At 45.6% G+C, this 72089-nt stretch overlaps 1 long non-coding RNA gene across 1 annotated transcript; it reads left to right on the forward strand.

Annotated features, from left to right (window-relative positions):
• The first annotated feature begins 17510 nt into the window (after positions 1-17510).
• Positions 17511-47245, forward strand: LOC115464221. The gene is made up of 3 exons (XR_003941248.1): positions 17511-17552; positions 46610-46802; positions 46911-47245. It is a non-coding gene; the product is annotated as an uncharacterized LOC115464221 (long non-coding RNA).
• Positions 47246-72089: the final 24844 nt, after the last annotated feature.

Below are 72089 nucleotides of genomic sequence, written 5' to 3' on the forward strand. Positions count from 1 at the left end.
TTCACATCTTCCGGCTGCAATACTTTTCATACCTTTCTCATGAACTCTGTATTACCTCTGTATCATTGTATACCAAAACTAATAAGCTCCATTTTATTCATCTGATCTTTCATTACAGATGCTATATTTGATTTAAAAATTGTACCAATTTGTGTCAGAAGTCATTATTCAGACCTGCTCTTTGCAGATTCTCAAATATTAAATCATTTACTTGTTGTTTGGCCTAGTCAGTACTTTTTCAGTTGTTTTAGGCTGCATAGCTTTGGCCATCACTATTCCAGTGGTAGCCTTAAAGCTAGGCCATATATTAACACTAACCACTAGACCACTCCTCCACAGTCATCTACCAACATTTGCTTATTTCCGATCTGACGAAGAAGGGCAACCTTCGAAAGCTAGTCAAGAAATGCTTTGTATGCTCTTAACAAGTGAGCCAAGAAGATTTTTCATTCAACTGCATTACCTGCCCACCCCACAACCAAAATACACTTGTGAAAATTAAACAGATACGAACACATACACATTCAAGCTTTATATAGAACTAGAAAAGATCATTCATGGATCCATAACATATTTGCTCCAAGGTAAAAATTCTTCAACTTTCCTAATGGAAAGGATAGCATGTTGTCTATTTTATTTTTATTTATTTATTTGTTACATTTGTATCCCACATTTTCCCACCTTTTTGCAGGCTCAACGTGGCTTGCATATAACCGTTAACGGCGTTAGCCGATCCCGGTCTGAAGAAATACATGGTATGAATGAATCCATTGTGGCAGAATGAGGTACATGTATGGTAGGTGAAGTTGGGGGGAACTTAGACTACTACTACTACTACTATTTAGCATTTCTATAGCGCTACAAGGCGTACGCAGCGCTGCACAAACATAGAAGAAAGACAGTCCCTGCTCAAAGAGCTTACAATCTAATAGACAAAAAAAAAAAAAAGTAAGCAAATCAAATCAATTAATGTGAACGGGAAGGAGGAGAGGAGGGTAGGTGGAGGCGAGTGGTTACAAGTGGTTACGAGTCAAAAGCAATGTTAAAGAGGTGGGCTTTCAGTCTAGATTTAAAGGTGGCCAAGGATGGGGCAAGACGTAGGGGCTCAGGAAGTTTATTCCAGGCGTAGGGTGCAGCGAGACAGAAGGCGCGAAGTCTGGAGTTGGCAGTAGTGGAGGGAAAGGGGGAAGAAGAGTCAGGTGATGTCCGTTACGGTCTGTGGTTACATTGTGTCACAAGTGACCAGGTATTTTTATGTTGGGTCGGTGGGGTATGCTCTTCTGAACAGGTCTGTCTTTAGTGCTTTCCGGAAGTTTAGGTGGTCGACCGTAGTTTTTACTACTTTTGGCAGTGCGTTCCATAGTTGTGCGCTTAAGTAGGAAAAGCTGGACGCATAAGTGGATTTGTATTTGAGTCCTTTGCTGCTTGGGTAGGGGAGGTTTAGGTATGATCGTGCAGATTTTGTGGTGTTTCTGGTTGGCAGGTCGATGAGGTCTGTCATGTATCCCGGTGCCTCGCCGTAAATAATTTTATAAACAGTCGTGCAGATAAGTCTAGGATAAGGGACTAGCCCTCTTCATGGCCACAGCGCTCTGAATGTGATTTACAGTCCTTTAAGCGGAAAATTATCAAGGTATGGTAAAAGGTACGCTCTTACCTCACCTTGATTTACCTTAAGAAGTGTTATTCCAGTGGGTCAGGAGCATATGGCCTCAAAGCTGCGGCTCAATGCTCCTACGTTGTAGACTGATACCGTTCCACCCTCCCTCAATGAAGACCCCTCACCCCCTGATTAAGCCCTCCATCTCTTGATCACACCTCCCACCCTCTGATCACGGCCCCCAGCATCTTTTAAGGGCCTACCAGCAGTATCCCTAATAATGCAGTGGTTGGTGTCATTTTCAAACTGGTGCCCCTATCAGTAGTACAGTGAGACAACCACTAGGGGCACCATATTAGAGATGGTGCTGGCAAAGCAGGAGCAACTGGGGATTGCTGATGCCCAAAGACCACTGGACCACTGGCGATACTGCTGGTAGGCCCTTAACATATGGTGGGGGCCCATTGGGTGGTAGAGGGATGTCATCCGGGGATGGACAGTATGAGAGGAGTTGACAAATAGTATTGCTAGGGTTTGCACAAAGTCTTTGGTTGCCTCTACCCCAACTGGGACCCTTGAGGAGTGAGGGAGTGTCCTGATGGGTTCAAGAAGCTAAGGCTGACCAAAGAGGACGGTTTCTGTCAGTAAAGCGTTAACCATGGGAAGGAGGAGTGCTCCAGGTAGGAAATATGGGATCCCAGTGTCACAGCCATGGTAGTGTTCCGAAGCCCGACTCACCTCATTTCCCCAAGGAACTGCCTTGCGGGTTCTTTGGGGGCTCAGTGGCCTCCCCGGCATGATGTCCCGTTGGCTCGGCTGTCTTCCATGCCTCAGGGCACCCTTCGGGTCAAGTGTCCAGTCAGCTGCACCATGCCAGCAGAAGCCAGCTTCCTTAACACTTTTAAAGGGGCAGCAGCCAGACATGGGTCCCAGTGCTTGATGATGACCTCACTCACTTAGAGTCATTTAAGGCAGTTGGGCCCCCTATGCCTTCCCTTTGCAACACATCTCCAGTCTTGGTTCCTGTCTCCCACTACAGCACTGGTTCTAACCTCAGCATACCTGTCTCCAGCTTCAGTGTTTCTGTCTCCAGCCCTGCCTCAGCATTCCTATCTCTATCCCCACCTTGCCTGTCTCAAGCCTTGCCCTTCTTCTACCATGCCTGCCTCTGGTCTAGCCTATTGCAGTCTTTGCTTCTTCCCAGGTCCCGGTTCTGCTGGGCCTGCCCTCAAGGACTTTTCTCAGAACAACCCGAGGTCCTTCCCCCAGTATCAGCCAGCTGCACATAGGAATCTTGGAGCCATATGGACTCAGATTTTGCCATAGTCTGGAGTTAAGCACAGACCTCTCATCTAACCCTTCCCCTTCTAGGAAACAGACCTGAGACATGCTCTGTCCTATGAATCTGCCAACAAAGGACTCCTTGCATTTTGCAGGACCTGGGTGCAGGACAGGATAGACCACAGGTACAGGTCAGTAGGAACACAAGGGACATTAGTGGACTGTGATACTGATACAAACTATCTTCAGCCTATGTACATATATCTCATTCCCAATTGGAGGCACCCAATTGCGGCTGCCTGCGGGGGAGGAGGGAGAGGCCCTGGGAATGGCTACTATTTACTCCCAAATTAAAAATCCCCCAAGTGATCCTACTAATTATAGGCCCATTGCCAATTTGTCCTTTCTTATCACGATCATTGAATCCATTGTTCATACACAACTTACTGATTTTGTTTCCAAAACCAACATGTTACATCCAGTGCATTTTATCTAGCGAAAAAGGTGCCGGTACTCAAATGCCAGGCCACCCTTCAGGGGTGGGGTGATCACTAAGGGACCCTCCCCACAATAGCCATGCCCCCTGCAACCAGTCACAGAATATATGACAAGGCAGAATCGGTGTGTGTAGAGCCTGAGGCTTTTCATTAAAATTTGGGGACCAGGGGTCAATTTTAGCAGACAATGGAAAAGGTGCCGGTACTCAGTACCCCTAAGTACCCCCTCAAAAAAAAGCCCTGGTTACATCCCAACTAAACCGGTTTCCATCATCACCATAGTACTGAAACAGCTTTACTAGATCTTGCTAATCTTATTCATTACTTTTTAGATAAATCCTGTACAGTACTTCTTCTATTCTTGATCTTTCTGCGGCTTTTGATTTAATTGATCACACCCTTCTACTTAATCATTTTCGTTCTATAGGTATCATCGACTCTGTTCAGAAATGCCCCTTCACGTATTTTATACTCTATTAGATGGTACAAAATTGACAATCATTCTTTGTGCTATTGAATATCTTTCTCGAGGTGTCCATTGAATTGGTAGGTTTTGTGTATTGTTTTTTTTTTGTATGTATGATTGTTTTTATTTCTAATTGTTCACTATTTATACTGTGTGTCCTTTATGTATCTTTTTAGCATGTGGGATCTATTTATATTATTTGTCTATAACGTAACTTTTTTTTACATTGTTATTTTTTACCAGGGTGCCAGGTCTCTGTTGGAGTGGTGTGACCCTTTTTCTTCAGGGGGGGGGGGCATGGCAGAAGTGGAGAGTGATTGAAGGTGGGGTGCAGGGACTTTTCGGCAGAAACCCAAACCTGGATTTTGGGTTGGTTTTGGTGCCAAATCCAAAAACCGAAATTTGGTCAGTCACTTTTCCCATCTTCATAATCTGCTTCAACTTAATCATTACATTTCAGCTGCCCTTCATAGAGGAACCCAACCTGAACAATCCATGTTTTCAACTTCTTTTTATATGGTTGTAAATTAGTTTCCATCTTGAGTTCTTTAGAGAGCATTTCACCAAGTAGGTGCCATCATAGAGAACATCCTAGATCTTAACCATACTCTATTTCTTTTTCAGTAGGGATTTCGAACAAAAGATCTTTGACTGGATCTCAAATTCCTTCCTGGAATATATCTTTGCAGCCTTTCATGTAAATAACTTGGACTAGCATTTAAAAGTCAACAGCAAGATTTTGACCTTAATCCTTGATAATACTGGGAGCCAATGTAGTTCTCTGAAGAGAAAGGATCTAGTATATTTTGAGCTACCTAGTTATAGTAAGGCCATTCTGTACCAATTGTACCCATCTGAGCAACATCTTAGGAAGTCCTAAGAATACACCGTTACAATGATCCAATGAAGATAATATGCATGAAACAACAACACTGGTATAGTTTGTAATGACAGATAAGGTCTCAACGCCCTTAACCATCACAGCTTCTCATAAGCTACCGTAATTATTTGCAGAACATGTGTCACAAAATCAAAGCTAGAAGAGATCCAGAGTCCTGAGGGCGTCTTTTACGAAGGCGCGCTCATGTTTTAGTGTGCGCTAAAATTGGCACGCTAAACATTAGAGATGCCCATAGGAATGCATTGGCGTCTCTTAACGTTTGGCACGCCTACAATTTTAGCACACACCAAAAACGTGAGCGCGCCTTCGTAAAAGACCCTCTAAATCTCTTACAGTTCAGTACTTTAAGAAAAAAACTTTCGGATGAATTTATTCTGATGATAAAATGTTTGTAGGAAAGTGGAGCGAGCTCCAACTGTGGTCAACATATGGATTTCCTTTGTGCAGTGGAGTACGTACTTTGATGAAGGAAGATTTGTCAAGTCTTTCTGAAATCTACAGTTATGGCTGAAGTGTAACTGAACTCTGAAATTCGTTGCCAGAGAATGTGGTAAAGGTGGTTAGCTTAGCAGAGTTTAAAAAAGGTTTAGACGGCTTCCTAAAGGAAAAGTCCATAAACCATTATTAAATTGGACATGGGGAAAATCCACTATTTCTGGGATAAGCAGTATAACATGTTTTGTACTTTTTGGGGCTCTTGCCAGGTATTTGTGACCTGGATTGGCTACTGTTGGAAACCGGATGCTGGGCTTGATGGACCTTTGGTCTGTCCTAGTATAGCAATACTTATGTACTTAGACCTCCCAAATCTGTCATACAAGCTTGAAGTAGACAACACCCAGTTTGAACTGAAGGCACTTCCAAAGAGCTCTTGATGATGGACTACATAGAAGCAGGTGTAAGTGTCCTCCCACTGCATTCTCCTGATCCTTTCCAACTGCACTAGACAATGTGAGCTTCCTGCTGCCTTTTAATGGTTATGTGTTCTGCTTTCTATGCCGCATATTAGACGGCAAAAACCCTGCAGCAAGACAGAGTTGGCAGACAGAGCTTTCTGTTTGGTATGAAAAGTGTGATTCATCCTTTTGCTATGAATCTGCAACTTTGCACAGCCAAGTATTTCGAAGGTTATGGATCTAAATGCAAGCACTTTCCTTAAACTCTAAAGGCATTTGAACAACTTCTAGAACAGTGGAGGGGGGGAGGGGGAGCGCTCATCTGGTTATTACAGGGCAATTCTATAACTCCCTGTTTGCTGTTGCATGTGGCATATTCACGTAAGTGCCAAGATAATTGGCACACACCTATTATTTATTTACTAATAAAAATGGCTCGTTTCTTAACGCAATAAAGCGGGCGCTAGCAATGTAATGAGTTCCTGCCATTAATGTTTCCACAGTTGTATTCTGAATATAATTGTTGTTTACATGTGTAAGATTTCTTTATCTACAATATTTTTTGTGTAAACTGTGTTACAATGTGGTAAAAGTTTTCCTTGTTCAGTCCCTTCAATCAGTTTAACAATCACATCAGAAGAGCTCCTTACTCGTGAGAATGCAACATACAGTTGCCCATGTGAGAGACTGAGAGTGACAGTGTGTTTTACAGACAGTGTAAGAGAGAGATACACAGAGTGATTGTGTGTGTGTGTGTGCGTGTGTGTGTGTGTGTGACAAAGTGATTAAATGTTTGTCTTCCCTTCCATTCTGTGCACTTGCCTCCACTGATGTTCGGACCTCCCTGTATATGATTGTTTGTTAGAGATTCAATCCACTCCACTTCCCTCCTCCAAGTTCCGTTCTGTCTGATTGGTTCTTCGTTGACAGTGAGAGCCAATGAAATGCTGAACTACAGACTTACGAACCCTACACTGCCACAGTGCCACGGAGTCAGCGTCAGAATGTTGGAGGTGCTTTTTATTATATAGGATAGTTTATTTGCATTGGTTTTACTGCCGTTAGCTAATTTGCAGATCGCAGTGGTGTACAAGTCTAAAATCAAGAATACACGACAAATAGAAAGGAACTCCAATAAATGTATAGGATAGAAACAACACAAACGCTCAGACAAAGATCAAAATATGCAATCGTGGAAAGGGAGGAAAAGGAGGATATTGCAGGAAACAGGATGCGAGACAGTAAAGCCTTAGGTCAGGTTAAACACTTGGTGAAATAGCCAGGTTTCAAGAGCTGTTTTAAATTTCCTAAATTACAGTTCTGCATGGGAAGAACGTGGCATAGAGGTCCATAGGAATAGGGCTGCAACAAAGAAAGCCTTATGCCTAGTAGATTTCAGTTGAGCGAAACTTGTATCCCCTGGATGCTATATAGGGCAACTAAATTTGCACGCCCACATTAATTGATTAACAAGCCAATGAGTGCCAATAATTGACTGCTAACAACCAATTATTGGTGTTAATTGGGATTTATGTGCTCATTGTATTCTATAACAATGCACGCGGGAATCCTATAGCGCGTAAATTCAAGGAGGCATGGCAGAGGGCATTCTGGGGGTCATTCCAAGAATTTGTCATTTACTATGTTACTATATATATGTTATGAGTATTTTTATTTATTAGTATTGTTACATCAGAGCCGGTGGTGGGAGGCGGGGCTAGTGGTTGGGAGGCGGGGCTAGTGCTGGGCAGACTGCTACGGTCTGTGCCCTGAAAATGGCAGAAACAAATCAAGGTCAGGTATACACATCTGAGTTTATCTTGTTGGGCAGACAGGATGGAACGTGCAGGTCTTTTTCTGCAGTCATCTACTATGTTACTCAGGTTACTATGATTGGCCCCTAATTTAGGCGTCAGAATTTAGACCTGTTTTTGTAGGTGTAATTTACAGTGCCTTAAGTTAGGTGCCCTTTATACACTTAAGGTCAGATTCCATATATGGCGCTATGAGTTACATGCATTAAATTGGGCATGCACCCAATTTAACACACGCAACTTAATTGAATAATGAGCCAATCAGTGCTGATAATTGGGTGATAACAACCAATTATCAGCACCCATTGGCAATAATTAGATTTACGTGCATATCATATTCTATAACGATGTGTTGTAAATTCTAATGCACGTCCATATTTGAGGGCATGGATAGGGGTGTTTCTGGGGGGGTGTTCTCAGTGTTATGCTCGTTGATATAGAATATGGCCAAACTGTAATTAACTGTAGATACCGACACTTAAGCCTGCTCATCGCAGACCCGATTGCAGGCGCCTACAGCTAAGCGCAGTTTATGCCTAAGTGTGATTCTATAAAGGATGCATACTCTTTATAGATCATGCTAAATGCATTAAATTCTCTGCACTGATTTTTAGGTACTACTTATTTTATTTATTTATTTAACACATTTATACCCCACATTTTCCCACTAGTTGCAGGCTCAATGTGGCTTACGTGGAGGGGCATAATCGAACGCGAACGCCTATGTGTAAGAACGTCCATCTCCGAGACCGGGTCCGTGAAGGGGTGGGCCGAACCGTATTTTCGAAAAATATGGATGTCCATCTTTTTTTTCGAAAATACCGTTTGTACCAGGCGAATGCATTGGATTTGGGCGTTTTTTGAGCTGGGCGTTTTTGTTTTTTAGCGATAATCGAAACCGAAGCAACCCAGCTCAAAAACGAACAAATGCAAGGCTTTGGGTCGTGGGAGGGGCCAGGATTCATGTCACTGGTCCCCCTCACATGCCAGTACACCAATCGGGCACCCTAGGGGACACTTTTAAAAAATAGAAAAAAACATTAAAATACCTCCCAGGTGCATAGCTCCCTTCCCTTGGGTGCTGAGACCCCCAAAACCCAGTCCCCACAAATCAACACCATTACTATAGCACTTATGGGTGAAGGGGGGCACCTACATGTAGGTACAGTGGGTTTTGGGGGGGTTTAGAGGGCTCCCATTTACCACCACAAGTGTAACAGGTAGGGGGGGATGGGCCTGGGTCCACCTGCCTGAAGTCCACTGCACCCACTAAAAACTGCTCCAGGGACCTGCATACTGCTGTGATGGAGCTGGGGATGACATTTGAGGCTGGCATACAGGCTGGAAAAAAAAGTGTTTAAAGTTCGTTTTTTTTTTGTGGGAGGGGGTTAGTGACCACTGGGGGAGTAAGTGGAGGTCATCCACGATTCCCTCCGGTGGTCATCTGGTCATTTAGGGCACTCTTTTGGGATCTGTTTATGGAAAAAAAAGTGTCCTAAATTCTCGCTAAAAACGCCTTTATTTTTTCGATTATCGGCCGAGGGCGTTCATCTCTGCTCAGCCGATAACCACGCCCCAGTCCCGCCTTCACCACGCCTCTGACACGCCCCCATCAACTTTTATTCATTCCCGCGATGGAGTGCAGTTGAAAACGCCCAAAATCGGCTGTCGATTATACCGATTTGGGCACTCGCGAGAAAAAGACGTCCATCTCCCGATTTAGGTCGGAATATAGGCGTTTTTCTCTTTCAATTATAAGCAGGATAGTACCATCGGGCATATTACAGTTCATTAAAATACAATTAAACAGTGTAATAATAGGACAGAATCATATAGATAACATATTAAACAACAAGGTAATAAAGGGTAACAGAAGGTCGATAATGTCCATGAGTTTTGGTGTGACCAGGAGAAGTGGATTAGGTTACGTCCGGGGAGCAGTGGCGTACCAAGGGGGGGGCGGTGGGGGCGGTCCACCCCGGGTGCACACTGCTGGGGGGGTGCCACGGCGCGCGCCTGCTCAGCGTTGGCTGAGTTCGCGCGTTCGCTGCAGCCTGCAGCTCCCTCTCTGCCCCGGAACAGGTTACTTCCTGTTCCGGGTCAGAGGGAGCTGCAGGCTGCAGCGAACGCGCCAACTCAGCCAACGCTGAGCAGGCGCGCGCTGCGGCACCCCCCACAGCGGCGTGCACCCGGGGGGGTTTCTTTCGCCGGGGGGGTGCTTTGGCGGGGGGGGGCGTCCGCACTGCATCGGGGGGGGGGGGTGGTTCTGCACCCGGGGGGCGGGGCGCCGCCCCGGGTGTCCGCCCCCCTAGGAACGCCACTGCCGGGGAGTAAGCCTTCTTGAACAGGGAGGTCTTCAGAAGTTTTCTAAAGTTTAGATAGTTCTGAGCTGACTAAAATTTGGGGCAGTGCATTCCAAACCTGTGTGGCTATGAAGGAGAAGCTGGATGCGTAAATAGATTTGTATTTGAGGCTGTTGCAATCTGGGTAATGTAAGTTAAGATAGGAACGGGAAAGACTGGAACTATTTCTGGGAGGTAGATCTATTAGACTTAACATGTATCCAGGGACTTCTCCGTACATAATTTTATGAATCAAGGTACAGACCTTAAAAGCGATACGTTCTTTAATGGGAAGCCAGTGTAATTTTGGAATTTACACCTTAGCCACAATTCTATGCGGATCCAGGGCCAGTCTTAGGGCGAGGCGACCGAGGCGACCGCATAGGGCCTCGCGCTCAGGGGGGGCCTCGCACAGCGCGCCTGAAGTCGCCCTGCCCCGACCGCCCAAGCTCCAGTCCCCCTGCCCTCTGAATTTGAAGTTACCTCAAGGGCGGGACCAGAGCTGAACGAGGGAAGGGAAAGGAAGGCTCCCGAAGCGCCGCCCAGCAGCTCGCACGCTTTTCACGCTGCTGCTACTACCTGCCGGCCGCTCCGACGTCGACGACGAGGTAACTTCAAATTCAGAGGGAGGGTGGCTGCAGGTACCCCGCTGATTCAGAACTCTGCAGCTCGACTAATTTTTTTTGTAGGTCTAGGTTTGATCATGACTCTAACTTGCTGTCTGAGTTACACTAGCTGTAGGTTCAAGCAAGGTTTTCTTTTAAAGTATTATGTTTGATACTTAAATCCGTATATGGTGCTTGTTCTGTGGATCTATCATATAAATTCAAGGTTTTAAACACCAGTTCAAAGTCTTGGACATGTAATTCTCTTGCTTTGGTCTTTCTATCTGTTAAGTATATTAGATTCAAAGCAATTTTTTCTCACTCCTTCTGTTGGGATTCATCTTTTGAGTGGTTATTTCACTTTTCTTAAGGCTTTGAAGACTCATTTGTTCTCTCATTGTAGTTAATGATGTTATAGTTTTGTCCCTTGGGTGTTAATTTTGCTATTGTTATTCCTGAAGATTGTATCAGTATCTTTTTAGTTGAATCCTGCCTTGAATTTCAGATGAGGGAGTTGGTGGTCTATAAATCCTATATATTTTCCCCAGATCCTTCTGTTACCTTCCACAGAATAATATGTATGTGGATGTATGTATGTGTATATGTGTGTTAGTGTGTGTGTATGTATGTGTGTATATGTATATATATACATATATATGTGTGTATATATATACACTTCTTAGTTTGGTATTTAATACCATATACACCTTCTTCCTACTAGCTTCAAATCATGTGATTCTTTGTACATAAAATCTTTGATACTTTGTACATGCATTTTTGCATTGGATACTTTGTTAATATTTGTACATGTCTTCTATTTTACAGACCATTTATACACTATTCGCCAGTATTTCTTATTCTGGATCATCATTAGCTGTCTACCTTAGTATTTAGGTTAGTCCTTTTTCGTATTAATAATTTTTTCTTTACTCATATATTTTTTCTTTACTTTTTTATTTTTTTCTTTACATATTTTTTCTTCTTTTTTTCCTAATTATTATTTATTCATTTATTTTTTCCATTTTTCTTCTTTTTTGTTTTCTCTTCCTTTTTTTCTACTTTTTCTTCTGTTTTATACTATTGCATAATGTTTCAAGAATTATTTCCCCACTGACACATTTTTCATTTTGCTTTGTTTTATTTGGTTTATTTGTCTTCTTAATTGTTACGCATGTATCATTATCATTATGATTTTGCTGTTGTTCTGATCATTTGATATATATTTTGTGTTTGTATTTTTATGAATATTCTACATATTGTTATAATGTTTTTATGTTCTTTTATATATATGTCTTATTTAGATTTATATATCAATTAATTTTTATGTTATGTCAAATGTTTATTGTTACTGTTTTTATTTGTAGACTCCTGATGCAGGCCCTTTGGCCGAAGCACAACGGTTGTGTCGAGTCAAATATACGAGTCAAATATACTAATTAATAAAATTTGGTTTTAGCTTTACTGTGATCCAGTCTCTGGGACTCCTGGTTTTGTGCCCACTTTTTTGTTTGCTCTATAAATCCTTTACAACATAACATAACATATACAATGCAGCGTGCTGTAGAGGCAAAAGCTCATAGCAAAAACTTTAAGGGGAAGTCTTGCTTCACTAACAGCCATGTGGATAAAGGGTTATGGTTTGGTAAGGTTATGAGTGTGTTTTTGCACAAGTTTGTGTATAGTGTTTTGCAGTGGAGAGATTGTGTGTCCGCACCTCTGACCCCCCCCCCCCCCCCCCCCGGAGTTATGAGAATTGGAACTACTAATTGTAGTGGACTTGAACTGAATAATTTCTGGGGAGGGGGGGGGGTCATGATAGCATTGTGCTTATTATTTCAATCAGTTTTTCTGTACAAGTTTAGCTTCATTTGTCTTTATTTGAAATTTCATAAATAAAAAATTTTCTAAAAATTGAATAATCTTATCAAGGGGGCAGGGGTGGGGCTAGGGCAGGGGTGGGGCTAGGATGGGGCAGGGCGGGGCTAGGATGGGGCAGGGCGGGGCTAGGATGGGGCCCCACCAAATTGGTCTGCGCAGGGCCCCCGCACTTGCTAAGACCGGCCCTGTGCAGATCCACTATAGAACAGCGCTCAGCACTTACGTTTTTCAGTGCCAGCTTCTTGGCGCCATTTATAGAATCTAGTTCTAAGCAGCTTACAATAAAAACATACATAATATTTAAAAACAAAAACATCAACTAACAAAGAAAGTCTGCAAAGGAAACCTACATCGTACTAAACTCAGGCAGTTGATACTAGGGAAGGCTTGCAGGAAGAAGTGTGTCTTCAATATTTTCGTAAACTGTTGAAAAGTAGAAGAAAAACAACAGTAGCCAGGAAGCCTGTTTCATAATAACGGAAAAAGCACATGCTGTCATCTCTGCATAATGAATTTGACTTAAAACTGGTATGGAAAGATACCTGTCTTTCTCAGGTCTTAATTGGCACAATAGTCTATACAATTCTATTCAGCTTGGAGAAAAGGCGGCTGAGGGGAGATATGATAGAGGTCTATAAAATAATGAGTGGAGTTGAACGGGTAGATGTGAAGGGTCTGTTCACGCTTTCCAAAAATACTAGGACTAGGGGGCATGCGATGAAGCTACAATGTAGTACATTTAAAACCAATCAGAGAAAAACTTTCTTCACTCAACGTGTAATCAAACTCTGGAATTCGTTGCCAGAGAATGTGGTAAAGGCGGTTAGCTTAGCAGAGTTTAAAAAAAGGTTTGGACGGCTTCCTAAAGGAAAAGTCCATAGACCATTATTAAATGGACTTGGGGAAAATCCACTATTTCTGGGATAAGCAGTATAAAATGTTTTGTACATTTTTGGGATCTTGCCGGGTATTTGTGACCCGGATTGGCCACTGTTGGAAACAGGATGCTGGGCTCGATGGACCTTTGGTCTTTCCCAGTATGGCAATACTTATGTACTTATGTACCTATTTCAGATATTGTGGGACGTCTCTATACAAAGTCTGGTAAATCAGTGTCAAAACTTTGTACTGAATCCGATACATCACGGGCAAACAGTGTAGCTGCTTTCACAGTGGTGTACCATGCTCAAACCTACTCCCACTCCCCCACAATAATAATTCTAGCTGCTGAGTTTTGGATCACCTGTAACGCTCTACCCAACTTAGTTATTTCTAAATGCTGAGCATTACAGTAATCCAATCTCATCAATATTACACATTATACAACTATTCAAAAATCGCAGGTACTCAGCATAGGTTTCAACTTAACAAGCATTCACAAGCTGAAGAAACAGGATCTCACACCATGACCTACTTGTTCCCAAAAAGGCAACTGAGATTCCAGGATTACACCTAAACTTTTCATTTGCCGCTTTACAGGTACACATATACAGTATCAAAAAAAGCACCCAAGAAAGCTCTGGAACTTTTTGCCGGAGGAGGTGGTAACAGCAGTTAGCGTATCTGGGGTTAAAAAAAGGTTTGGACAAATTCCTAAAGGACAAGTCCATAGTATGCTATTGAGACAGACATGGGAAGCAACTGCTTGCCCTGGGATTTGTAGAATGGAATGTTGCTACACTTTGAGATTCTACATGGAATCGTCACTCTCTAGGATTCCAAAATCTTGCTATTATTTGGGGTTCTACATGGAATGTTGCTACTCTGAGATTCTGCATGGAATCTTGTCACTCTTTAGGATTCCAGAATCTTGCTATTCTTTGGGGTTCTACATGGAATGTTGCCACGATTTGGGTTTCTGCCAGGTACTTGTGACCTGGCTTGGCCACTGTTTGGAAAACAAGATACTGGGCTAGATGGACTATTGATCAGACCCAGTATGGCTACTCTTATGTTCTTAGGGTGACAGATTCATGTGATTTCCTATGGGACTGTGCCAGGTACTTTTTGACCTGTATTGACATTGTCAGATGTGAAAGCAAAAAGAAGTGGGGGAGGACCAATCTAATTCCAACACAAGTCTAAAATGAAGAATTCAAGGTCAAGTTCAAGTTATTTATTCTTGATATACTGCATCATAAGCACATACCGTCTGAGCGGTTTACAATCAATAAATATAAAGATAGAAAGGAACTGCAATAATAATAATGGGACAGCCTGAGGAGGAAGAAAGAATTCCAAAATACAATGGAATATAATGAGGGGTTACCGGGAGGCGAGTTGGGATGACCCTGGGTAGGAGGAAGGTCCAGCTAAAGAAATTTGGGGTCTGAGCCGCTCACTTCCTTTTTGTGCTGCTGCTCTAATCAGAAGTCAGTGACGTGCCTCCAGCCGCCAACACCGGGACTTCTCATGCATGCTCTGTTTGTGTAGAACGGAGCACGCTCGGGGAGTCCCAGTGTCGGCACGCTGCCTTCTTCCGATCCCAGCAGCAGCACAAGAAGGAGGTGAGCAGCTCAGACTCAGTTTCTTTGGCTGGCAGGGCTTTGACATCCCCGCCAGCAAAAAGGCATTCTTAATTCCATTCTCGGAATGCCCTCCCACGGGAGGTGGTGGAGATGAAAACGGTAACGGAATTCAAAAATGCGTGGGATATACATAAAGGAATCCTGTTCAGAGGGAATGGATCCTCTGAAGCTTAGCGGAGATTGGGTGGCAACACCGGTGGTTGGGAGGCGGGGCTAGTGCTGGGCAGACTTCTACGGTCTGTGCCCTGAAAATGGCAGATACAAATCAAGGTCAGGTATACATATAAAGTAGCACATATGAGTTTATCTTGTTGGGCAAACTGGATGGACCGTACATGTCTTTATCTGCCATCATAACATAGTAACATAGTAGATGACGGCAGAAAAAGACCTGCACGGTCCATCCAGTCTGCCCAACAAGATAACTCATATTTGCTGCTTTTTGTGTATACCCTACTTTGATTTGAACCTGTGCTCTTCAGGGCACAGACCGTATAAGTCTGCCCAGCACTATCCCCGCCTCCCAACCACCTGCCCCTCCTCCCAACCACCGGCTCTGGCACAGACCGTAAAAGTCTGCCCAGCACTATCCTTACCTCCCAACCATCAGCCCTGCCTCCCAACCACCGTCTCTGGCATCTACTATGTAATGAACACAATGAAATGTGTTGCCCATCGCAGGATCCCCCCCCCCCCCCCTCAACAAAAATATTGGAGAGCTGGATATGCCCCTGCAATAAACACCAATAAAACAGAGCCTATTGCAAATAATTAAATGAATAAAATAGGGATTTATTGGAAACGTACCAGTTTCCCTAGCACTTTCTCACCTCTTCCTGTATCTTGTCTTGTAGGTCCCAACCAGTTTTCCTGTCTTTTCTGCTCTGACATCTCCTAAGAGACACAAACATACATAGTTCAGTTCACTGGAAAAGGTTTGTAGCAATAGTGTATGTTTATTTATTTATTTATTTGTGGCATTTATATCCCACATTATCCCAAACAAGTTTGAGTTCAATGTGGCTTAAAATAAACAGTATAGGATACATAACAAAGAATAATGCATAAGAAAGTAATTTGTTTTAAGAATCCAATTTTACAATACAGTGTCATACAGTGTTATAGCTATGGATGTTTAACATTTAGAAAAACTATTATGAATGAGAAATTGTACATGAAGCAAAGAGAAAGTTAATAGTAAATAGAGTAATAACCAATTCAGGTAATAATTAATTGTTTGATATATGGTTGTTCTTTGTGAGGGTTTATTTGAACAGGAATGATTTGAGGATTTCGCGGAATCTAGTATATTCCTGTAGATTTCTTATTTTGGGTGGTTCCTAGGTAAGTGAAGTCTGCAGAGTGGACAGTTTTGTAGATCACTTTTTTGCAATTTGGGAGGTGTAGTCTGAGAGAGTTTCTTGCCTCATATTTAGCGTTTCTTGGAGGTAACTTTATTAATGGTACCATGTAGCCTGGAGCTGTACATAAGTACATAAGTAATGCCACACTGAGAAAAGACCAAGGGTCCATCGATCCCAGCATCCTGTCCACGACAGCGGCCAATCCAAGGCAAGGGCACCTAGCAAGCTTCCCAAATGTACAAACATTCTATTCATGTTATTCCTAGAATTGTGGATTTTTCCCAAGTCCATTTAGTAGTGGTTTATGGACTTCTCGTTTAGGAAACTGTCTAACCCCTTTTAAAACTCTGCCAAGCTAACCGTCTTCACCACGTTCTCCGGCAACGAATTCCAGAGTTTAATTACGCGTTGGGTGAAGAAACTTTTTCTTCGATTTGTTTTAAATTTACTAAACTGTAGTTTCATCGCATGCCCCCTAGTCCTAGTATTTTTGGAAAGCGTGAACATCCAACTGTTCCACTCCACTCATTATTTTATATACCTCTATCATGTCTCCCCTCAGCCGTCTCTTCTCCAAGCTGAATAGCCCTAGCCTCCTTAGTCTTTCTTCATAGGGAAGTCGTCCCATCCCCGCTATCATTTTAGTCGCCCTTCGCTGCACCTTTTCCAATTCCACTATATCTTTCTTGAGATGCGGCGACCAGAATTGAACACAGTACTCAAGGTGCTGTGCCATTTAGGATTTGCAAGATAAAGGAATATAATTTGAAGGCGATTCTCACTTTGATGGGATCCAGTGTAATTTGATTAATAAAGGGGAGGCACTTTCAAAATGAGAGATTTTATATATGAAGCTGGCTGCAGTCGAATTGGGATAATGTTAATGATTGTACCAATAGTCTGAATGTTTCTGATGTTACGCAAAAACAGCAATAAACCCCTATTTTGTACCCTCAAAGAACATCTGATTAGCTGGAAAATAAACACCGATATTTATAATGTCTAAACACCTAAGAGTAGAGGCCCTGCTTTCATGCTTGATCAGCTCAGAAAGTCCAGCCCCAAGGATATGTAAGAATTAAGCATCGCCAAGACTTATACTGCAACAGAGAAGCAGATCTGTTTATCAACAAATCCCCAAGAATCTCAACCGCAGTGAAACCTGAGAAATCTATGTGGCGGAAAAACATGTCAGGGCTTGGAGAGGGAAGCAAGACCAGAATAGCTGCATGTGTTTTCCAGAAGTCATAGCCATCTTGTGGTACAAAAATAAACATGGCTGGAACTTCGTCCTTGTATATTTTTAACTCTTTCCTTCTCATCTGTTTTTTTGAAAAGAGAGCAGCTCAGCCGAACAGGCAGGACACAGAAATGTGTATGGTAAGCAAACTGTTGACCTTTTCCCAATATGTCTGTTTTCTTCTCATGAACCTTGTTCTCTTTTAAGATGTTAGAATACGGGATAAATTTGCTAGATGTATTTTTACTGGTTGGTCGGGATAGAGGGCTTTCTGTGGCTGGCCCACTGTAGAGAATTGAGGCAGTGGAGAGATGACGTGAGGTTTAAGAAACTGTTGGTTTTAACTCACACTTTTTTTTAGTAACTCAAGACAAGTTACATTCAGAAATAGTACTGTCCTTCCCTTAGGAGGCTTAGAATTTAGAGCAAGGTTGTCCCTGAGGCAACGGAGAGTTGCTCAAGATCCCACAGAGCCACAGTGGGATTTGAACTGGGCTTCCCTGGCTCTCTGCCTGTTGCTCTAACCATTAGGCTACTCACCTGCTCTGTTTTGTTTAAGCAGGCATTACCTTAATGTGAGGGGCAATTTGAGATTGTTAATAATGTGTGAGGTCGGTTTCTTGTGAAGTGGGTTTTTAGGTATAAAGCCCAACTAACATTAAATAGATAAAATCCCAGCAGGTAATATAAAATGACAACCCTACCTATTATTGCACACACCCAGCCCACAGGTGAAGAGACATCAGCCCAACAGACTGCCATAACTTCCCAAACATTAAAAAAAACAACAACCTTCAAGTGAATCCAATCTTTCACATTATTGCAAACCCAAATTGCCAGAGCTAAACCCCTTTCATTAAGGTAATACCTGCTTAAACAGAAATACTTTTGAACTTTTCCCAAACCTCAAGTAAGCTCACTGTTACCTCAATTGTTCACAGTGGACGAGTCACAGAAAACCCTCTCTTCCTATATTGCACCCAACCAATTAATTTCAGTGAAGGCAAATCCAGCCAATCATCTCCCTGTAATCATGACATCTGACTTGAAAAGCAAACTACTGAGGATCAAGTCCTAACCTAGGGGCCTTTTTACTATGCCACAGTAGGCTCTACACGCGTGCGGCATGCGCCCAAATGAGACTACCGCCAGGCACGTACCTATAACACCTGGATGAATTATTTATTTCCGCCCACATGTGCCGTTTCTGGGAAAACAAGTGGAGGAGTAGCCTAGTGGTTAGTGCAGTGGACTTTGATCCTGAGTAACTGAGTTCAATTCCCACTGCAGCTCCTTGTGACCCTGGGCAAGTCATTTAACCCTCCATTGCCCCTGGTACGAAATAAGTACCTGAATATATGTAAACCGCTTTGAATGTAGCTGCAAAAACCTCACAAAGGCAGTATGTCAAGTCCCATTTCTCTTTCCCTACTTGAGATTCTACATGGAATGTTGCTACTATTGAGATTCTGTTGCTACTATTTGAGATTCTACATGGAATGTTGCTACTATTGAGATTCTGTTGCTACTATTTGAGATTCTACATGGAATGTTGCGATTCCACTAGCAACATTCCATGTAGAAGCCTGCCCTAGCAGATCAGCTACGTGGCCGCGCAGGCTTCTGACACAAATCCGGAGATGGACGGCGATCTCCTGAACCCGCCGAAATCGGTATAATCGAAAGCCGATTTTGGCCGGGTTCAACTGCTTTCCGTGGCGGAGCCAGCAAAACATCAAGGAGGCATGTTGGTAGGGTAGTGAAGGCGGGACAGGGGCATGCTCACGAGATGGCCGGCTTCGCCCGATAATGGAAAAAAAAAGCCAGGCTTGACGAGCATTTCGCCGGCTTTACTTAGTCCCTTTTTTCTCACCTCTCCCCTCTCCAATCGGTTCAAAACTCTGCTGCCCGTCTCGTCTTCCGCCAGGGTCGCTTTACTCATACTAGCCCTCTCCTCAAGTTGCTTCACTGGCTCCCTATCCGTTTTCGCATCCTGTTCAAACTTCTTCTACTAACCTATAAATGTACTCACTCTGCTGCTCCTCATTAGCTCTCCACACTCGTCCTTCCCGTGCACTCCGCTCCATGGATAAATCCTTCTTATCTGTTCCCTTCTCCACTACTGCCAACTCCAGACTTCGCGCTTCCTGAGCCCCTACGTCTTGCCCCATCCTTGGCCACCTTTAAATCTAGACTGAAAGCCCACCTCTTTAACATTGCTTTTGACTCGTAACCACTCGCCTCCACCTACCCTCCTCTCCTCCTTCCTGTACACATTAATTGATTTGATTTGCTTACTTTATTTTTTGTCTATTAGATTGTAAGCTCTTTGAGCAGGGACTGTCTTTCTTCTATGTTTGTGCAGCGCTGCGTATGCCTTGTAGCGCTATAGAAATGCTAAATAGTAGTAGTAGTAGTAGTTCTCACAACCAAGCTTCAAAAAGGAGCCCCAACTGACCAAATGACCACCGAAGGCAATCGGGGATGACCTCCCCTTACTTCCCCAATGGTCACCAACCCCCTCCCACCCAAAAAAAAAAACTTTTTGCCAGCCTCAAATGTCATACCCAGCTCCTTGATAGCAGTATGCAAGTCCCTGGAGCAGTTTTTAGTGGGTACAGTGCACTTCAGGCAGGTGGACCCAGGCCGATCCCCCCCTACCTGTTCCACTTGTGGTGGTAAATGGGAGCCCTCCAAAACCCACTGTACCCACATGTAGGTGCCACCCTTCACCCCTTAGGGCTATGGTAATAGTGTAGAGGTGTGGGGAGTGAGTTTTGGGGTATTTGGGGGGCTCAGCACACAAGGTAAGGGTGCTATGCACCTGGAAGCTATTTTTTTTATTTTTAGAAGTGCCCCCTAAGATGTCTGGTTGGTGTCCTGGCATGACAGGGGGACCAGTGCATTACAAATGCTGGCTCCTCCCATGACCAAATGCCTTGCATTTCGCCGGGTTTGAGATTGCCGGCATTATTTTCCATTACGGCCGAAAACCGATGCCGGCCATCTCAAACCCGGCAAACTCTGACATTTGGCTGGGCCCAACCGTATTAGCAAAAAAAAAGATGGCCGGCCATCTTTTTCGAAAATACGGTTGGCTCCGCCCATTTGCCGTGCCGGTCCCGGAGATGGCCGCCCATAGAGATGGCCGGCGCCTTTCGATTATGCCCCTCTTAGGGACCCTTTTACAAAGGCGCATAAGGCCCAACTCACTTCCAGTGCGTGCCAAATCAGCATGGGAGCCCTTACCGCCCCCTCAATGGGTGGTGGTAAGTGCTCCCCCCTGAAATGGCTGGCGGCAAGTGGTTCATTTGCTGCACGGCTATCGCGCGCATCGAAAATATGCGCTGATGCCAGTGCAGGCCCCCTTTTGCCACAGCTTGGTAAAAGGACCCCTAAATAAACTACAATCACTTATCTAGCCTCTCTTGCCATCAGGATCATCCCCACAACGACGACGGCCAGCGTTACGCCTTTGCTGTTTCAAGGTCGGCGCTAGGCTCTGTTCAGAGCTGCCATTGGAACACCCCGACCTTGAAACAGCAAATGCAAAATGTTGGCCATCGTTGGTGTGGGGATGATCCTGATGGCAAGAGAGGCTAGATAAGTGTATTATAGTTCATTTAAAGTTTTGCCGCACATTAATTTTTTTCAAATTAAGAGCTGGATAGGTCTTTCTGCCGATGATGAAGAGTGTGGTAGCTCCGAGGGTGTTTTTGCCTGGAGCTCTTTGAGACTTTTACTCCCACCAATTATGTATGTAATAAGGAGTGTTTATGAACTAGATTTTCTATCAGAATTGCATCTTCCGTTTGAGCTTAGTAGTTTATATATATTTAGATATTTTGTACCTTAAACATCAGCTCAGGATCATAAATTTAATCTTCTGTTCTATCGGGTGCCGATGCAACTCTCCCAATACACTGTAAAACTTTCTTCATAAACTGAACTCTTCGGATTGAATTGGATTCAGCTGGATTTGATAGATGACACTCTAGAAAAATCTCTGTCCACACAATCTGTCCAGAAGTCATTTTCTCGTGTACTACTAACATTGTAAATAATTGTGCAAGGGATGCTTAATTTATAACAGCTGAGAATGTTACCACTGGGAACATCATAATGATCCTATATAATAATTCTCACCTGGAACATTCTGAAGCTCACTCTGTGGGAGGGAAACACTGAAGGCTAGCTAGGCTGTCAGCAACACTCAATCTCACTCATGCACCACTCGCTCTCACTCACAGACCCGCCCTCAGCCACGCCCCTTCCAGACATAATTCGCAACCCCAACGTTCTAAATGAAGCCTCAACCGGAAGTGTGAGGCGCCAGAGATATCCGTTTTGGCCCATTACTGTGACCCCGCCCTCGCGTCACAACGTGATGATGAACGAGGGCGGAGATCTCCCCAAGGTGCGTCAAATGCGGCCACACCATCACCAACGAGGCGGACATCAAGGTGGAGCTAAGCGGTGGGGCCGGCCAGCATGGCTCCGATACCGTCGAACGCGTAAAAATCGCTCCGACTCCCCATCAAGGTGCAGGTAGGCGCTGGGGGCGGGGACCACGCCTCCCATACCGGCGACCACATGAAAATGGCCAAGGACTCGCTGCGAGTGCCCATCAACGTGCAGGTAGGCGCTGGGCCCGGAAAATGGCCGACGACTCACTGCGAGTGCCCATCAAGGTGCAGGTAGGCGCTGGGGGCGGGGACCAGGCCTCCCATACCGGCGAACGACACTTCAAACAAACACTACAGGAAACCCTTGCTAGCGCCTGTTTCATTGCTTTCTGAAACGGGCATTTTTTACTAGTAAGAATATATTTCATACCTTCTGTTGAATAGCAAGCAAGCAATAGCTCCAGAGTTATCCGAACGTTGATTTTACCTTTACAGCAAAGGTTCGGATGCAAAAATGTTCTTCTATCCAAAATCTTTTTTTTCAGAACGGGGCAACAGATGTGAGCTGGCAAGTTTGACAGCAGAGACGGGAAGAAATAGCATGCATTATTTGTAAAGACCAAATTAAATCTTTAGCAGCAGTTCATACTTAGATCAAATATCCAGTTTGTATTCTGAAGTGAACTGTTCACCTCATCATCAACACAGAGCCCCACTAAATATAAACTGATGCTAAACTGGACACAAGTCATTAATCTCACAAACCTCTTTCGCGTTTGTCCTGTTTTGTTTGGTTCCCAAACCTGATCCTGGAGGCACCCCAGCCCGTCAGGTTTTCAGGATACCCACAATGAATATTCATGAGAGAGATCTGCATGCACTGCCACCACTGCATGCAAATCTATCTCATGAATATTCATTGTGGATATATTGAAAACCTCACTGGCTGGGGTGCCTCCAGGATCAGGTTTGGGAACACCAATCCCCCATTATTTGGAGATTCCTATGAGAGCCTGTGAAGAGTCACTGGGGAAGAGGGAGTGACTGGGAGGTCCTCAGGTGGGAGAGTATCTTTGGAATAAAATTCAGAAAGGAAGTGCACTGGAAGTAACATTGTCATGACTCTTGGAGCTTGGTAATTAGAAGCCCCAATATCATGGAGCATAACCCTGGCACAGCAATCACCTGAAGTCTCTATTATTTTATGAAGTCTTTTTTATTGAATAAATCACAGATAATTTACTCACAGATAGATGTTCAGGATACAGAGACTTCTTAATCTGGAGGCTGTGGGAGGTGGAGATCTGAAGAGAGGTAGTTGTATTGCAGGGGGAGGGGAAGGTAGTTGAACAGGTAGAAATAGTCCAAAGCTGGGTGACTGGAATGTGCGATATCTCATTTGGAAGGAGATATTCACAGGGTAAAAAATCCAGGTTCGTTACAGGGAGTTTCAGCCGGATAGAGCTGTCTGGAGCGAGATGGGGTCATCTCCATGCCCCTGGCTGGATGGTGTTAGCATACCTCATGGCTGAAAGGACAAAGAGGTGATGGGGCTTTTTACAGGCTCGGTGGGGGGGGGGGGTGCAAATAGAGGTTAATGGGAACAGAGCTTGCCATCAGGTGGCAAGGGGTGGTCCTAGAGATATGAAGGAAAGGTCATACCTGGCTGACCTCTTAGGACAGAGATAGTAAGGCTGAACAGGAAATGGTAGCAGGGAGACAGAGGAGCCAAGTTTGGCAGAGAGAGAGAGGAGGTCTAGGCAGCCTTACAACCAGTGGTAACAACTCTTGCACAACCAAGCAAGTGTGGCTGCACTGCCTGTGAACTACATTAACCATAGTGCCTTGCTCATATATCTTTACAATGAGAGACTGCAGCAGCGAAAGTTCTTAGAAATGAGAATAACAGTAAAGACATTACACACATTTTAGGATCACGTTATGAACTAGTGCAAGGCTGTCAGGGAACAGAACAAACATAGGCAGGCTGCACACTCTCTCGCTCCGTCCATCGCTTTTTACCCTTAACGCACTCACAGACCAAGCATGAGACAGGTTTGGGAATAAATGGCCACAGCTTTATTGAAAAACACATTAAACAATCCCTAGGAAGCACCCGAGCCTTGGGTTTGACGTTGCAGATGCTTCAGCCCTCCGCCATGCTTATCCAGTTAGAGAGCCAGCATCACCGCCCACTGCCCTGTCTCCGCCCCCAGCGTGGCCGAGCATCCGCCTGCTTGGGGCAGCCCCCCCAGACCAGCATCCCACCTGCCCTGTGTAACCAGCGAGGTGACTAGTCTGCCAGCAGTGAGTGCTCCTGTCCCTTGCCTGAAGCGGGCGATCTTCCTTTCAGCTGTTGTTCCATCACATCCTAGAGTTCCCAGGCTCGGGTGCCTCCGCCACAACCCGGGGGGCCTGAGAATCAGGGTTCCCGGGTCCCCCCCCCACCCGAAGCCCCGCCCCTTCCGGCCTCCCAACCAATGGCAGGGAGGGGCTCCTGCCACGTCACCCAGACCGTTGGGGAAGCCGGAAGGGAAGGGTCGCCCGGGCCGGGGAGCTACTGTGCGGCAGCCGCCATGTTACCTGCGGCTGCTCGGTATGCTCCTCACCGGCCTTCTTGAAGAGTGACAGGGGAGGTGGAGTTAGTTGTTAATAAAAGAGTTAGCTGTCCTTTAGGAATGTTCCGGAGGAGAGTTGAGTTGAGTTTTGTCGTAGCTGCGGGTCTTTGGTTTCCTGAAAGCCCCTGCCAAGAGACCCAAAGAAAGAGAAGTAAACCCTTGACTGTAGAGAGGAGTTATGACTCAGCAAAACCACAGCTGGGACAGAGGAGAACTGTGGGTGGGCAGTGGAGAGACCCAGTCCAGGAGCGAGGGATCGGAGCCAGGGAGCGCCCATCCCAGGACCAGGGTGAGCCAACGCAAAGGTCACCTTAGAACAGTGGTTCCCAAACCTGGTCCTGGAGGCACCCCAGCCAGTCAGGTTTTCAAGATATCCACAATGAATATTCATGAGAGAGATTTGCATGCATTGCCTACACAACATGGAAATCTATTCCTGAATATTCATTGTGGATATCAAGAAAACCTGACTGGCAGGGGTGCCTCCAGGATCAGGTTTGGGAACCACTGCCTTAGAAGGAGGTCAGGCCAGGAGGGTCTGGACCTGTAAAAGTGAGGAACACAACCTTCGGGACATTATTCTCTGGGATAGACATGGACAGGAGTCTGTAAAAAGTGTAAATAGCCCTGTTTCAGAGTACCTTGTAAACTATACCCTAACAGAGGAAAACACAGGAGTTCCCTCAGGGAATAGTGGACGAACAACTTTGCCAAAATTCGCCCTTTCCTTTCTGAACACGCTATGAGAACCCTCATCCACACTCATCACCTCTCGCTTAGATTACTGCAACTTGCTTCCCGCAGGTCTTCCACTCAGCCACCTCTCTCCTCTTCAATCTGTTCAAAATTCTGCTGCACGACCGATATTTCACCAAAGCCGCTATGCTCATATCAGCCCTCTCCTGAAGTCACTTCACTGGCTCCCTATCCGTTTCCGTATACAATTCAAGCTCCTCTTATTGACCTATAAGTGCATTCACTCTGCAGCCCCTCACTACCTCTCCACCCTCATCTCTCCCTACACTCCCTCCCAGGAACTCCGTTCACTAGGCAAATCTCTCCTAATTGCACCCTTCTCCTCCATCGCTAACTCCAGACTCCGTTCCTTTTGTCTCGCCGCACCTTATGCCTGGAATGGGCTTCCTGAGCCGTTACGACTAGCTCCATCCCTGGCCACCTTCAAATCCGGGCTAAAGGCCTACCTGTTTGATGCTGCTTTTGACTCCTGGCTCGTCACTTGCTCGTAACCTTTATCTTGTCTTCCTCTCTTCAATAGTCCCTTTCCCTATGTGTCCTTCTGTCTGTCTTACCCTTATCCTTATTGGTCCTGTCTGTCTGTCCTGATTTAGATTGTAAGCTCTTTTGAGCAGGGACTGACTTCCTTCATGTTCAATTGTGAAGCGCTGCGTACGACTGGTAGCGCTATAGAAATTATTTATAGTAGTAGTAGTAGTAACATCTTATTTAAAGACTGCACAAAGTGATAGAGAGTTTATGCACTTGAAATGTCCCTGAGGTTTCAAATTGAAGAATAAACTGTAAGAGTTTTAAGCTGCATTTAGAGAGTATAAGTGTTTTTTAAACCTGACTAACTTAACAGCCAACCTCATCTCCCATAGCTGCATTTGGACTTGTGCTGAAGTTCCTGGGGAAGAAGAGGGTCATCCCACCCAGTAACGCTTCTTTCCCCAGGTGGAGGCACCATGTGCCAAGTGAGTGAGTGAGGGCCCAGTGGAGTCTGCCCTTCACGGGGGCTCCAGCCCACTCAGACCCAGAAGCACCCAGGCAAAGGGGCATTACACCAAGAAAAAAGTCCTTGATGTAAACAGCAAATCAGTACCATACCAGTGGTGTAGCTATGGGCGGCCATGGGGGGCCTAGGCCCCTCCAAATTGGCTCTGAGGCCCCCGGTTTGGCTGGCAGGGGTCCCCAACCCCCACCAGCTGAAGTGATTGTCCCGCGCTGGTCTCGCTGCATTGCCTACCCTTATCAGTCGCACCATGCACGCTTGTTTTAGTGAAACTGAGCAGGCGTGACACTTCGCAAATGCTCAGTTTCATTAAAACCAGCGATAAAGACACTTTTTGCCACAGCTTAGTAAAAGGACCCCATAGACAGTAAATAGATATTTGAAACCAAACAAATTATCTACTTACTACTACTACTACTACTACTACTACTACTTAACATTTCTAGAGCGCTACTAGGGTTACGCAGCGCTGTACAGTTTAACTTGTCTGGAATGTTTTTACGTTTGGGGAGCGTGCCAGGTGCCCTTGACCTGGATTGGCCACTGTCGGTGACAGGATGCTGGGCTAGATGGACCTTTGGTCTTTCCCAGTATGGCACTACTTATGTACTTATGTACTTATGTACAGTCCCTGCTCGAAGGAGCTTACAATCTAAAGGACGAAATGTCAAGTTGGGGCAGTCAAGATTTCCTGAATAGAGGTGTAGTGGTTAGGTGCCGAAGGCGACATTGAAGAGGTGGGCTTTGAGCAAGGATTTGAAGATGGGCAGGGAGGGGGCCTGGTGTATGGGCTCAGGGAGTTTATTCTAAGCATGGGGTGAGGCGAGGCAGAAAGGGCGGAGCCTGGAGTTGGCGGTGGTGGAGAAGGGATTTGCCTTGAGAGCGGAGGTTACGGGTAGGAACGTAAGGGGAGATGAGGGTAGTGAGGAGTAGGTTGCAGTAGTGAAGGCGAGAGGTAATGAGAGAGTTCGGGTGGTGTGCTCAGAGAGGCATCCACTAAGGTCAGAGCTCCTAAAACTGTAATCAGGCATTTTATTTATTTATTTGTCACATTTGTATCCCACATTTTCCCACCTCAATGTGGCTTACATCTTGCCGGTCAAGGCGTTCGCCTAGACCAGTATGGAAACAGATACAATTTGATGTTAGGGTCGGGTAAAACTAATGTGTTCAGGTGCCTAGGGATCAAGGATAGGAAGTAATATGTATTGTCCAGTACAGCTTGAGGTTTGCTGAGTTGCAGATTGGAGGCATCTAGGTTTGATTGGTGGGGAATGCTTTTCTAAATAGGTAGGTCTTTAATGATCTCCTGAAGTCTAGATGGTCGTCAATTGATTTCACAGTCTTTGAGAGTTTATTTCATAATTGTGTGCATATATAGGAGAAGTTTGATGCATAGGTTAGTTTGTATTTGAGACCTTTGCAGCTCAGGTAGTGGAGATTTAATTAGGTGCGTGATGCTTTAGTTCTGTTTCTGTCTGGAATGTCAATCAGGCCAACCATGTATCCTGGGGTTTCACCATAGATAATCTTGTGGACCAAGGTGCAGATTTTGAAGGTGATGCGTTCTTTGATAGGGAGCCAGTGCAGTTTTTCTCGGAGGGGTTTGGCAGATTCGAAACATGATTTACCGAAGATCAGCCTGGCTGCCGTGTTTTGGGCTGTCTGGAGTTTATGAGTTGTTCTTTGCATCCCGCATATATTCTGTTGCAGTAATCTGCGTGGGTCATTACTATTGATTGTATTAGGTTGCGGAAAACTTCTCTCGGGAAGAAAGGTTTTACAGGTTTAAGCTTCCACATTGAATGAAACATTTTCTTTATAGTGGAGTTCACTTGGCTCTCAAGAGTGAGATTGCAGTCGATTGTAATGCCTAGTATTTTGAGGCTGTCTGAGATAAGGAGGGTGTGATCTGGGGTGTTTAAGGTTGTGGGTTTATATTTATTATGTTGGGATGAGAGGATGAGGCAGTGTGTTTTTTTCAGTGCTTAATTTCAGTTGGAATGAATTTGCCCATGAGTCCATGATGTCCAAACCGTATTTGATTTCCTCTGTGATTTCTGTTAGGTCGTGTTTGAAAGGGATGTAAATTGTGACATCATGAACGGATGAAGATTTTGGTTGGATAGGGATTTGGATTTACAATCCCATTGAATTAAAGAATCCAGAGTGGTGTAGAATGAGTAGAAGTAAATCGATTTTTTTACTCGTTCCAAAAGTACAAAGACTAGGGGACACTTGAGGAAGTTACATGGAAATGCTTTTAAAACAAACAGGAGGAAATATTTTTTCATTGAACGAATAGTTAAGCTTTGGAACTCGATGCCAGAGGATGTGGTAACAGCGGTTAGCGTATCTGGGTTTAAAACAGGTTTGAACAAGTTCCTGGCGGAAACGTCCATAATCTGGTATTGAGATGGACAAGGGGGAAGCCACTGCTTGTCCTGGGATTGGTAGCATGAAATGTTGCTACTATTTGGGGTTCTGGAATCTTTTTATTGTTTGGGATTCCAGAATCTTGTTACTCTTTGGGATACCAGAATGTTGCTACTATTTAGGTTTCTGCCAGGTACTTGTGACCTGGATTGGCCACTGTTGGAAACAGGATACTGGGCTAGATGGACTGTTGGTGTGACCCAGTAAGGCTACTCTTACGTTCTTAAGAATTGGTAATTTAACATTGTGAAAAAGAACCTGACCCACCTGTTGGGTCTGTTAGATACAGGACTTGTATTAAGTGTTTCTTTAAAAAAAAAAAAAATTAGTTTAAAAAGAGACAACATCCAAAACTGGGTAGATTGTAGGGTAAAATTCGGAATTGGACAGCTATTTGGCAAAGTAGGCACATGCTTTTTTGACTCAACAGAATCTCAATTTTCAAAACATGTTTTACTCAGCTTACCGGGGACACCAGAGTTCATATCCTGCTTCTCCCTCAGAAAATGTTTAAAGGGAAACTCCATAGCTCATAAGCGAAGTTGGCGAGAGGAACATAGCCATATATCTCTGTTATCCTAGGTCTCTACAGGAAATGTAACTTTATGTTCAATCTTTTTTATTGTCAACACAAGAGCATCACCATTTCACACATCAAATTTGACAAGCAGTCTCTTCTTCCATTTTCCCTTCAGGAAACCTCCCTCCTCCCTTTTTTAATGTAGTCCCTTTTTTTTTTTGTTACATTTGTACCCTGCGCTTTCCCACTCATGGCAGGCTCAATGCGGCTTACATGGGGCAATGGAGGGTTAAGTGACTTGCCCAGAGTCACAAGGAGCTGCCTGTGCCTGAAGTGGGAATCCAACTCAGTTTCTCAGGACCAAAGTCCACCACCCTAACCACTAGGCCACTCCTCCACTGTTGCTACTATTTGAGATTCTACATGGAATGTTGCTATTCCAACATTCCATGTAGAAGTTGGCCCTTGCAGATCACCAATGTGGCCGCGCAGGCTTCTGCTTCTGTGAGTCTGACGTCCTGCACATACGTATAGGACGTCAGACTCACAAAAACAGAAGCCTGCGCAGCCTTCTACATGGAATGTTGCTAGTGGAATAGCAACATTCCATGTAGAATCTCCAATAGTAGCAACATTCCATGTAGAATCTCCAATAGTATCTATTTCATTTTTGTTACATTTGTACCCTGCACTTTCCCACTCATGGCAGGCTCAATGCGGCTTACATGGGGCAATGGAGGGTTAAGTGACTTGCCCAGAGTCACAAGGAGCTGCTTGAAGTGGGAATCGAACTCAGTTCCTCAGGACCAAAGTCCACCACCCTAACCACTAGGCCACTCCTCCTTTTAACCATAGCTTCATAGGACTTACAGAAAAACAAGATTGTAACACCCCACCATCACCCCTCTTTCAACCCTTATGGTTCCCCTATATTTTGGGTTATAAGAAATGGATGCCAAACAACCAAAGTTTGATTTTTCTTTTCTTTTTAACACTTTAAACACTTTAATTTTTTTACTAAGTGGTTTTGTTACATGTGATACCATGAGCGAGGGTTGGAGGTGGGCCTTCAGATTATACAGCCAGGCAAGGTTACTACTACTACTATAAATCATTTCTGTAGCGCCACCAGTCGTACGCAGTGCTTCACAATTTAACATGAAGAAAAGACAGTCCCTGCTCAAAAGAGCTTACAATCTAAATCAGGACAGACAGACAGGACAAATAAGAGATAAGGGTATGACCAGTGGTGTAGCCAGACCTGACATTTTGCCTGGGCCCAGAGCTAATATGGGTGGGCACTGCAGAGATTATCCCCACCCAAAAACCCACCAAAATGAGAGAAAGACAACTTTTTTAAAATTAAGCTAGCTGGGCACTATTAAAATTTATTGTTGGGGAATTTCTGGGTGTGGATGAGCTCCTCATTGCCCTAGGCAGTGAAATGTCTACCTCCCCCCACCCCATCCAGAAGCCCACCACCAGATCAGAGCCATCATTTTGATTTCAAGAGTAATCAAGAGTAATCAAAACACTGGCTGGTCATGGTGGTGGGCTTCTGGATGGGGGTGGGCTCTTCACTGCAGGGCAAAAAAAGGTACATAAGTACATAAGTACATAAGTAGTGCCATACTGGGAAAGACCAAAGGTCCATCTAGCCCAGCATCCTGTCACCGACAGTGGCCAATCCAGGTCAAGGGCACCTGGCACGCTCCCCAAACGTAAAAACATTCCAGACAAGTTATACCTAAAAATGCGGAATTTTTCCAAGTCCATTTAATAGCGGTCTATGGACTTGTCCTTTAGGAATCTATCTAACCCCTTTTTAAACTCCGTCAAGCTAACCGCCCGTACCACGTTCTCCGGCAACGAATTCCAGAGTCTAATTACACGTTGGGTGAAGAAAAATTTTCTCCGATTCGTTTTAAATTTACCACACTGTAGCTTCAACTCATGCCCTCTAGTCCTAGTATTTTTGGATAGCGTGAACAGTCGCTTCACATCCACCCGATCCATTCCACTCATTATTTTATACACTTCTATCATATCTCCCCTCAGCCGTCTCTTCTCCAAGCTGAAAAGCCCTAGCCTTCTCAGCCTCTCTTCATAGGAAAGCCGTCCCATCCCCACTATCATTTTCGTCGCCCTTCGCTGTACCTTTTCCAATTCTACTATATCTTTTTTGAGATACGGAGACCAGTACTGAACACAATACTCCAGGTGCGGTCGCACCATGGAGCGATACAACGGCATTATAACATCCGCACACCTGGACTCCATACCCTTCCTAATAACACCCAACATTCTATTCGCTTTCCTAGCCGCAGCAGCACACTGAGCAGAAGGTTTCAGCGTATCATCGACGACGACACCCAGATCCCTTTCTTGATCCGTAACTCCTAACGCGGAACCTTGCAAGACGTAGCTATAATTCGGGTTCCTCTTACCCACATGCATCACTTTGCACTTGTCAACATTGAACTTCATCTGCCACTTGCACGCCCATTCTCCCAGTCTCGCAAGGTCCTCCTGTAATCGTTCACATTCCTCCTGCGACTTGACGACCCTGAATAATTTTGTGTCATCGGCGAATTTAATTACCTCACTAGTTATTCCCATCTCTAGGTCATTTATAAATACATTAAATATATACATTTTTTTGCCCTAGGCAGTGAAGTGCTTATCACACCCAGAAATTCCCCAACAATAAATTTTAATAGTGCCCAGGCCCCAGCTAGGTTAATTAAAAAAAAATTACACAATGTTAAAAATTAATATGATGTAAAAAAACGTATTTTAAAATTTTATTACCTGCAGTGCTGGGCTGGGCTCAGTGGGCTGGCAGTAAAGTTGCACCACGGTTTGTACTTTTGTATCACATCACACTCACTATCTGGATCTCGAGATGGACGGAGAGGAGCGAAAACGAGGCTACCATGTAGGATGGAAGAACATCATGACTGAGTCATCAGCAGCACGTAGCGGCCTCATGCAAGAAAACCGGATATAGCGATAAAAGAGGAAAACACGAGGACGGCCTTGATTATAGCGGTGCTGGTCCCAAGCGATTCCTCAGTGAATCGTGCGGAGAAAAAGAAGATCCTCAAGTACCAAGAAATGCAGTCTGAGACCAAGAAAACATGGCAAAAAGATACAGAAATATCTCCCATCATTCTGGGCTTCACAGGCTTGATCAAAAAGAACTTTCAAGCATACCTGGATAAGTTGCCTATACGTGTTACATCTTATGAACTCCAGAAAAAAAGCTCTCTTTGGCACAATACAAGTAATGCAGCAAGCATTAGCAGTATATATGAGAAACTGAGATCATACTCCACATACCCTGGCTTAGGAGTGAGGTTCATTCCTGTCATGCTATGTGCAACACTAAACATATAAAGAGGAATCCAATAAAATTTATATGGAAATATGATGTTTGATTTTAACAAACTATTTCTAAAAAGCAAGGAAAAGACCTCAAAACGCCCGACCGCTTACTTTCAGTTTTCGGCGGCTTTAACTGGGGGCGTGGTGTTCATCACTGGTCATAAAAACCTTGCTTGGAAAGAATTATTTTAACTTTTAATTTTTATTTCCAAAAAGATTTTAACAATTTTGCTCTTTTTTTACAAAAAAGTTTTTTAAAAATATATTGACAATATCAATGCTAACTTCAAAATTTATTTAGTTCATAAAAACCTTCACTGATTCTCATGAAGTGCTATAAAGCAACAGATAAGTGCTCGACTTTACTTTATCTTTGTAAAGCTGCTTTATAGCAAACATCATATTTCCATATAAATTTTATTGGATTCCTCTTTATATGTTTGGTGACCTTGTATCTTGGAGTCCTACTATCGTTGACTTAAATGTGCAACACTAACCCATTTGGAGAAATTGCACCCTAGAAGGAGCTAGTCATGGAGGACAAGTAAGCAGACTGCGGCCATTGCCTGCATGGCCACCGTTAACGGCAGGGACAGATGCTGAAAGACCTAAGTGTCATTATCCTAGGGCAATTCCAAACGCTATAAATACAAGTGCCTTTCATTGACCCACACGTAGGACCCATACCTGTGTCTACCACTCTCGCCCTCGGAACCTAAAAAACAGTGCACGTATAGACAAAGTGTAGAAACTTGAAATCCAGCTTTCCACCACTTCCCTAACACGTGCCACACTTAACTATCTCCACATTCACATCTCTATGCCATTTTCTCATTCCTACTCTCTTGCTCCTTCTTCTCTCCACTGGGGATATCAATCTCAATCCTTGTCCTCCAAATCAACTCTCACCCCACCTGTTGAGATCAAGCCACAACCTATCCTATCCTATCTTATCCCTATTCTTCTCCTTTCTCCCTCTTATCGTCCTTTCTCATGTGCCCAATGTCACCAACAAGCTTGTCTACATTGGCAACCTCTTTATCGCTCATACTCAGCATCTTTTTGCTCTAACTGGAACTGATGCCAGGCCTCTACTCTTCCTTTCTTTTAGGTTTCAACCCCTTCTTCCACCTCAGTCTCACTCCTTTTCTTCACTTGACGTTCACTCCATCTGCCTATTAACTCCACTATCTCTCCGAGTAGCAATCATTTGTTGACCCCTTGATAAGTCCCTCTCTTCATTTTTCTCTGATTTTGACTAATGGATTTTCTTCTTTCTCAAACTATTCTCCCCTTCCCTCATTGTTGGAGACTTTATCATTCTAATAAAGCCTCTGACTCTTATGTATGTAAGTTTTTCCGCTTTAAACTTCTCATTCAATCTCCAGCTATGCTTCACTACACCTACTCATCCGCACGGCCACAGCCTCAATCTTGCCTTATCTAAACTGCTCATTTTCAAATTTCTCCACCTCATACTTAATCATCCTGCCCCTCAGTCTCATCCAACCACCACCAACACCTTTAGTAATCTTCAGGCTTTTGACCCTTGCACTCCCTCCACCACGTTTTACCTGTCCTCTCATCCGCTACGTTATCCAAGTCTGTCAATCAGACCGTTATCATCTAAAATACTATTTTCTCTTCTGCTCTGGAAAGTCTCACTCCTCCCATCCCCTATTCTCTAAGCATACCAAACTCTCCGCTTTATCTGACCTCCAGGATCTGATACCAACATTCCTGTGCCAGTGAGAGCATTTAGCTAAAATTCCACACCCATGCTGACTTCGTACATTTCAAATTCTTGCTGGCCTCCTTCCAGTCTATTCTTGTGCTTGCAAAACAGGAGTATCCTATCCATTGACAAACTCTCTTGTCTTCAACCCTCGCTATCGCTTTGCCTCACTGAGCTCCTTCCTCAAAGTGCCTCCACCTGGATCTTCTCTTTCACATTCTAACCAGACTATTGGCAAGTAATTCCATGACAAGGTTCACAATGTTAATCTTGAGTTCTCCACCAGATCACCTCCATCTCCTCTTCCCCAACTTTACTCTCACAACCTTTCTTCAACCCCAGCACCCTTTCTTTTTTTTTTTCTGAAATCAGAGAAATGGAAATTGCATATCTTCTCTTCTCTATTCTCACTGTTTGTTCCTCTGATCCTATTCCCACCGATCTACTCATTTCTTTCTTCTTTACTGTCATCCCTTTTGACTTTAATATCTTCACTCTCTCGCTTTCCACTGCAACTGTTCTTGATGCCTCGAACATGATGTGCTACACCACTCCTCAAGAAACTTTCGCTGGACCCTATCTGCCCTTCCAATTATCATCCCATCTCCCTCCTCCCTTTTGCATCCAAGCAAAAGTATTCACTGCCATTGTCTTGACTTCAAGTTTATTAGATCTTCATATACCGCTCTCCAGGAACCTAGCCAAGCAGTTTACAATCAATATATATAAATGGCGAGTGTTGTACTCACTCGCAAATGCGCAGTAGAGACCCTCTCTGCCCCGCCCCCGCGTCAATACTTGATGACGAGGGCGGAACAGAGAGGGTCTCTACTGCGGGTTTGCGAGGGACACCGTCGTCGCTAACGCTCCCCCCACCCGGAGTCACCGCCGCCACCCACCTTCCACCCGGTCGGGCCCTCGCTCTGCTATTGAAACAGCGAGGGCACGCAGCACACAGCTCTGCTGAGCTGCCGTTGGCCTTCCTTCTTCTTCTCTGCCTGTGTCCCACCCTCGGCGACGTTACGTCACACGAGGGCGGGACACAGGCAGAGAAGAAGGAAGGCCACGGCAGCTCAGCAGTACGACCGGGTGGAAGGTGGGTGGCGATGGCTCCGGGGGGGGGGAGTGGCAGCGGCGAACTTGGCGGCAGGGTGGGGGGCCTTTCAACTCCCCCCCCCCTATACTAGCCCGTTTTTACGGGCTGAACGGCTAGTAATATACATAAAATCACACAGTAGATGAAAGGAAGTACATTGGTAATAGGAAATATTACAGCAGAATAAGATTACTTCAGTCAGAGCATCACGAGGTGGCTAAGGACAGAACAAGGGTTGAATGCATCTCAAAAGAGGAATGTCTTAAGTTCAGATTTGAATCTAATGTGTGATTCCCTCCAAGGAAAGTGTTGTAGGAAATAGGCTCCTCAAAGTACATGTAAGAATGAAACCAAAACATATAGTTCTCAAGCTATTCTTGATACACTACAATTTAGCTCTACATTCTACAGAAACGGCCTTTTCCAAAGTCTCCAGTGGCCGGCAGAGCAGTCTTCACTTCTGATATTATTCCAAATTGGCCATTTTAGGGTTTTAGAGAAAAAAAAAAACAATGGAACATCTAACAATATTTTTAAAATTAAGGACGATGGTAAAATGTGTAGCCAACAAAGAGTGAATTGTATTAACATCCTGTGTGTGTGTGTATATATACATATTTTTTTTGTTACATTTGTACCCTGCACTTTCTCACTCATGGCAGGCTCAATGCGGCTTACATGGGGCAATGGAGGGTTGAGTGACTTGTCCAGAGTCACAAGGAGCTGCCTGTGCCTGAAGTGGGAAGGGAACTCAGTTCCTCAGGACCAAAGTCCATCACCCTAACCACTAGGCCACTTTGCACTTCAGGCTGCAACTCATAGCTGTCTTTTAAAATAGCAAGTATATTTGCCTGTCTTCCCTCTGTGATATAGGTCTACCATTTCATTAAAACACAAACATTATTCTCCTCTTGTCCCTCTAGATTATGTTCAGCTCGATTGAATGACACTATGCTCCAGTTCCAAGTTCCAAAAATTTCATTTAAAACATTCATTGTGGGCCAAGGAGAGAAAGCACAAGTTATGAATATTATTACAGCCCACTGACATCTGACCCCCTGACTGAAATGTAGGAAGCATTTTGTTTTTTTTTTTAATGCATCTCGTATGCTATGTTTAAGACTCTTATAAAATAAATACTGCCTAATTTGCTAACAACCTCCCAAGTTCCAGCTGTCAACTTCTGATTTTCTAGATAAGTGACTCTTTAAAAAAAAAATTTTTTTTCAATGTGTTGACTGGACTAGGTATATGCAGTGGCTTAGCAAGGGGGGCGGGAGGGGTTGTCTGCCCCAGGTGTCAGCTCAGGAGGGGTGCTCCCTGCCAGCTCCCCCCCCCCCCCCGGGTGCAGCACGATGACACCCCCCCCCCGACCCAGTGCCTACACTCCTCCGTGCAACCAGCTCCCTACCTTTAAAAAAATATCGGAATCCGAGGCGAGGCGCAGCGCCTCGCGCCTGCATGTAAAAGAAATGTGGACCGACTCATCGGGCCTTCCCTCGCTCTATCTGTCCCGCCCTCCGCTGACGCAACTTCCTATTTCCGCAAGGGCGGGACAGACAGAGCGAGAGAAGGTCCGATGACGGTCCACATTTCGATGCGCCAAGGGGGGGGGGGTGTCATTGTGCTGCACCTGGGGGGGGTGCAATGATGAACCGCCCCACCCTGGGTGGCAGCCCCCCTTGCTACGCCACTGGGTATATGGGACCTGTGTTGATTTCACAGTATTAGCAACTGATATACCACCAGACAGGACTTAACAAAGATCTGGGTTTTCTAGCCCATTATAAACCATAAATTTGTACTGCTTTGTCACCCTCCTGTCTCCATGCATATCTCCCTGTCCCTCATTCACCCGACTCTTCCTGTCTCTCACCTATCTAACCCCATCCTGTTAGACTGTCACTGGAATGCTTTGATGTTTCACTTATATATACTTCCTATAATTCTAAGGAGGAAAACGCCTCGAGAAGCACCTCTTCTGCTCACTTGCAAAAGGAGGGCTAGGCCTTCTTCATAATGTGCTCGATTATGTTGGAATCTAATGAAATTACGGATCCATCTACAGGATGCAAGTTTGCTCTGTATACTAACACGACGTGTAAATCGAAGGGAGTGATTTATTGTATCATTTGCCCATGTGGTAAGCTCTACGTTGGGCAAACCTCCCGTCAACTATACGTGAGGCTTATTGAACATAAGAGTGTAATCTCTACTAAAAAAAAAAACGACCACGTCGCTAGCAGTTCATTGTATTGAACTAACACATGATTTTGATTCGATTAAATGTGTGACATTGCAACAGATTGGGACCGGTGTGCAGGATGAAGATGCCCGATGGGTACTCTTGAGAAAAGAACAACAGTGGATCTTTCGTTTGAACACTTTAGATAGAATGGATTCATTTTTTCAGATTTTTTTTTTTCCCATTCCTTAGTGCCGATCTAGAAGAGTTCTGATTGGGTCTAAATGACAGCGTCTGACGTCATAGGAAGTAGAAAAAGCAGCCATGTTTTGTTTGTTGTTGCCTTTCATGCATCCGTCAGCAGAGTGAACGGAGTGTAAGCTTTTGTTTGTGTTACCTACAAGCAGTGGCGTTCCTAGCCTGCATGACACCCGGAGCGGATTGCCGATGCGCCCCCCCCCCCCCCGGTGCAGCGTGGCCTCCCCCTATGAAATGACACCTCCCCCCCCCCGGCCAAATAACACCCCCCCCGGGTGCACGCTGCTGGGAGGGGGGTGCCGCGGCGCACGCCTGTCGGCTGAGTCCAAGTTCGCTAACTTCGTTCGTTTGCTGCAGCTCCCTCTGCCCCGGAACAGGAAGTAACCTGTTCCGGGGCAGAGGGAGCTGCAGCGAACGAACGAACGAAGTTAGTGAAGTTAGCGAACTCGGACTCAGCCCATAGGCGTGAGCCGCGGCACCCCCCAGCGGCGTGCACCCGGGGCGGACCGCCCCCCCCCTCCTTGGTACGCCACTGCCTACAAGTTGAGCATTAGGTGCACAACTTCAGTGCTGTCTCTTCTTTTTGAAGAAGGAAGAGTTGAGTATAAGAATCTAAACAAGTCATACGGACTAGGAGGTTTTTAGCCGATGATGAAGAAGGCCTAGTCCTCCTTTTGCAAGTGAGCAGAAGAGATGGTTCTCGAGGCGTTTTCCTCCTTAGAATTAATTTTCTTTTGCTTACCTAAACTGGTTTTCTAGAGTTATATGAAGTAGAATTGATTAGTGAAGTGACCTGTGCCCCTTTTGGAAATTTAGTTCATCACTTCTATATACTGTCATCTACCAACATTTGCTTATTTCCAATTTGTGATGTCTATGTAAATTGAATCTTGTCTTAAGCATCTGGCCTGTTTCTCCAATATAGCATCCTTCGGTACATTTTTTACACTGAATGATATATACCACATTGGAAGATGAGCAAGTGAAAGATCCCACTTATATACACTGTCAGCTAGCACATTTGCTTATTTCCGATCTGACGAAGAAGGGCAACCTTCGAAAGCTAATCAAGAAATGTATTAAGTTATGTCCAATAAAAAAGGTATCATCTTATTTTCTTTTCCATGTTTTATTTTGTTTTATTTCTATTGACTACCTTTAAAAGTGGACTAACATGGCTACCACACCTCCCTATAACCGATATTCAAAACCATTTAACTGGCCAGAAATGGCACGTAGTTGGTTAAATGGTACTTAATCAGCTATCCGCCAATGTTCAGTGGGAGATAGCCGCTGCAGCAATGTACTGAGGGTGGGGCGGTGGGAGTGGTCCATCCTGGATGCACGCTGCAGGAGGGGTGCAGGGAGCAGCCACACGTCTGTCAGCTCCGCCGATTCCCTGCTCCCTCTGCTGTTACTTCCTGTTCTGGGGCAGAGGAAGCAGGGAACCAGTGGATCCGACAGCTGTTCCCAGCACCCCAGCAGGTAAGAAGAATGCACCGTGGAGGGCTTGGAAGTAATGCGCGGGGGGGGCGATGCACCTGGGAAGGGGGGAGCTCAGCGGCGATCCTCCCCGGATGGCAGCTACCAACGAACACCACTGGCTGGCTGTCTCCCACTGAATATTACCAGTCAGTTATATTGCACGATATAACTGGCTATCCACTGATTTTCAGCACATTGACGGCTAAACTTAGTGAGCAAATCTGGCCATGTCAATAGTAGGTCTATCTTTGGCCGCTATGAACTTAGCCGGCCAGCACTGAATATGGACTTGGTCAGCTATGTTCTTAGTGGCCAAAAATAAACCGAATATTCAAAGTCAGTCACCTGAAATGGCCTGGCATTGAATATCCGGCATCAACTCTAACCGCAGGAGTTAGCCAGGTTAACTCCTGCAGTCTGGATATTGGCCCCATAGTGTTTGTCCCACTCTTAGTTTATGGATATTGAATCACGTGGAGGGGCATAATCGAACAGGGCGCCCAAGTTTTCATGAGGGTGTCCTTGCAGGATGGCCCCATAAAGGGGCGGGGTAACCCGTATTATCGAAACAAGATGGACGTCCATATTTCGTTTCGATAATACGGTCGGGGACGCCCAAATCATGAAAATTAGGTAGACCTTAGAGATGGTCGTCCTTAGGTTGTTTTTGAGATGGTCGTCCCTGGTTTTCAGCGATAATGGAAACCGAGGACGCCCATCTCAAAAATGACCAAATCAAAGGCATTTGGTCCTGGGAGGAGCCAGCATTCATAGGAGCCAGGACACCAACCTGGCACCCTAGGGGGCCCTGCAGTGGACTTCACAAATTGTTCCAGGTGCATAGCTCCCTTACCTTGTGTGAAGAGCCCCCCAAACCCCCTCAAAACCCACACCCCACAACTGTACAACACTACCATAGCCCTAAGGGGTGAAGGGGGGCACCTACATGTGGGTACAGTGGGTTTGTTGTGGGTTTTGAAGGGCTCACAATTACCACCACAAGTGTAACAGGTGGGGGGGGGCTGGGTCCTCTTGCCTGAAGTGCAGTGCACCCACTAAAAACTGCTCCAGGGACCTGCATACTGCTGTGATGGAGCTGGGTATAACATTTGAGACTGGCATAGAGGCTGGAAAAAAATGATTTTAATTTGTGTGTGTGGGAGGGGGTTGGTGACCACTGGGGGAGTAAGGGGAGGTCATCCCCCATTCCCTCCAGTGGTCATCTGGTCAGTTCGGGCACCTTTTCGAGGCTTGGTCATGAAAGAAATTGGACCAAGTAAAGGCCAAATGCTCGTCAGATACGCCCTTCTTTTTTCCACTATCGGCCGAGGACGCCCATCTCTTAAACGCGCCCCCGTCCCGCCTTCGGTACACTGCCGACACGCCCCCGTGAACTTTGGTCCTCCCCGCGACGATAAGCAGTTGAGGACACCCAAAATCGGCTTTTGATTATGCCGATTTGGGCGACCCTGAGAGAAGGACGCCCATCTCCCTATTTGTGTCAGAAGATGGGCATCCTTCTCTTTCGATTATGCCGCTGATAGTATCCGAGCATGCTTACAGTCATACAACTTCCAACATACATCAAGAGAGCTTCATCCGTCTCTTCACAAAAAAGGAAGACATCAAACAGAAAAAATGGCTAACATTGCCATTAGCGTGTGGACATGAAAAACATCAGCCTGCGAGCTCTTACCCGCTACCTGTTTCATAGGCGGTAAGGGCTCACTTGTTAATCCTGTGCTAATCTGTTAGCAAGCAGTAATGCAGATGCGTTAATTACCGCAGAAGTGCCCACTCTCCACCCCAGATATGTCCCCTCAGCGAAAAATTTAAAAATATTTTTTAGCACGTCAGTAGCATTCACACATTTGGAACTTACCGTTACATTGGATATTAGCTCAGCATTTAATACAGAACACTATAGTCTGTTATTAGAGCATTTGCATTCCTTGGGACTACAGAGGAAGGTTTTGGACTGGTTTACGTCCTTCCTCTTGGATAGATTTTTCAGAGTGGACGTTTCTGATGATGTCACCTTGGGTTAAGATAGTATTTGGGGTTCTCCAAGGTTCAGCTCTTTCACCTACACTCTTCAACATTTATTTGTTGCCACTTTGTAAACTCTTGAGAAGGTTGGATGTTTCCTTCAGGCTGTAGGCAGACGATATGCAATTTTTTAATCCTATTAAAAGACCTATTACTAATTCATTTCAGTTTTTGAAAATTTGATGACTAAATAGCTGGATGTCTGTGAAAAGACTGAAGCTGAATATGGCAAAGACCCAAGTTTTGATCCTTTCTGGTCAACTAGATGCAATTTCCCCACAGAGTTTAAGTTGGGTGATTTAGGGGCTTATTTTCGAAAGAGAAAAACGTCTATAAAAAGTGGCATCAGCATTTGGACATTTTTTTCACAAAAACGTCCAAATCAGTATTTTCAAAACCTACTTTTCAGACATTTTTCTATGCTGTTCGTCTGTAGTGCATCCAAATCTCAAGTGGGCATGTCAGGGGCAACCGGGATTTGGGCGTTCCTAAAAATTAAGACATTTTTCAGCCATAGTGGAACAAAACTAAACTAAAACTAAGTTGTTTTGAGCTAGACCTGTTTTTATTTTATTTATTTGTTGCATTTGTACCCCACATTTTCCCACCTATTTGCAGGCTCAATGTAGCTTACATAGTACCGTCAAAGGCGTTTGCCCAGTCGGTGGATAACAAATACAAAGTTGCATAGTGATCATATGAGGTATAAGTGGAGGGTCGGAATGGATGAAGATTGCGTGTTGTCCTGTTCGATCATAGTCATGCTGTGTTGGTAGGTGAAGAGGGTTACGTGGGGTCGTTGGGGTAGGCCTTTTTGAAGAGGTTGGTTTTTAGTGATTTCCTGAAGTTCAAGTGGTCGTGGATTGTTTTCATAGCTTTTGGGAGCCCATTCCATAGTTGTGCGCTTATGTAAGAGAAGCCAGCTGCATAAGTTGTTTTGTATTTCAGTCCCTTGCAATTTGGTTAGTGTAGGTTTAGGTAGGATCTTGATGTCTGACTTTGTTTCTTATTGGTAAGTCTATGAGGTCTGTCATGTATTCTGGGACTACGCCGTATATGATTTTGTGGACTAAGGTGCAGATTTTGAAGATAATCCGTTCTTTGATTGGGAGCCAATGCAACTTTATAATGACTAAAGAAAAAACAGGTGCCATAAATGACCACTGGAGGGAATCAGGGGTGACCCTCCAAAACCCCCAGTGGTCACTGACCCCCTCCCACCCCCCAAAAATGTGAATACAAATATGACTTACCAGCCTCATTGACAGCCACAGATGTTATAGCCAGGTCTATTACAGCAGCATGCAGGTCCCTGGAGTAGTATAGTGGTCGGTGCAGTGCACTGTGGAGTGGAGGACTCAGGTCCCTATCTTCCTCTACCTGTCATACTTGTGGTGGAAACTGTGACTCCTCCCAAAGTCAGCAAAACCCTACTGTACCCACATATAGGTGCCCCTTCACCCATAAGGGCTATTATAGTGGTGTACAGCGGGAGCCATTATGTTTTGGGTGGGTTTTGGAGGACTCAGGGGACAAGATAAGGGAACAAAGGTGAGATGTGTACCTGGGAGCATTTTTATGAGGTGCACAGAAGTGCTCCCTAGGGTGCCCCATTGCTCTCTTGGGATGTCTGGGGGACCAGTCTGCTAAAAATGTTGGCTCCTCCTACATCCCAATGGCTCGATTGTCTCTGTTTTGCACTTTTTTTTTTTTTTTTTTTCAAAAATGGACCAAAACACAAAACTTCCAAAGCACAAAACCTTGTTAGAAACAGTATTTTCGAAAAAAAGAGACTTTCTTTTTCAAAAATGACCTTCTTTCCTATTCAGATTTTGGACGTTTTGTGTAAAATGTCCAAAATTGGACTTAGACGTCATATCAAAATGCCCCCCAAATCATCCTTATTTTGCATGAGATCAAGTACCTTGGTATTATTCTTGACTCCTTTATTTAATTTAAATCACATCCCAAATCTTTGGTGAAAAAGATATTTTTTTTTAATTAAAAGTCTTGCGCAGGATTTTTTGTCAGAAGAGAATTTTCAAACTGTTATTCGCGCTTTGATTACGCCATTTTTTGACTATTGCAATTCCTTTTTTTGTGGGTATGAGTCTTAACTGGTTATAAACAGCATTTTCAATTTTGAAAATACCTCGCATGTGTTGTTTAAACTGCACTGGTTACCAGTCAAGTGCAAACTCAAAGTACTGCGTTTAATTGTTAAGGCTTTAAACGGAGAGATGCCTCCTTCTTTGACAAAATCATTACTGGTCTACTGTTGTGTACTCTCCGCTCAATGGACAAGATATTATTAAATATTCCATCTTTAAAACAGATTAGACTAGAAGAATCCAGAGAGAAAATATTCTATGTGGAAGGAGCAAAGATCTGGAATTATCTTCCGATGAGTATACACAAGGTGAAGAATTATCCTCAATTTTGCAAACTACCTAAGGCGCATTTTTTTCATCTTGCCTTTTAGCCCGCTCTGACTACTGTTTCTATGGAATCTGGATTTTGGATTTATAATTTTATTTTTTAAATGATTAACAGGCTCATTTTAAAAAGAGATGGACGTCCATCTTTTGACATAAATCGGAACATGGACGTCCATCTCCCAGAGACGTTCAAATCGGTATAATCGAAACCCGATTTTGGACGTTTCCAACTGCAGTCCATCACAAGGACGTCCAAATTTCAAGGGGGCGTGTCAGAGGTGTGGTGAAGGTGGGACTTGGGCGTGCCTAACAGTTGGACGTCTTTGACCCATAATCGAAAAAAACAAGGACGTCCCTGACAAACACTTGGACGTTTTCACCCAGACGTGTTTTTATTATGAATAAGGCACAAAAAGGTGCCTGAAATGACCAGATGACCACCAGAGGGAATCAGTGATGACCTCCTGTTACTCCCCCAGTGGTCACTAACCCCCTCCCACCCTCAAAAAACATCTTTAAAAATATTTTGTGCCAGCCTCAGATGTCATACTCAGCTCCATGACAGCGCATGCAGGTCCCTGGAGCAGTTTTAGTGCACTTCAGGCAGGCCGACCTAGGCCCATCCCACCCCCCACCTGTTACATTTGTGGAGGAAACAGCGAGCCCTCCAAAACCCACCACAAACCCACTGTACCCACATCTAGGTGCCCCTTTCACCCGTAAGTGCTATGTTAGTGGTGTACAGTTGTGGGTAGTGGGTTTTGGGGGGGGGGGGTTGGGGGCTCAGCACACACGGTAAGGGGGCTATGTACCTGGGAGCAATTTCTGAAGTCCACTGCAGTGCCCCCTAGGGTGACCGGTTGGTGTCCTGGCATGTCATGGGGCCCAGTGCACTACAAATGCTGGCTCCTCCCATGTCCAAATGGCTTGCATTTGGACGTTTTTGACATGGACGTCTTTGGTTTCGAAAATCGCCAAAAGTCAAAGACGTCCATGTCTAATGAAGTCCATCTCTAAGGACATCCAAATCCAAGAATGTCCTTGGTATTTTTGAAACGAAAGATGGACGTCCATTTTTTTTTTTTCGAAAATACGGTTTTCCCCGCCCCCAGGTTTGGACGTTTTACAAAGACGTCCAAATCCCAACTTGGAAGTTTCTTTTGAAAATGCCCTTCTAAGTTGTTAAGTGATTGTTTAGCAGATTTTAAGATTTTATTTTTTTGTGTATACTTTGTTTTATATGATTTTATTATGAATGTTTCTTTTGTAAAACACCTAGTATCTTGGATAGAGTGATAAATAAACTGTGTAATAAAATTAATAAATTAATAAGTAAAACTCAAGAATATGACAAGTGAGAAGTATAGTACCACTTTAAAAAGACATTTAAAAAATCTGCCATTAGAAAAGTAAACAAACTGAAAGGTGAATTTTTTAAGTGACTGTGGTACCGTGAGCGAGGGCAGGCTGTGGAGCCCGGTAAGACAAGTCACACACAGTCCACAAGATACAGTACGATGAAAACAAACAAATATTTTATTAAAGGTGTCCGGAAAAAGCTCCTGTTTACTTCACGGAGGGGAGAAATAATATCCAAAGCTAATTCTGTAAGCACAACAGCGTCTTTGGGTGGCCTGCTCCTGAAGGGCCATAGCATACATTAATGTCTATTCTTCAGCAGCAAGTCTTACTTGTCTTATGTGTCTCAGAGTTATCAGCACACAATGCTGGCCTGCAGCCAGTCGGGTCAAAATACAACTTCTTGCTTCAGGATGGAGGTATCAGCAGTGGCCGTCGCTGCTTTCCTTGGGGCCCCCTTAACCTAGCTCTGGCCTGGTCTCTTATACTCCCTGGACCATGCCCTCCTGGCTCCACCCCTCCCGTGTCACTTCCCCTTTGGGTGGGACTAGAGTTTTAAGGTGGCTCTGATACTGTGAGGGAGTGTTTTCTCAAGAGAAAGTGGCAGTGCCCTATAGACTCCCTCACAGTGACCTTTCTAAACTGATAAGGAAATATTACACCGAGCTGGAGAAAGGAAAACCTGAAGGGCCAGCTGGTTTTGGAAAGAGATCTGAAGTAGGTTTGCACATTGGTTAACTAGAGGATAGGATCTCTTTAGCTATCTACTTATATAATGGTGGACAGTGAGGGGGAGCTCAACAAGGTCATTGGATGCCCATAGTAACGTGGTGGCTGACCTGGCCTGTTCCTGTGGCACCCAACCATGACTACTTAAAAGGAAGAAGATGTGATGAGAGAAGGACTGTATTCAGTTTGTACTGTTCAGCAGGAAAGGGCCATAGGAAGAGAATGCTGGAGAGGGCAAAAGGGACGAGTGACACCTCTCCATTTATTCCATGGTAGCTAGCAAATAAGCTATTATTTTGAGGCTTTTTCTTCCCCATTCATTGCTTTGTTCAGGATGGCAGTGTGGTCCACTACTGCTAATTCTGTGTAAAACCCCTCATTGCATTTATGGTAATGGTCCATCACAGGATGCTTAACAGCTCCTTTCCTTCCTCCTCTCTTCCTCAAGACCCACATTTGCCTTCTAGGTGCCACGCTCATGGACAGGCACGTGTGTAAGGGACAATGTGTCCAAATAGGTTGGATTTTGCTCATACCATGAATCCAGGCTAAGTGAAGATAGATCTCAATGTGTCAAATGTTTATTGCTAGCACTGGAAAGGGATATGGCCTCTCATCCACCACACCATACTACCCATGCATTACCATTCTTTTGCATTCCACCTTCTTGTTCCCCCTATCTGACTCCCTTTCTTAGTTTAAAGATTGGAGGTCAATAACCTTCTTACCGTGCATTCTCCTTCTAGGGTTTTGCATCCTTAGCTTCATGAGAAAAGGGCCATATATCTACTGAGGAACTCTAGGAACTTAGAAGCTGAACTGTGTTTCTATACTATCTCTATGCCAAGGCCCTTCCTGTGCTGAGGACAAGGTCGTTTGCTGGTTGCCAAGGGTGTGATGACCTGTTTTTGTCATCCAAGTCATGTTCTATGATGTATGGTAGGTATTTTGAGTTGGATGCTTAGGGTGATTTATGAAAAAGATTGACCTCCTCCATGTGTAGCTCTAAATGGATACTTGGTGACAGCTGACCTTTGTATTTCACAGATGGCTGCTTACTGCGATGAAATTAGATGGTATGGACTCTACACGTTGTACTGTTGAGACTGGAAGCAGGAAAGCTTTTGCTGTGATGGATTCCTGGCTGGAAAACATCAGGAAAGACCCTGATGCATTTAAGGCCTAGGATTTAGAAGATTTCTACCTACCTAAGAGAAGTGCAATACTGGACAGATCTTTCGTTTTGTCTCAGAGATAGAGCATAAAGAATTAATTATTATTTATTTAGGATTTACATTTATATACTGCAATGTCCAAGTAACGTTCTTGTAGTTTACAATTTTGGGGCCCTGTTTACTAAGGTGCGTTAGTGTTTTTAGCGTGCCTACACTTAGCGCGTGCGCTAACCATGTAGACGGCTTTAGGAATATTGTAAGCACGTACATGGTTAACACGCGTTAAAAATGTTAATGTTTCTATAACGCTGCTTGATAAACAGGGCCCTAAAATTGTAACATAGAGCAATTTCAAATCATAATACGTACAACAGGGGCGTAGCAAGACTTCGGCGAGGTGAGGGGGCACATTTTAGCCCCCCCCCCCGCCGCCGCTGACCCCCAGTCATTGCCAACACCCCCGCTGCCGCCACCAACAACAACTTTGACCCCCCCCCCCCCGGCTGATGACCCTGTCGACCCCCTCTCCCGCCGCCAACCCTCCCCCGCCATCGCGTACCTTTGCTGGCAGGGGACCCCCAATCCCTGCCAGCCGAGGTCTTCTTCTTCCTTTGTTCTGTGTCTGAGTCTGACATCCTGCACATTGTACGTGCAGGACGTCAGACTCACAGAAACAGAACGAAGCCTTGCGCTGGAAGAGGACCTCGGCTGGTGTGCAGGACGTCAGACTCACAGAAACAGAACGAAGCCTTACAGATCACAAGGCTTCGTTCTGTTTTTGTTCTGCTTCTGAGTCTGACGTGTACGTGCAGGACTTCAGACTCAGAAACAGAACGAAGGAAGAAGAGGACCTCGGCTGGCGGGGATTGGGGTCCCCCGCCAGCAAAGGTAGGCGACGGCGGGTTGGCGGCAGGAGGGGGGGGGTCGAGAGGGTCATCAGCAGGGGGGTCCAGGGCAAAATCTACTGGGGCCCAGGCCCCCGTGGCCCCACATAGCTACGCCCCTAACGTACAATACACAACAACTCCCCCCACCCCATTTCAACTGTTTATAACAATATTGTGGCTTTGTGAGACATTTTCAGAAAATATGCCACAAGGTGCTGCAGTGATTACAGTCCTATCCTTTTAAAAGCAGCAAAACAGCTCTTTCTGGAGATTCCTTCCAAACAGAATGAATAAAATGACAGGCCGGCTCCTATGATTTCTGCTGAAATGAAAAGAAAATGAACATTGCATTTTTCCTCCCTTAAGAAAGGTGTTAGGGTGGTGGACTTTGGTCCTGAGGAACTGAGTTCGATTCCCACTTCAGGCACAGGCAGCTCCTTGTGACTCTGGGCAAGTCACTTAACCCTCCATTGCCCCATGTAAGCCGCATTGAGCCTGCCATGAGTGGGAAAGTGTGGGGTACAAACGTAACAAAAATAAAATAGATACTATTGGAGATTCTACATGGAATGTTGCTACTATTGGAGATTCTACATGGAATGTTGCTATTCCACTAGCAACATTCCATGTAGAAGGCTGCGCAGGCTTCTGTTTCTGTGAGTCTGACGTCCTGCACGTAAGTGCAGGACGTCAGACTCACAGAAGCAGAAGCCTGCGCGGCCACATTGGTCATCTGCATGTAGAATCTCAAATAGTAGCAACAGTGGAGGAGTGGCCTAGTGGTTAGGGTGGTGGACTTTGGTCTTGAGGAACTGAGTTCGATTCCCACTTCAGGCACAGGCAGCTCCTTGTGACTCTGGGCAAGTCACTTAACCCTCCATTGCCCGCCGCATTGAGCCTGCCATGAGTGGGACAGCGCGGGGTACAAATGTAACAAAAAAAAAAAAAAAAATAGTACTTCACTGGTCAAAAAGGGAGGCCACATGAACACATTCCTTCTCTGAGTAAATACAGTACATTTGGAATAGAGAACTTGGGGGAAAATGAAGCAAAGCCACGTATAGATGATTTGTGGGTTTTGTTCAATAATGGAGCGTGATAAAGCAGTAAACTTAACCTGCTAAAGTAACCTCAAATAAAGATGATGCTTTGATACATCTCTGATGCTGGGATCATTTCTTAAGAAACAGCTCCTCATTTCTTTCAAGTCCATTCATCAGTCATATTTCTTTCCGCTTAACAAACGCAGTCAGTGAAATGGAAAAGGTTGTAACCATGCATGAATGCAGGCCTGACCTTTCAGCCTTCACATGATGTCAATATATCATATATTATCCAAATGATTATGAGGTCGCTCCGTCAAGGGCTGATTCACTCAAATTCTTTTGGGCCTCTGGAAAAAGAAATACTGAGGAAAATACCGTATTCAAGTTATGTCAAGTAGTAACTATTATAAATTGAGCTATTTGAAAGTTATTCAACAATTTAAAAATATATATATATACTTCTTTTCCAAGTAGCCTGCTAATAAAAATGATATTGACTTTTGATTTGTCTCTAGGGTCCTCAGAGCCAAATATAGGGGCCCTTTTACTAAGGTGCGCTGAAAAATGGCCTGCGCTAGTGTACACGCATGTATTGGACACACGCAGGTCCATTTTTCAGCGTGCCTTTTTTTGCCGAAAATAGACATGCGGCAAAATAAAAATCAGCGCACGTCCATTTTGGGCCTGAGACCTTACTGCCACCTTTTGACTTAGCGGTAAGGTCTCACACACAGGGCCGCCGAGAGACTGGGCCAGGCCCGGGACAAGGCCGCCCCCCACCCGAGGTCGCCGGGCCCCCCTCTCCACCCGGCCCTCTCTCCACCCCCGGGCCCTCTGCACCGACCTTAAGCGCCTCACCTTCGAAAACGCAGCAAGCAGCGGCAGACCACTCCTTCCTTCTGTGTCCCGTCCTCGTGGAAGTTACGTCAGGCAAGGGCGGGACACGGAAGGAAGGAGTGGTCTGCCGCTGCTTGCTGCACTTTCGAAGGTGAGGCGCTTAAATTCAATGCCAGGGAGCGGCGGAGGGCGGGCGGACGGGTCAGACTGCAGCAGCGGCGCTGCCCCCCCCCCCCCCCGGAGGCTCGGGCCCGGGGAATTTTGGCCCCCCCTGTCCCCCCTCTCGGCGGCCCTGCTTACACGTTAACCGGGTGGTAATTGTCAGTGCCCATACACTGCTGATTACTGCCACACGTTGTACGCACGAAAGGGGCCTACGCATCTTAATAAAAGGGTCCCTTATTTACTTCAGCCTGAGCTGGAGTAATACCAAATCAGAGCACTGCTACAATTACACTGCTGCTGCCAAGACACACTAGCAGTACCTTTGAGAGATGATCACATCCAACATTCCAGTTTTGATATGTGCAAGTCATATTCAATTGAAAATACTACACTGGGGCCCTTCCTTTACTTCCTGTGTGAGAGAATTCAGATTTTTAAAGCAGTGGCAAAGCTATGGGTAAGCCTGGTTGGGCACAGGCCCATCCATTCTAGGCTTAGGCCTAGCCAGTCTGGTAGCCAATGAGGCCCCCAGAACACCTTCAGTGGTAGGCACCTCATTTCTCCATCCCCGAATCTGGCATCTGCCCCTCCGCCAAGCCACAGCCCAGCAACACCCCCTCTCTCTGAACCCCCTCCCCTGCTTTAACTGAGAACCACCACAGTGGCGTTCCGAGGGGCGCTGCTGACACCCGGGGCGGATCGCCAATGCGCCCCGCCCCCCCGGGTGCACGCCACTGGGGGGGGTGCCATGCGCCGGTCAGCGTCGTTGGTTTCCATGCTCCCTCTTCCCCGGAACAGGTTCCCTCTGCCATGTCCCACCAGAAGAAACAGCAAGTGACAATACGAGGGCAAGATGCGACAGAGGGAAGCCTGCGGGGCTGGCGCAAGCAGTGGATGTGAAGCAGTGTGGTTCTCAGGTTGGGGAGGTTCTAAGAAAGACGGAATTGCCGGGCCACGGGCAGATGCTGGATCCAGGTGTACAGCGCTGCGTACCTAGTAGCGCTTTACAAATGTCAAGTAGTAGTAGTAGTAGTGGAGGGAGGGAGAGATGCAGCTAAAAAGATGGGGGAGAGGTTTTGGAATGCCCCACCTGTGTTTACTCTGGGTTCACCCAAAATGGTAGGTCTGGCTATCCCACTGCTTTAAACGCCATGAAAAATGTCAGTGACATTTCCCATGTCACTCTCTGTTGCTTTTAGCTTGAAACAAAAGGAAAAGTTTGGAGGTTTTCCCTGTGTCATTTTATTCACTCTCTCTGAACAATGTGCACTAGTGGAAAATAGTTATGCATCTTGCGATAGATAAGACCAGTCTTCTCACTACAGGATTATCCCCAAGGGAGCTGTAAGAGAGTTTTCGAACTCCAGGGTCAGAGGAGAAACCTGGACCAACCTCGATAGGTTCAGATGACATGTAGTGAATAAGGCAAGAAATAAAGGGGAAGACAATATCTTATCATGGGAACCAAGACCAGACAATAGAAAGGGGAAAATAACCCCTCTTACCTGATAAAGTGGGAACTCCCATGCAGCAGACCAAGGAGGTTTGATCAATAGGAAACAGCAGGAGCGTGCTACCTGGCCTCAAGCCAGTAGGCGGAGCTTGACACCACACCCTATCAATTACAATGTTTTAGGTGTACCAAGATGGCGACTTCTGCATTGGGAAGAACGAAAAGCTCCTTGGGTGGAGTGAGTGGAGACCGGCCTCAGCTTTGTGATGTCACGCCGGGCGTCGCCTTTTATTAAGCCTCCCTGCAGCAGACAGAATGAGAGAGGAGCTACTGTGATCCTTGGGGGAAGTGGCAGTGCATCCTTAGGAAATAACTTGAACTTGGGAGCAGTGTTGCCAGGTGGGCGGTTTTACCGCCCAATTGGGCGGTTTTCCACGACCCGCCGCGGGAAATTTTTGCCCGCGGCGGGTTGCGGTTTTTTGGGCGGCTTTTTGGGTTTTTGTGCGGTTTTTTGGGCGGCTTTTTGCCTTTTTCGGCCGCGGGGGGGGCGGGGTTAGTGACGTTTTTTGGGCGGGGTTAGTGACGTTTTGGGCGGGCCGATGATGTGGGAGGCGGGGCCGATGACGTGGGAGGCGGGGCCGATGACGGGGGAGGCGGGGCCGGTGACGGCGGGGGCGGGGGTGATGACGCGGGGGGGGGGGGGTGTCAGGGGCGGGGTTTGTGTTTGGGCGGGTTTGGGCTGGTTTTTGGGCTGGATTGGGCTAGAAAAAATTTTTCCACCTGGCAACCCTGCTTGGGAGGGAGCAGAGTGCCCCCAAGAATCCTAGGAATTGGAGTGCACAGCCTGTCTTCCAATTCAGGAGCAGAAAGACTAAGACAATCAGAGTCAGGCTAGGATGTAGCTCTGGATGCCTAAGATCCGTGCCTGACTTACAAAAACCCTTCCTTAGAGAAGGAAGGCAGCAGAAGAAATGGAAAGTGAATGTCCATGGCTAGAGGAGTCTGTTCTCTGCATGCCAAAAGCAGGTCTCAGGCAGAGATTCCCAGGGGAAAAGTCCCAAAAGAAAAAGGAAGCCAGAAGAGGTGGGGGGAGGCATCAGGACTTAACCCATGGAAGCAAAAACGTCTGCACGTACTTCTGCTTTGAAGATTACCACAAGGAAACTATACGCACTCATTTACAGCTCCTGTTTGGCACATACATATTGTCAGGGTTAATTTCTGCCGGTGTCTGTGGTGCTGACTTCCTCACCAACCCTGTCCCTGTTGGAACACCTCCCCTTAAATTGCCTAAATTACACATGTGTATTTAGGGCTTTCAGATAAACAACAGATAAGACTGGAAATTACTCAAAATGCTGCAGGCCCGAGCGGTAGTTTCATTTTCTACGCGCGCCCACTCTGTGTCCTGGAACATTTCTGGCTGGCGGTGCTAACTGGGCGGTAAACGTGATTGTACATTCACTGATGATTACCGCCCGGTTAACGCATGAGATTTTACCGCTAGGCCAATGGGTGGTGCTAAGGTCTCAGGCCCAAAATGGGTGCGCGCCAATTTTTGCTTTGCCGCACATCTACTTTCGGCTTTTAAAAAAGTCCTCTTTTGCAGGTGTGCTAAAAAAATGAACCTGTGCACACCCAATACACGTGTCTATACCAGCGCAGGCCATTTTTCGGCGCACCTTAGTAAAAGGACCTCCTACTTACTTACCTACTTATGACATTTCTACCCCACATTAGCCTGAGAGTGACTCAGGTTCAATGTGGGTTACATAAGAAACAATTAAATGAATTATATATATTAAAAATTACATAAAACAGATTAGAAAGTACAATAGATATTGCTATAACATTGGAGGAGTGGCCTAGTGGTTAGAGCACTGGTCTTGCAGTCCAGAGGTGGCTGGTTCAAATCCCATTGCTGTTCTTTGTGATCTTGGGCAAGTCACTTAACCCTCCATTGCCCCTGGCATAAAATAAGTACCTGAATATATGTGAACTGTTTTGAATGTAGTTGCAAAAACCTCAGAAAGGCGTTATATCAAGTCCCAGTTCCCTTTCCCTATTTGAGATTCTACATGGAATGTGGCAACTATTGGAGATTCTAGATGGAATGTTGCTACTATTGAGATTCTGTTGCTACTATTTGAGATTCTACATGGAATGTTAATGTTGCTATTCCACTAGCAACATTCCATGTGGAAGCCTGCCCTTGCAGATCAGCAACGCGGCCCCGCAGGCTTCTGTTTCTGTGAGTCTGACGTCCTGCACGTACGTGCAGGACGTCAGACTCACAGAAACAGAAGCCTGCGTGGCCGCATTGCTGATCTTCAAGGGCAGGCTTCTACATGGAATGCTGCTAGTGGAGGAGTGGCCTAGTGGTTAGAGCACCACTCTTGCAATCCAGAGGTGGCTGGTTCAAATCCCACTGCTGCTCCTTGTGCAAATCACTTAACCCTCCATTGCTTCAGGTACAGACTTAGATTGTGAGCCCTCTTGGGACAGAAAAATATCCAGTGTACCTGAATGTAACTCACCTTGAGCTACTACTGAAAAAGGTGTGAGCAAATCTAAATAAATATAACATATGTGGTGAATTAAACTGGATGCAACTGTTCTTAACATTAGATGGATACAGAAGAAGATTAAATCATAATTAACAGGTAGGGGGAGGTATGGGCCTGCGTCCACCTGTCTGCAGTGCACTGCACCCACCATTAGACTACTCCAGGGACCTGCATGCTGCTCTAATGGACCTGAGTATAACCTGAGGCTGGCAAGTAATGTTTTAAATCACATTTTTGGGGGAGTGGGAGGGGATTAGTGACTACTGGGGAAGTAAGGAAAGATCATCCTTGATTCTCTCCAGTAGTCATCTGGTCATTTAGGGCATCTTCTGTGCCTTATTCATTATAAAAACAGGTCTAGCTCAAAATGCTCCCTGGTACACATCTCACCTTTGCTCACGTATCTTGTCCCCTGAGGCCTCCGAAACCCACCCAAAACCTACTGCCCTCCACTGTACACCGCTACAATAGCCCTTATGAGTGAAGGGGGCACCTTATATGTGGGTATAGTAGGGATTTGATGACTTTGGGAGAGGTCACAGTTTCCACCACAAGTGTGACAAGTAGAGGGAGATAGGGACCCAAGTCCCCCACTCCATAGTGCACTGCACTGACCACTACATTACTCCAGGGACCTACATGCTGCTCTAATAGACCTGGCTCTAGAGGCTACTAAATCATATTTGTATTCACATTTTTGGCCATCTGGTCTTCTACTTCCTAGTATCATCCATTATTATTATTGTTACATTTGTACCCCACGCTTTCCCACTCATGGCAGGCTCAATGCGGCTTGCATGGGGCAATGGAGGGTTAAGTGACTTGCCCAGAGTCACAAGGAGCTGCCTGTGCCTGAAGTGGGAATCGAACTCAGTTCCTCAGGACCAAAGTCCACCACCCTAACCACTAGGCCACTCCATTTCCTTTAATGTTTTTAGTCTCATGCATTAATCCAATGGTCTCTAATGTTTCTCAAACCTCACACTAACACTATCTGCTTTAGTCTCATCTAGAATGTAAACTGCACTGAACCCTGGAAGGGGGATATTAGTGGTATAAAAGAATTTAATTGAACTGAACTTATTTGTTATTAAAAACAAGTCTAGCTCAAAACGTCTTAGTTTTAGTTTTGTTTTCTGCCATTATGGTTGAAAAACATCTAAGTCTTAGGAATGCCCAAATCCTGCCCTTAACACCCCTCCCCCCCTCTCGACACGCCCCCTTGAGATTTGGATGCACTGCAAAGGAACAGCATAGAAAAACATCTGAAAAATAGGTTTGGAAAATACTAATTTGGACATTTTTGCGAGAAAAACATCTAAATGCCGCATTATGTCAGTTTTTAGATGCTTTTCTCTTTCGAAAATGAGCCCCACTGTATGGCCTTGTCCTTGTAATTTGCCCACACTCTCTTATTAACACACATAGAGCACTTCAGGTTCAAGCGATATGTGCTTGATGCTGTATAATCCATAATCTGTTCTGTTAATTTTAAGGTTGCTTTCCTCTCTCTGGGAATTTACCAAGTCCTGACAGAGAGCATCAAAACTACTTTGGCAAGACCAGTCTAAGCAAGTATTCATTAAGCAGTGAAAGTGAGCATGAAAGCATAATATGGCATGGTATGGCATTCAGGATGCAGACTGATGTTGCTTGACAGGACTAGAATTCATTGTTCTGTACAGGAAACCAAGCTTCCAGCTGACAAGACCTGAAACAAGTGTCCTTTATTTGCATGCTTAATTAGCTCACCATTTGCCAGCGAGCACATGAAACTAGATAATATAGCTGTCAAAGAGGGCTTACAATTTTTAGTGATTTCATTTTGCAAGACTCGGAGTGCCTGGTGATCAGGGTATAGCCAAACCTCAACGGGAGGGGGGGGGGCAGAGCCCAAGGTAGGGGGGGCACATTTTGGCCCACCTCCCCGCCGCTGTCCTCCCACCCCCCACCCCCGCAACTGCTACTGCCTCCCCGTCGCCTCCCTCCTGCTATCGCTTCCGCCCCCACCGCCACTGCGAAGGTACCTTGGCTGGCGGGGGTCTCCAACCCCTGACAGCTAAAGCATTTGCCCTGCGCTGGCCTCACATTCCCTGGCACCCTGTTCTGTTTTCAGTCGCTGTGCACGCTCGTTTTCATGAAACTGAGCATGAGCGAGCATTCTCATTTTCATGAAAACGAGCGTGCACAGTGACTGAGAACAGGACAGGGAGCCAGGCAATGTGAGAGCAGTACGGGACAAACGCTTTAGCTGGCGAGGTTGGGGACCTCCACCAGCCAAACCGGGGGCCCCAGAGCCAATTTGGAGGGGCCCAGCCCCCGTGCCCCCCCATAGCTATGCCATTGTTGATGATGGCTCCAAACTGCAGGCAGCCTGGACTTTGTCCTCCTGCTTTTAGCCACCACAGCATAATTCTTTTCAAGTTTTCTGTCATCCAATATCTGTGGAAATCACTAGACCACTGCAGTTGTGGGCAACAGAAAGAAATTGGCAGTATGGGCACCTCAGAACCTTGTTCCAGTCGCGTAGCCAGACCCAGTATTTTGGATGGGCCCAGAGATAACTAAGATAGGCCCTTCCATGCCATGCAATGCCACGCCATGCCCCTCTCCCCTAGAGATATAAAAAAAATTATAGTCTTTTTTCACTTACCCACATCAACCTCTCTCCTCCTCCACGGCATCCTGGCATCTGCCCGCCCGTCGCTGAACACCCTCCCTCCCTGGTGTACCTTACAGGCGTCCCTGGTGCCTGCAGTGATTCATTATTGGTGCCTGCACCGGCCCCACATGCCTCCATCGGCCGGGTCCTATCACACAGGAAACTGGAAATGATGTCAGCGAGGGCAGGACCCAGGCGATGGAAGCCTGCAGGGCTGGCTCAGGCAGCAATAATGATCACTGCAAGCGCCATGGACACCTGTTAGGTACACCGGGGAGGGACGGAGTTTAGAGACGAGGTGCAGATGCAGAGACGCCGCAGAGGAGGAGAGATGTTGATGTGGGGTGCTGCCTCTGGCCCACCTATAACTACACCCGTGCCTTGTTCCCCCCGCCCGTCCAAAAAGGTCTCGTGCAAGTCTCCCAAAATAACACACACCAAATATAAGATCTACTATACCAGGCTAAACTGAGAACTGAAACTAGTGTAGCAGAATATAATCTAAACAAAAGCAAGGGGAGTGGAAAAGTTCTTCCACAGCAAACAAGCGAGCAACAAACAGGGTGGAGGGATGTTCCAAAGAACGAACAGGAGTCAATAATCTTCCAGAAGGTTTTTTTCTCCTTAAACAGCCACATAAAAGCCACCCCTCACACACACACATACATACACAAACACACATAAGAAGTAATAGGGCTGAGACCATTTGGCTGGATAGCATTGAGCACATATATAGGACATGAGGTTACTGCTGTGAACTTTCCTTTGCTGAAGCTGTTCTGGACTGTTTGCTGTTTTGTGAATGATAAGCAAAATGTTTTTCTAAATTCACCAAGTCTACCTTAATAATGGTTCATACACTTTTCCTCCAGGAGTTTATCCAAACCTTTCCGATCTGACGAAGAAGGGCAACCTTCGAAAGCTAATCAAGAAATGTATTAAGTTATGTCCAATAAAAAAGGGATCATCTTATTTTCTTTTCCATGTTTTATTTGTTTGATTTCTATAGATTCTACATGGAATGTTGCTATTCCACTAGCAACATTCCATGTAGAAGTCGGCCCTCGTAGATCAGCAATGTGGCCGCGCAGGCTTCTGCTTCTGTGAGTCTGACGTCCTGCACGTACGTGCAGGACGTCAGACTCACAGAAACAGAAGCCTGCGCAGCCTTCTGCTAGTGGAATAGCAACATTCCATGTAGAATCCCAAAGAGTAGCAAGATTCCATGAAGAAGGGCAACCTTCGAAAGCTAATCAAGAAATGTATTAAGTTATGTCCAATAAAAAAGGTATCATCTTATTTTCTTTTCCATGTTTTATTTTGTTTGATTTCTATTGATAACCTTAAGAGTGGACTAACACGGCTACCACACTCCAAACCTTTTAAAAACTGAGTTACGTTTGCTTTGGTAAGGACTTCCAGAGCTTACGGTACGCTGAGTGAAAAAATTTTTTTTCCTCCTGTTTGCTTTATATATTCCGCTATGTAACTTCATGGAATGTCCCCTAGTTTTTATACTTTTTGAAAGAGTAAACAATCGATTAATGTATACCCAATCCACTGCATTCAGAATTTTATAGACCTCAATTATATCTCCCCTCAGCCATCTGTTCTCCAAGCTGAAGAGCCCTAACCTCTTTAGCCTTTCCTTACATGAGAGTTCTTCCAACCCCTTTATCATAGGAGCCACCTCTATGGGTGCATGAGCACCCCCAACATTGAGAAAATTCCTTGTATGTGTCCATGAAGGGGTTACTTCCATCAGGGCTGCCGAGGGACTGGGCCAGGCCTGGGACAAGGCCGCCCCCGGGCCCCCCCCCCCCCACCCGAGGTCGTCGGGCCCTCTCTCCACCCCCTGGCCCTCTGCACTGACCTTAAGCGCCTCACCTTCAAAAGCGCAGCAACAAGCAGCGGCAGATCACTCCTTCCTTCCGTGTCCCGCCCTCGCGGAAGTTACGTCAGGCGAGGGAGGGACACGGAAGGAAGGAGTGGTCTGCCGCTGCTTGCTGCGCTTACGAAGGTGAGGCGCTTAAGTTCAATGCCAGGGTGCAACAGAGGGCGGGCGGGCTGGACTGCGGCGGCGGCGCCGGGCCCCCCCCCCCAGAGGCCCAGGCCTGGGGAGTTTTGTCCCCCCTGTCCCCCCCTCTCGACGGCCCTGACTTCCATTGGGCTTAACACCCCCAATAATTGTGAAACGTTGGGGCCCTTAATCATTTTGGACACTCCTGTGTGGCTTTTCCCATTCCATTATATCTTTTTTGAGATGCAGGCAACTAGAATTTCATACTCTACTCAAGACGAGGTCTCACTATGGAGCGATACAGATGCATTATGATATTCTTTGATTTATTCTCTATTCCTTTCCTAACTTTGCTTTTTTTGGCTGCCACCACACACTGGACAAATTTTAATGTATTGTCCACGTTGATCCCTAAATCCATTTCCTCAGTGGTGACTCCTAATGTGAACCCTAGCATCATATAGCGATAATTGGATTATTCTTCCAATGGGCATCATTTTGCATTTGTCCACATTAATTTCATTGTGCCATGTGGATGCCTAGTCTTCCAGTCTCCCAAAGTCTTTCACGCAGTCTACGTGAATAGTTTTGTGCCATCTGCAGATGTGATCACCTTACTCATCTTTTCCATTTCCAGATCATTTATAAATATGTTTTTAAAAACCACCGCTCTAGTGTATGGATCCTTGCCATACTCCATTATTCATCTTCTTCTATTGAGAGAATTGTCCATTTAACCCTACTCTGTTTTCTATCTTTTAACTAGTTCCCAATTCACAACATAACATTAGTACATAAGTATTGCCATACTGGAAAAGACCAAAGGTCCATCAAGCCCAGCATCCTGTTTCCAACAGTGGCCAATCCAGGTCACAGATACCTGGCAGAAACCCAAATAGTAGCAATGTTCCATGTAGAACCCCAAAGAGTAGCAGGATTCTAGAATTCTAAAGAATAACAAGGTTCCATGCAGAATTTCAAAGAGTAGCAAAATTCCATTTAGAATCCCAAGTACATAAGTGTTGCCACACTGGGACAGACCAAAGGTCCATCAAGCCCAGCATCCTGTTTCCAACAGTGGCCAATCCAGGTCACAAATACCTGGCAAGATCCCCCAAAAGTGCAAAACATTTTATACTGCTTATCCCAGAAATAGTGGTTTTTCCCCAAGTCCACTTAATACCGGTCTATGGACTTTTCCTTTAGGAAGCTGTCCAAACCTTTTTAAAACTCCGCTAAGCTAACCGCCTTTACCACATTCTCTGGCAATGAATTCCAGAGTTTAATTACACGTTGAGTGAAGAAATATGTTCTCCAATTCGTTTTAAATTGCCTCCCTATTACATGGCTTTTTAATTTTCTCAGGAGTTTCTTATAAGGGACGTTGTCAAAAACATTTAGGAGGCCCTGTTACTAAGGTGCGCTGAACAATTGCCTGCGGTAGTATAGGCGCGTGTTTTGGGCGTGTGCAGATCCATTTTTCAGCATGCCTGTAAAAAGGGCCTTTTTTAAAAACAATTTTGCCTAAAATTGGCGCACGCCCATTTTGGGCCTGAGACCTTACCGCCAGCCATTGACCTAGCAGTAAGGTCTCACACGGTAACCATTCAGTAATCATCTACGCGTGTAGAATGACAATTACCGCCCGGTTTCTACCGCGTGCCAGAAAACAAAAATCATTTTACGGCACGCATAGCGGATGCAAGTCAAAAATGAAATTACCGCAAGGGCCATGCGGTAACTGGGCAGTAACTCCAAACTGACGCATGTTGGGCGCATGTAGGCGCCTGCGCGGCTTAGTAAAAGGGCCCCTTAAACAATTTAGATATGCTTCATCAACGAGCTCACCTTTATCCACATGTTTATTCATGCCTGTAAAAAATGTAGCAAATCGGTGAGGCAAGACTTCCCTTGGCTGAATCCACGTTGACTCTGTCTCATATTAGCTAAGTTGTAAGGATATCATCCATAATCCTCATATATGGTTGTAATGTCTGTATCTGATGCTAGGAATACTTAAAACAGTGTAAAAAGGAGATGTTAGTTAAAGAGCTTATCATTCCTTTCTTTAAGAGGCTGCTTGATATCTCTTACATGCCACCGGCAAGACCAAACTGTCCGTGGAAAGGTCAAGAGTGTCATCTGATGTGCTGAAAATGCATGCGATCTGCACAGGCATGCCAAGTGATCTTCGTACCCAAAGATGTAATGAGCAATGCATCATCATTTTCCATAACAGCTCATGCATCAATTATTCTCAAGAAGTTCCATCTCAGAGCAGAAATATGGTTTACACCAGAAAATCAAAGATGGACATTTTTTTGTTACATTGTACCCCGTGCTTTCCCACTCATGGCAGGCTCAATGTTCAATGTGGCTTACATGGGGCAATGCAGGGTCAGTGACTTGCCCAGAGTCACATGGAGCTGCTTGTACCTGAAGTGGGAATCAAACTCAGTTCCTCAGGACCAAAGTCCACCCCTAACCACTAGGCCACTCCTCCACTTGTTGCTACTATTTGAAGATTCTACATGTTGCTATTCCACATTCCATGTAGAAGTGAAGTTGGCCCTTGCAGATCACCAATGTGGCCGGCGCAGGCTTCTACTGGAATGTTGGTAGTGGAATAGCAACATTCCATGTAGAATCTCCAATAGTAGCAACATTCCAAGTAGAATCTCCATAGTATCTATTTTATTTTTGTTACATTTGTACCCCGCGCTTTCCCACTCATGGCAGGCTCAATGCGGCTTACATGGGGCAATGGAGGGGGGTTAAGTGACTTGCCCAGAGTCACAAGGAGCTGCCTGTGCCTGAAGTGGGAATTGAACTCAGTTTCCTCAGAACCAAAGTCTACCACCCTAATCACTAGGCCTTGGTCTTGCTAATGTAATTACAAACTCAGATTGTTTCATAGACATCTCTACTCAAATCTTCTACTAAGAGGTAGATGCACTAAACGTTTTTCATCGTTAAATGAGCCCTCAGGGAAGAATTTCCTATCCTTTCCATGCACTTAAGCCTATTTCCGACGACAGTAGCAGCTAACGAAAACGGAATGGAGATGAGCAATTATTGTGAAAACCCCATTGAAACGACATGCACTAACCTTTTCCGATTGCCTTTACGCAGGAAAAAGGCAGGAAAAAACTAACGAGAGGGTCCTGGACCTCTCGTTAGGACAGCTCTGTGCCAGGAAAAAGTGTTAAGTGAAAAAATAAACAAACTTTGAGCCAATCCAGCGCATTAGCAGAGCTAAAAGCGCTGTGATTGTCCAAAGGACCTCAGAAAACACATAAAAAAATAAAAATAAAAAAGGATCGGGAGGGGGCAAGGGCACTCATCAGGAGCGTCCTGTACGGACGGCCTTGCCCCCCCCCCCCGCTGCTCCCCACTTTCCGCCGCTCCCCCCACCCCGAAAAAGCAAACTTCTAGAAGCCCCTGCCCCCCTCCCTTCCTCACTACTCTCTCACCTCAGCTCCGCCTCCCGACATCCTCCGTCCGTGCCCCGCCCCCTTTTGGGGTCGTCGCCGCCATTCCCCTCCTCCATCGGGCCCCCCTTCCTCTTACCGGGCCCGTGCAGCGCCTCTCTCCTCTGTCCGAAGGCGCTGCACGGGCAAGAAGAAAGCTGAATCAGCTGATGCCTGCCTTCGCGATGGCGCGTCTTTCTCCTGCTGCGCCCGCCCCTGTCTGACGTCAGTAACCTACGTTGGTTACCGACGTCAGAAAGGGGCGGGCCCAGCAGGAGAAAGACGCGCCATCGAAGCTGGGCAAAGGCAGGCATCAGGCTTTCTTCTTGCCCGTGCAGCGACTTCGGACAGAGGAGAGAGGCGCTGCACGGGCCCGGTAAGAGGGAGGGGGGCCCGATGGAGGAGGGGAATGGCGGCGACGACCCCAAAAGGGGGCGGGGCACAGGATGGAGGATGTCGGGAGGCGGAGCTGAGGTGAGAGAGTAGTGAGGAAGGGAGGGGGGCAGGGGCTGCTTGAATTTTGCTTTTTCGGGGTGGGGGGAGCGGCGGAAAGTGGGGAGCAGCGGGGGGGGGGGGGGGGGAGCAAGGCCGTCCGTACAGGACGCTCCTGATGAGCGCCCTTGCCCCCTCCCGATCCTTTTTTTATTTTTATTTTGATTTGGGAGCCATGTGCTTGTGATTTGACTGTGTTTTGACTGTTTGTGGCATGCGCAGAGCAGCTAACATAACACTTGGCTGCTCTGCGCATGATTTGGGGGCCGATTAACGATGTGTATTGTGATTCTTTGATACATTGTACGTTTCAATACCGATCTCAGCATGTGTGACTTTTTTTTTTGGTGCATTTTTCGTTATTTTAAAATCGTTAGGGACTTTAACGATTTAGATTTTTTTACGTTTGGTTGCTGCATCTGCCTCTAAGTGACATAATCATGAAGCCAAAAAGGAGATCAAAACCAGCCTGGAAATGAAAACTGATTGAAAAAGAGCTTTTATATTAACATTTTTTAAGTATATATTTGACTCTCAAGTTCTCTAGCAAGTGTGTAGATCTTTATTTGACTAGTAAAAGGAAACCATTATGGTACTGTAAACGTTTGCTTATTAGCTTCCTTACCCAGTAGCATCTCTAGACAGAAATATTTGGGAGGGGGCAAGCCAAAGTAATGATCTATACTCACCCTCACAACGTTACTCCGAAATCCCCCTTTAAATTGGCTATAAAAAGCATTACTCACCTTAAGCTGCAAATCAAAAGATACCCCAAGTGTCTTCTATGAAATAAAGAGACCCTGCATCGGTTTGAACCACACAATAGAAACTACCTTTACAATAGCATTAACCCATTCTTCTATAAGGAAATAAAGACTGGAGCCTATACAGGATCGGGCAGAATCTAAATATAAACCCTGCACCTCCAGTTCTTCAGTTCTGCATCCAAGAAGTTCCCCAAATAGGCGTGTGCTATTAAGTCCATGATTTACATAGTAACATAGTAGATGACGGCAGAAAAAGACCTGCACGGTCCATCCAGTCTGCCCAACAAGATAACTCATATTTGCTGCTTTTTGTGTATACCCTACTTTGATTTGTACCTGTGCTCTTCAGGGCACAGACCATATAAGTCTGCCCAGCACTATCCCCGCCTCCCAACCACCGGTTCTGGCACAGACCGTATAAGTCTGCCCAGCACTACCCCCGCCTCCCAACCACCAGTCCCGCTTCCCACCACCGGCTCTGGCACAGACCGTAGAAGTCTGCCCAGCACTATCCCCGCCTCCCAACCACCAGCCCCGCCTCCCGATCTTGACTAAGCTCCTGATTTATATGTGCAAATGGTGCCAAAAGGTTTCTAAAAAGATATAGTGGAATTGGAAAAGGTGCAGAGAAGGGTGACAAAGATAATTAAGGGGATGGGACGACTTTCCTATGAGGAAAGGCTAAAGCAGCTGGGGCTCTTCAGCTTGGAGAAAAGGCGGCTGAGGGGAGATAAGATAGAGGTCTATAAAATAACGAGTGAGCTGGAAAAAATAGATATGGCGCGTCTGTTTACGCTTTCCAATAATACTAGGACAAGGGGGCATGCGATGAAACTGGAGTGCAGTAAGTTTAAAACAAATAAGAGAAAATATTTCTTTACTCAGCGCATAATTCAAATCTGGAATTCGTTGCTGGGGAATGTGGTTCAGGCGGTTAGCTTAGCAGAGTTGAAGAAAGGTTTGGACGGCTTCCTGAAGGAAAAGGCCATAGAATGTTATTAAATGGATGTAGAGAACAATCCACTATTCCTGGGACAAGCAGTACAAAATGCTTTGCTCTGTGGATCTTGTCGGGTGATTGTGACCTGGATTGGCCACTGTCGGAGACAGGGTGCTGGGCTAGATGGACCTTTGGTCTGTCCCAGTGTGGCGATGCTTATGTCTTAAATTAACTCCATATATCTTAATGCATTAGAATATAAGTTTGCTACTGTATTGGATAACCATGATAGGATATGCACATTTGTTTCAAGATTATTTTGTCTTCATAAGATATCTAGTGTCCTACTGGCAAAAAGCCTACAGCATGGGACGCTATATAGGATATGTGACCCAAGCCACAGGTACTATTTGGCAATCCATATGAAAAATGTGTGTTTCCAAAAGTGTGTCAACCCCTTAGGTTGTTAAATAGTACAGCTAGAAGAGCATGCTTAGGCCTGGCAGGGGGAGGGAAGGTGAAAACAGAGCATTTCCCCTGGGCTTCCATACATACATACAAGGGGGCTTCATGCCTACCTGAAGCTGAAGGAGGTACAACCTGCTGATGGGCTTCAGATATCCCTGCCAAATATATGTCCTGGACTCCAGTATGGTTAACACTGACCCTGTTAAAAAGAAAGCGTACAGAAATGGACCTTGCAATACAAAATAACAAGGGAATCCCTGCACTAGATTATAACAGTGGATACTGAACATGGAGAACTATTGTCAGGGAAATACTCAGATCCCTTGCCTTCCCTCCACCTATCCTTCCTAACCCCCAACCCTCTATCATGGGAAAAATCCAGAGCTTCCACTATAAACAAGGAAGCAGGCCCCTCCCCATGAGTAGCCAGATTCTACTACTACTACTAATAGCATTTATACTAGGACTAGGGGGCATGCGATGAAACTACAGTGTAGTAAATTTAAAATAAATCGGAGAAAATATTTCTTCACCCAACGCATAATTAAACTCTGGAATTCATTGCCGGAGAACGTGGTGAAGGCAGTTAGCTTAGCAGAGTTTAAAAAGGGGTTAGACGGTTTCCTAAAGGACAAGTCCATAAACCGCTACTAAGTGGACTTGGGAAAAATCCACAATTCCAGGAATAACATGTATAGAATGTTTGTACGTTTGGGAAGCTCGCCAGGTGCCCTTGGCCTGGATTGGCCGCTGTCATGGACAGGATGCTGGGCTCGATGGACCCTTGGTCTTTCCCAGTGTGGCATTACTTATGTACTTATAGCGCTACCAGACGCATGCAGCGCTGTACATTTGACATAGAGAGACAGTCCCTGCTCAAAGAGCTTGCAATCTAGGTAACACAAACAGACAAGACATTACGGGCAAGGAAATTACATCTCAATCACCTATCTACATCCCCATATGTACATCTTTCAAACACAAGCCCTCCCCCCACACTGCACTACCTTACAACATTATGTATACCCTACACATATCACTCTCTCTCAACTATCACCATGCCCATTCCTACCCCCCGTCACATACCGATCACTCACTCCATCCCTCTTCCACCCTATTAGCAGAATCGCACTCCCTTAATCCATTCAGAAACCACACAGTCCAAAAAAGATCAAAACATCCAAGCAGAGCCTAACCAGCTCCAAGTGACCCGAGGGCACTCGCTGGGCTGGTTGCCAAGCAGACTGCCTGCTGATTCTGTCTACCTCCTGCGGGTGGAACCCTGCTAACCTCTGACACACATCCAAAGGGGTGGCAGTACTTTCCTCTGCCTCCACTACTGAGACTCCCTCCTTCCTCAACAGGTCACCTGCCCCTCCTCCAATGTAGTCACATTTTTATGCACACCATAAATTGTCACTAAAAGGCCAAAGGGGAAGGTCTACCTAGATCTCTAATTTGCATGGGCCCTCACCCTGGTAACTTCCCCAAAGGCTCTGTGCTTCTGAAGGGTGCTATATGCAAGATCCTGAAACAGCTTAATTTTCAGGCCATTCCACATCACTGTTCCCAGACCTCTAGATTTACGTAACACCTTTTCTTTATCCGCAAAGCTTTGACAACAAACGATGATGTCCCTTGGCCTGTCGATCCTGCGGGGGCACCAGAGAACAATGCGCTCATTCCACCAGTGGACTAAAGAACTCAACCTTCATGATCCACTTTGCCAGCTTCTGCATCACCTCCTCCGAGTTCCAATATTTCAAAATCTCTGGCACCAGGGCCGGTCCTAGAGTCTCTGGCGCCCCCTGCAGACTATGAGTTGGCGCCCGCGCGCCCCCCTTCCGTCACCTGCGCGCCCCCCCCCCCCAGCATCTCCTTTCTCTCTTCTCCCACCCTGCCCCTGTCCAGTGATTCTCCTTTGCCCCCATCCCCCGCCACCCTTGGTGCTTTAAATCTTTAATTTACCTCCTTTCCAGCAGCCGCGTCATTTGAAAGCCTTGCCCCATCTCTAGCCTTCCCTCCCTTCGTGAATTCGTTCTGCAGTCCCGCCCTCGAGGAAATGATGTCAGAAGGTGGGACTGCGGAACAAACTCACGAAGGGAGGGAAGGCTAGAGATGGGGCAGGGCTTTCAAATGATGCGGCTGCTGGAACGGAGGTAAATTAAAGATTTAAAGCACCAAGGGCGGCACGGTATGGCGGTGCAGCGCCGCAGTGGCACCCTTGAAGGAAGGCGCCCCCCTGTGGCGCTTACCCCGCTTACCGGGTTTGATCGGCCCTGTCTGGCACCCCACACACCCCTAATTTACTGCAACAGGTGTGATTCTTCATGTCCCCTACTTTATCCACTAGAACCAAATATTCAGAGCTCAATTCTTCCATGGCTTTGTGCACTTCAGAGATCCCTTCCTCATAGTAGTCCACACGATGTTCCACAGTATCAATGCGGTCGTTCAACTCTGCCAAATCTGTCTTAAGTACTCGCACCACATCCCACAGATGAGATCTCTGTCTTCATTTCCGACAAACAGTTCCAGAAGTCCACCTTAATAACTCCGTCCAGACACCCCGACATCGGCAGACTTTTGCTCCAGCGCTCCACCACAAGCCAACATGCCCTCGTTTCTTGTCCCTTCGTTATGCAGGTCCAAGCCATGTGGTTCCCGACTCGCCACCCGATTGCTGCTCCGCAGCACCACTTTCAAGTCTTCTGCCTTCCATTTGGACATCATGCCACACCACTACTCCTTCACATCTTCAAATTCCACCAGATTTTCACATTATACATTTGAACATGCTCAACAGGAGATAAAACACTCAGGCTAACACAGTGGCATAGCCAAGGGTGGGCCCAGGTAGGCCTAGGCTCACCCACCTTGGGTTCAGGCCCAACCAGTAGCAGCACACCTATGATGTGGCTGGCAGGGATCCCCAAGCTCCACCAGCCAAAAACTCCCAACAACTGTCCCTCCTGCATACCTTGTAAGTAGCAGATCTTCACCTGCAGCGAGCAGAGACTGATACATACTGCTTGCACTGGCCCCAGAGCCTTCCCTCTAATGTATTCCTGCCTATATGGAAACAGGAAGTTGCATCAGAGGAAAGGCTGTGGGGCCAACATGAGCAGTGTGTATTAGTTGCTACTTGCTGCCAGTGAAAATCTGCTAAAAAGGTATGTGGGGAGAGGGGGATATTTGAGAAACCATATGGCATCCAGGCGAGAGAGGGAGAGACCAAATCACTTGTGGGACAGGGCGGAGTTCTTCTACACACCCATGTTGGGCCCAGGCCCACCCAAAATTGGGTGTCTGGCTGCGCCCCTGGGCTAACAACTGAGCCTTCTCCTCAGGCATCCATCTCTCTGGGTGATAGTGAGGGGCATAATCGAACGGTGCCGGCCAAATAGATGGCCGGCCATCTCCCGATTTGTGTCGGAAGATGGCCGGCGATCTCTTTCGAAAATAAGCTGGATCAGTTCCTCACATAACCTATTTTAGTTTTGCATTGGGAGTGTTTTATCAGTGTTTATCAGTTAAAACCTAGAATCAGAAGCTCTGAGGAGAGGAATTAACACTCTGCTGACCCTACTGAGGATTCAGTTACACTGTTACAACCCTTGGCAAAATGGATGGGGGGGGGGGGGGGTATATTAAAATTATATGGTAAAACAAACAGCAGGTAAACAGTCACTCAGGTAAGGCATCAGCTACTGGAACTTGCCAATGTAAAATGAGAACAGATATTCTATTGTAGGAAGCTTGCTATTAAAAGACCTCGCTGGCATTGTATCACCCGTTTCCTGGAGACTGCAACTTCCTTCCTGAAGACCAAAGCCAAGCCTGCAGTGTGATATAAAAAGGAGATGGGAAGGAAAGAATGAGAGGATGACATGCCCTGCTGAACATGCACAAAATAAGTCAAAGTCGACTTTATAAACCACTTACAATAACATATTGTGAAAAAGAATTCCATATTTGCTTTGTGAGATGTACAGTCAAGGGTGGGGGGTAGGGAAAGAGTGCAGCGCAGTGGAATACAAACAAGACACATCTGATCCGCTGGCAACCCTCTGTGATCGCACGGAATTTTAAATACGTTGTTATGAAAACAGTACGAGTGGTTCAGAAAAGCCAGTTCCTTCACAAGGTTGGCACAAATGCATAGTCTTTAAACGTCCCCTTTCACCCTGACTCAAAAAGAAGAAGAAACATAGAAACATGATAAAGGCCGTATGACCCATCCAGTCTGTCCCATCCTCTGTAACCCCTGATTCTTCCTGTTCCTAAGCGATCCCACGTGCTTATCCCATGCCTTTTTAAACTCTGGAACAGTCCTCGACTCCACCACCCTTTCTGTGAAATAATACTTCCTTAGGTTATTCCTAAGCCTATTCCCATTATGACATCACAATATGAGCTCTGGTTACCAGAGACTGAAACTCTAAGGGAATTTCTAAGGGGGGAAAGTAAGCCAAGAATAGGACAATTGAGCCATTGTGACATCACTGATGAGGTTGGCTCTTAGGCATTGGTGGCTTATTGGGTTTGACCGGCCCTGCCAGAGAGTTCTAATATTTACAGAAACATAGAAACATGACAGCAGATAAAGGCCATATGACCCATCCAGTCTGCCCATCCTCTGTAACCCCTAATTCTTCCTGTTCCTAAGCGATCCCACACGCTTATCCCATGCCTTTTTAAACTCTGGAACAGTCCTTGACTCCACCACCTCCACCGGGAGGCCATTCCACGCCTCCACCACCCTTTCTGTGAAATAATACTTCCTTAGGTTACTCCTAAGCCTATTCCCATTATGACATCACAATATGAGCTCTGGTTACCAGAGACTGAAACTCTTCACACTAAGGGGGGAAAGTAAGCCAAGAATGGGACAATTGAGCCATTGTGACATCACTGATGAGGTTGGCTCTTAGGCATTGGTGGAATAGAAACATAGAAACATGACAGCAGATAAAGGCCATATGACCCATCCAGTCTGCCCATCCTCTGTAACCCCAAATTCTTCCTGTTCCTAAGCGATCCCACATGCTTATCCCATGCCTTTTTAAATTCTGGAACAGTCCTCGACTCCACCGGGAGGCCATTCCACGCCTCCGCCACCCTTTCTGTGAACTAATACTTCCTTAGGTTACTCCTAAGCCTATTCCCTCTTAACTTTGTCCTGTGCCCCCTCATTCCAGAGCTCTCCTTCATTTGGAAAAGGCTCTCTTCCTGTACATAAATGCCCTTGAGATATTTCAACGTTTCTATCGTGTCGCCTTTCTCCCTCCTCTCTTCCAGCGTACACATGTTGAGGTTCACAAGCCTGTCCCTATCATTTTTGCATTCAAGACCGCTTACTAATTCGTAGCCTCCCTCTGAACCGACTCCATCCTGTTTACATCTTTCCGTAGGTGCGGTCTCCAGAACTGCACGCAGTACTCCAAATGGGTCCTCACCAGAGACTTACACAACGGCACTATCACCTCCTTTTTCCTGCTGGTCATGCCTCTCTTTACGCACCCAAGCATCCTTCTGGCTTTGACCATCGCTTTTTCTTCCAGTTTGGTAGCTTTAAGGTCGTCAGACACAATCACCCCCAAGTCCCGCTCTTCCTTCGTACACTGAAGCACTTCACCCCCTATACTGTACTGTTCCCTCGGATTTTTGCGACCCAAGTGCATGACCCTGCATTTTTTGGGGATAAAACCTTAGTTGCCAATATCGGTCCATTCCTCTAGCTTCGCGAGACATTTGCAGAAGCTGAAAAAGACATAAACATTCACATAATTATAATTATATAAATTGTTTCGGGAGCGAGGGGAGTCTTTCAAACTAGTCTGTGGGGAATGGATCCTTATGCCCATCCGTCTCCTGTACCTGCAGCTAAATGAAGTGCTTTACTCTTAAAGATTCCACCAAGATCTAAAGAAATTTCAAAATGTACTAGTCCTGAAAGGGCGATGTTTTCAAGCATTAGACAAGCTTTGGCTTTGTGATAATAAGGGTAGGGATGTGTGTATTTTACTCACAATGTAAAACCAGCACTCAAGGAACATTTAGCATGCAGAAGGGGAAATGAGCATTCTAACCAGGAAGAAGCATTTCTAAAGCGAACATTGGCCAGTCTATTCTACATCGCCCTGCACAAAAGGCACTTTGAGCCGGGATAGCTAAGACGTGCATTCCGTTAGTCAGCCAATTCCTGGTAGTTATGGTCATACAATGTCCCATCCTCTCTCAACACCAACAAATGCAAACTGGCCTTAGTTCTTAGACCAACTGTATGCAAATATAGCTTATGAATATTATTTCATATCTTGGAAAAAAAACAGACCAGTTGGCAGGGCCTGGAGGTCTGAATTCAGCTATGTACCAGAAGTATTTTTACAAACATGGCAAAGCGAGAAATGTTCCAGTTTAATAGGCTGCCTAGTTGCAATGCACATGCAGACTTTCAATAGATTCTCTTTGAAAATATGCCAAGTGCATTACAAAGGGCACATATACTTTGCAAGTAGTCTTTATGTGTGCATGTATTGTTTTCCTCCCTTCCTTAAACTCACCTACAAAATATCAAGTTGAGGCTCCCACCCTCCCACCCTCAAGGGCATCTTGTGCTTTGTTTTTAACTCCTCTGTTGGGTATACTTTGGACTCCCCCTCTAGTGTTCCAAGTGGTTTAAACAGCCAGGAGCCTCTCGTGTCATTTATATCATTTTGAATATCAGACCCTCCTATGTATAAAATACTGCATGCACTGCAGCTCCACCTCTTTCCACGTAAACTCTACCCCTGCGAATGCCTACACACAGATCAAATAAAAATAGCACACACCTGTCCATGCAGTTGATTTCTGCATGTAAACAGGCTTACAAGATTACCCCACTGGAGCAAGCATAACTTGTACATTTGTGCATTACTGGGCTGGATCTGGGAGTTTCTTTTATAAATGTAACAATCCGCGAACGTGGACAGAACACCAAAGTCCCACGAGGAAACTCACAGCACAAAAAAGGAGTGTGTTGTGGATCGGAGGCTCTTCAAAGAAAAGAAAACTGTTTGTATAAATATTATCTGCATTCATATTTATATGTTATCCAACATTTTTGATTTATTTGTACTTATATGATATTTTACATTTAAAGAGACTCCTGAGGCGGGCACGTGTGTGCCGAAACATGGTACCGGTGTCAAGATTAAGAGTCCCTGTTTACCCTCGCCTTTTCCTAATCATACATTATTAGCTTCACCATTACTATGTTTTATTGCATTACA

Source organism: Microcaecilia unicolor, chromosome 3 (genome assembly GCF_901765095.1).
Source record: "Microcaecilia unicolor chromosome 3, aMicUni1.1, whole genome shotgun sequence".
Taxonomy (NCBI): Eukaryota; Metazoa; Chordata; class Amphibia; order Gymnophiona; family Siphonopidae; genus Microcaecilia; species Microcaecilia unicolor.